The following is a 72089-nucleotide window of genomic DNA, read 5'->3' as shown; positions in this document are numbered from 1 at the left end:
TAAAATGACCCCCGAGGAAGTAATCGGGCATTTTGTAAGTTTTGAGTGCATGATCGAAGGCTCGAGGAAGATCAACGAGCTTGATGATCCATCTACATCCGAGGCTCAACCCGTCGCATTCAAGGCAACGGAAGAAAAGAAGGAAGAGTCTACACCAAGTCGACAACCAATAGACGCCTCCAAGCTCGACAATGAGGAAATGGCGCTCGTCATCAAGAGCTTCCGCCAAATCCTCAAGCAAAGGAGGGGGAAGGATTACAAGTCCCGCTCCAAGAAGGTTTGCTACAAGTGTGGTAAGCCCGGTCACTTTATTGCTAAATGTCCATTATCAAGTGACAGTGACAGGGATAACGACAAGAAGGGCAAGAGGAGAGAAAAGAAGAGATACTACAAGAAGAAGGGCGGCGATGCCCATGTTTGTCGGGAGTGGGACTCCGACGAAAGCTCTAGCGACTCCTCCGACGACGAGGACGCCGCCAACATCGCCGTCACCAAGGGACTCCTCTTCCCCAACGTCGGCCACAAGTGCCTCATGGCAAAGGACGGCAAAAAGAAGAAGGTTAAATCCAACTCCTCCACTAAATATGAGTCTTCTAGTGATGATAATGCTAGTGGTGAGGAAGATAATTTGCGTACTCTTTTTGCCAACCTTAACATGGAACAAAAGGAGAAATTAAATGAACTAATTAGTGCCATCCATGAGAAGGATGAACTCTTGGACTCCCAAGAGGACTTCCTAATCAAGGAAAATAAAAAACATGTTAAGGTTAAAAATGCTTACGCTCTACAAGTTGAAAAATGTGAAAAATTATTTAGTGAGCTAAGCACTTGCCATGAGATTATTGACAACCTTAGGAATGAAAATGCTAGTTTGAATGCTAAGGTTGATTCACATGTTTGTGATGTTTCAATTCCCAATCTTAGAAATGATAATGTTGATTTGCTTGCTAAGATTGATGAATTGAATGTATCTCTTGCTAGCCTTAGATTAGAGAATGAAAATTTGATTGCTAAGGCTAAAGATTTTGATGTTTGCAAAGTTACAATTGCCGATCTTAGAGATAAGAATGATATACTTCGTGCTAAGATTGTAGAACTTAATTCTTGCAAACCATCTACATCTACCATTGAGCATGTCACTATTTGTACTAGATGTAGAAATATTGATATTAATGCTATTCATGATCATATGGCTTTAATTAAACAACAAAATGATCATATAGCAAAACTAGATGCTAAAATTGCCGAGCACAACTTGGAAAATGAAAAATTTAAATTTGCTCGTAGCATGCTTTATAATGGGAGACGCCCGGGCATTAAGGATGGCATTGGCTTCCAAAGGGGAGACAATGTCAAAATTAGTGCCCCTCCTAAGAGATTGTCCAACTTTGTTAAGGGCAAGGCTCCCGTGCCTCAGGATAACGAGGGTTACATTTTATACCCTGCCGGTTATCCCGAGGACAAAATTAGGAAAGTTCATTCTAGGAAGTCTCACTCTGGCTCTAATCATGCTTTTTTGTATAAGGGTGAGACATCTAGTTCTAGGCAACCAACCCGTGCCAAGTTGCCTAAGAAGAAAATTCCTAATGCATCAAATGAACATAGCATTTCGTTTAAGACTTTTGATGCATCATATGTTTTGACTAACAAATCCGGCAAGGTCGTTGCCAAGTTTGTTGGGGGCAAACACAAGGGGTCAAAAACTTGTGTTTGGATACCCAAAGTTCTTGTTTCTAATGCCAAAGGACCCAAAACAGTTTGGGTACCTAAAGTCAAGAACTAAATTTGTTTTGTAGGTTTATGCATCCGGGGGCTCAAGTTGGATACTCGACAGCGGGTGCACAAACCACATGACAGGGGAGAAGAAGATGTTCTCCTCATATGAGAAAAACCAAGATCCCCAACGAGCTATCACATTCGGGGATGGAAATCAAGGTTTGGTCAAAGGATTGGGTAAAATTGCTATATCACCTGACCATACCATTTCCAATGTTTTTCTTGTAGATTCTTTAGATTACAATTTGCTTTCCGTATCCCAATTATGTCAAATGGGCTACAACTGTCTATTCACTGATGTAGGTGTCACTGTCTTTAGAAGAAGTGATGATTCAATAGCATTTAAGGGAGTGTTAGAGGGTCAGCTATACTTGGTTGATTTTGATAGAGCTGAACTCAACACTTGCTTAATTGCTAAGACTAACATGGGTTGGCTCTGGCACCGCCGACTAGCCCATGTTGGGATGAAGAATCTTCACAAGCTTCTAAAGGGAGAACACATTTTAGGATTAACAAATGTTCATTTTGAGAAAGACAGGGTTTGTAGCGCATGCCAGGCGGGAAAGCAAGTTGGAACCCAACATCCACACAAGAACATCATGACGACCGACAGGCCGCTTGAGCTACTCCACATGGATCTATTCGGCCCGATTGCTTACATAAGCATCGGCGGGAGTAAGTATTGTCTTGTTATTGTGGATGATTATTCTCGCTTCACTTGGGTATTCTTTTTACAGGAAAAATCTCAAACCCAAGAGACCTTAAAGGGATTCTTGAGACGGGCTCAAAATGAGTTTGGCTTAAGGATCAAGAAAATAAGAAGCGACAACGGGACGGAGTTCAAGAACTCTCAAATTGAAGGCTTTCTTGAGGAGGAAGGCATCAAGCATGAGTTCTCTTCTCCCTACACGCCTCAACAAAATGGTGTAGTGGAGAGGAAGAATAGAACTCTTTTGGACATGGCGAGAACCATGCTTGATGAATACAAGACTTCGGATCGGTTTTGGGCGGAGGCGGTCAACACCGCTTGCTACGCCATCAACCGGTTATATCTTCACCGAATCCTCAAGAAGACATCATATGAACTCCTAACCGGTAAAAAGCCCAACATTTCATATTTTAGAGTCTTTGGTAGCAAATGCTTTATACTTGTTAAAAGAGGTAGAAAATCTAAATTTGCTCCTAAGACTGTAGAAGGCTTTTTACTTGGTTATGACTCAAACACAAGGGCATATAGGGTCTTTAACAAGTCCACTGGACTAGTTGAAGTCTCATGTGACGTTGTGTTTGATGAGACTAATGGCTCTCAAATAGAGCAAGTTGATCTTGATGAGATAGGTGAAGAAGAGGCTCCATGCATCGCGCTAAGGAACATGTCCATTGGGGATGTGTGTCCTAAGGAATCCGAAGAGCCTCCAATTGCACAAGATCAACCATCCTCCTCCATGCAAGCATCTCCACCAACTCAAAATGAGGATGAAGCTCAAGTTGATGAAGAAGAAGATCAATCAAATGAGCCACCTCAAGATGATGGCAATGATCAAGGGGGAGATGCAAATAAGGAAGATAATGAGGATGAAGAGCAAAGGCCGCCACACCCAAGAGTCCACCAAGCAATCCAACGAGATCACCCCGTCGACACCATCCTCGGCGACATTCATAAGGGGGTAACTACAAGATCTCGGGTTGCACATTTTTGTGAACATTACTCGTTTGTTTCCTCTATTGAGCCACACAGGATAGAGGAAGCACTCCAAGATTCGGATTGGGTGGTGGCGATGCAAGAGGAGCTCAACAACTTCACCAGAAATGAGGTATGGCATTTAGTTCCACGTCCTAATCAAAATGTTGTAGGAACCAAATGGGTCTTCCGCAACAAGCAAGACGAGCATGGTGTGGTGACTAGGAACAAAGCTCGACTTGTGGCCAAGGGATACTCCCAAGTCGAAGGTTTGGATTTCGGTGAAACCTATGCACCCGTAGCTAGGCTTGAATCAATTCGCATATTATTAGCCTATGCTACTTACCATGGCTTTAAGCTTTATCAAATGGACGTGAAAAGTGCCTTCCTCAATGGACCAATCAAGGAAGAGGTCTATGTTGAGCAACCTCCCGGCTTTGAAGACAGTGAGTATCCTAACCATGTCTATAAGCTCTCTAAGGCGCTTTATGGGCTCAAGCAAGCCCCAAGAGCATGGTATGAATGCCTTAGAGATTTTCTTATTGCAAATGGATTCAAAGTCGGTAAAGCCGATCCTACACTCTTTACTAAAACTCTTGAAAATGACTTGTTTGTATGCCAAATTTATGTTGATGATATTATATTTGGGTCTACTAACGAGTCTACATGTGAAGAATTTAGTAGGATCATGACACAGAAGTTTGAGATGTCTATGATGGGGGAGTTGAAGTATTTTCTAGGATTCCAAGTGAAGCAACTCCAAGAGGGCACCTTCATCAGCCAAACAAAGTACACTCAAGACATTCTAACCAAGTTTGGGATGAAGGATGCCAAACCCATCAAGACACCCATGGGAACAAATGGGCATCTCGACCTCGACACGGGAGGTAAGTCCGTGGATCAAAAGGTATACCGGTCGATGATAGGTTCTTTACTCTATTTATGTGCATCTCGACCGGATATTATGCTTTCTGTATGCATGTGTGCAAGATTCCAAGCCGACCCTAAGGAAGCTCACCTTACGGCCGTAAAACGAATCTTGAGATATTTGGCTTATACTCCTAAGTTTGGGCTTTGGTATCCTAGGGGATCCACATTCGATTTAATTGGTTATTCGGATGCCGATTGGGCGGGGTGCAAAATCAATAGGAAGAGCACATCGGGGACTTGCCAGTTCTTGGGAAGATCCTTGGTGTCTTGGGCTTCAAAGAAGCAAAATTCGGTCGCTCTTTCCACCGCCGAAGCCGAGTATATTGCCGCAGGTCATTGTTGCGCGCAATTGCTTTGGATGAGGCAAACCCTGCGGGACTACGGTTACAAATTAACCAAAGTCCCTTTGCTATGTGACAATGCGAGTGCAATCAAAATGGCCGACAATCCCGTCGAGCATAGCCGCACTAAACACATAGCCATTCGGTATCATTTTCTTAGGGATCACCAACAAAAGGGAGATATCGAGATTTCTTACATTAACACTAAAGATCAATTAGCCGATATCTTTACCAAGCCTCTTGATGAACAATCTTTTAACAAACTTAGGCATGAGCTCAATATTCTTGATTCGCGCAATTTCTTTTGTTAGATTGCACACATAACTCATTTATATATCTTTGATCGTATCCCCTTCCTATGCTATGACTAATGTGTTTTCAAGTCTGTTTCAAACCAAGTCATAGGTATATTGAAAGGAAATTGGAGTCTTCGGCGAAGACAAAAAGGCTTCCACTCCGTAACTCAACCTTCGCCGTCGCTACTTACCACTCTCCATCCTTGGGGGAGAAAGCAAAAGGACTTCGTCTTTGGTATAATCTTAACTCATTTGTTTATGACCAAAGGGGAAGACACTACCAGGAGGGCTCTAATGATTCCGTTTTTGGCGATTCATGCCAAAGGGGGAGAGAGTAAGAGCCCAAAGCAAAAGGACCGCACCACCACCAATTTCAAAACTTAGTGTTGAATATTTTTGGTATCCTATTGTGTTCAAAAAGGGGAGAAAGTAGTATTTCAAAAATGATATATCAAAACCCTCTTGAACACTAAGAGGAGGATCTTATTTAGGGGGAGTTTTGTTTAGTCAAAGGAAAAGCATTTGAAACAGGGGGAGAAAATTTCAAATCTTGAAAATGCTTCTCAAAATCTTATTCATTTGCCTTTGACTATTTGCAAAAGAACTTTGAAATGGATTTACAAAAGAATTTGCAAAAACAAAACATGTGGTGCAAGCGTGGTCCAAAATGTTAAATTAGAAAGAAACAATTCATGCATATCTTGTAAGTATTTATATTGGCTCAATTCCAAGCAACCTTTGCACTTACATTATGCAAACTAGTTCAATTATGCACTTCTATATTTGCTTTGGTTTGTGTTGGCATCAATCACCAAAAAGGGGGAGATTGAAAGGGAATTAGGCTTACACCTAGTTCCTAAATTATTTTGGTGGTTGAATTGCCCAACACAAATTGATAAACTAACTAGTTTGCTCTAGATTATACGTTCTACAGGTGCCAAAGGTTCATCTACAACTATACTAATTCGACTGTCCGGAATACCGTAGATTATTCCGGACAGGAGAAGCTTTTTGGAAAACAGGCCAAGCGCGGACCGTCCGGGCCCTTGCGGCGGACCGTCCGCGACACAAGAATGACCCTCGGACAGAACCAATGCAAAAACACAAGTTTCCACTACGGACTGTCCGAAGGAAAAGCAAAGACCGTCCGAGCCCTCGCGCGGACTGTCCGGCCTCAGGCGCGGACCGTCCGGTCGGTAAGAAACCGAAAAACCCGAAGGTGACGGGTTCGGAGAAATGAATTATAGGGGGCCTCGCGGACCGTCCGGGGTGCACGACCGGACCGTCCGCGACTGGCTCTGTCTGACATCTGACGACGCATTAAATGCAATATAGCCGTTGATATAGCCGTTACTGCTGACCGTTGCATTTTCAGCCGTTGATCTACAGGGGCGGACCGTCCGGACCTGGCTCGCGGACCGTCCGCGCTCAGCAGAATGGCCCAACGGCTAGGAAGTGGTTGGTGGCTATAAATACAACCCCAACCACCTCCATTCACTTCATCCAAGCATTCCAACCTTCAACATTCAATACAAGAGCTAGCAATCCATTCCAAGACACATTCAAAGCCTCCATCTCTCCAAGTTTCACAATTGAGAAAAGAGATCATTAGTGATTAGTGGCTTGAGAGAGAAAGTGATCCGTGTGTTATTTGTCGCTCTTGTCGCTTGGCTTTTGCAATCGTGCTTTCTTGATTCTTTCATCGCAATCAAACTCACTTGTAATTGAGGCAAGAGACACCAAACTTGTGGTGGTCCTTGTGGGAACTTTGTGTTCCAAGTAATTGAGAAGAGAAAGCTCACTCGGTCCGAGGGATCGTTTGAGAGAGGGAAGGGTTGAAAGAGACCCGGCCTTTGTGGCCTCCTCAACGGGGAGTAGGTTTGCAAGAACCGAACCTCGGTAAAACAAATCTCCGTGTCTCACTTGCTTATTCGCTTGGGATTTGTTTTCCGTCCTCTCTCGCGGACTCGTTTCTTTATTACTAACGCTAACCCCGGCTTGTAGTTGTGTTTATATTTGTAAATTTCAGTTTCGCCCTATTCACCCCCCCCTCTAGGCGACTATCACAGGTCGCGGCAGGTGGTGCCGGCAAGGAACACGCCGATGACATCCGAGTCGGTGATGTTGGGCAGCTCGGTGCGCTGCTTCGAGAATCGCCGGATGTAGTCCCGAAGAGACTCTCCTGGCTGTTGCCGGCAGCTTCGGAGGTCCCAGGAATTCCCGGGGCGCACGTACGTGCCCTGGAAATTGCCGGCGAAGGCTTGGACCAAGTCATTCCAGCTGGAGATCTGCCCCGGAGGCAGGTGCTCCAACCAGGCACGAGCAGTGTCGGAGAGGAACAGGGGGAGGTTGCGGATGATGAGGTTGTCGTCGTCCGTTCCACCCAGTTGACAGGCCAGGCGGTAGTCCGCGAGCCACAGTTCCGGTCTTGTTTCCCCCGAGTACTTTGTGATAGTAGTCGGGGGTCGGAACCGAGTCGGGAACGGCGCCCGTCGGATGGCCCGACTGAAGGCCTGCGGACCGGGTGGTTCGGGCGAGGGACTCCGATCCTCCCCGCTGTCGTAGCGTCCCCCACGCCTGGGGTGGTAGCCTCGGCGCACCCTTTCGTCGAGGTGGGCCTGACGGTCGCGACGTTGGTGCTCGTTGCCGAGGTGGCCCGGGGCCGCAGGCGCGGTGTTGCGCGTGCGCCCGGTGTAGACCAAGGCTTCCCGCATGAATCGGGAAGTCGCGGCATGAGGTTCCGAGGGGTATCCCTGCCTTCGGGAGGCAGTGCTCTCGGCCCGTCGGGCTGCAGCGCCTTCCAGGAGATTCTTGAGCTCTCCCTGGATTCGCCGACCCTCGGTGGTCGATGGCTCCGGCATCGCGCGGAGGAGCATCGCTGCGGCTGCCAGGTTCTGACCGACCCCACTGGATGCGGGTGGTGGCCTGACCCTGACGTCGTTGGCGACGCGGCGCTGGAAACCCTGGGGCAGGTGACGTATTTCTCCGGTCGGGGGTTGGCCCGCCCATACCTGCCCGACGTCCCGGCGGATCGGCTCAAGCGCTCCTGCTCCCTCGTCGAGCCTGGCCTGCGCCCCGCGGACTTGCTCGAGCTGTGGGTCGTGACCCCCCGCCAAAACGGGGACCACAGCTAGCTCCCGCGGGATGTCAGCGCGAGGCACCGGCCTAGGGAGATCACCGTCCTCTGGCATGCCGAGATGGTTGCCTTCGAAGGGATCCCCTAGCTCGACGTGAAAACATTCGCGGCTTGGGCCGCAGTCCTCGTCGTCAAGGCTGCGGCTACCGTCGGAACAGTCGGAGAGGCAGTAATCGCATGCGGTCATAAAGTCCCGCATGGCACCGGGGTTGCCAAATCCAGAGAAATCCCAACAGATGCTGGGATCGTCATCTTCCTCGGACCCAGAGGGCCCGTAGGTCGAGACATCCGTCAGCCGGTCCCAAGGTGACCGCATACGAAACCCCAGAGGGGTTGCACTCGCCTCAACGAGAGCGTCCGCCAAAGCGAGGTCGCTAGACGGGTTGAGGCCAGGTCGAAATGACGTAAGATGGGAATCAGTCAGTACCTTTTGGTTGACGAGGAGCGACATAGTCACGTCGGGGACTGATTGCACCGTCGTCTCAGGTACGAGGGCGACGTCCTGCAAGCTCTCCGCGAGCGCGCTGGCGTCGTCCACTTGCTCGGGATTGGTGTGTCGCGGGGGGACGGCGCTCGCCTTCGTCTCAAACGCGAGGTCGTCGCCCGACGCGCCCCCCGTTGGGGCGCTGGGGACGTCAATTCGCTCGACAGCCGACGAAGCGCGGCCTCCCGCTTGGCCTCGGTTGCCCCGCCTCCTCCTCCGTTGGCGGGGGAGAGGTCGGGGCGAGCTCGAATGTTGTTCTTCCACCACGCGGGGAAGATGTCGTCGATTCCGCCGCCGGCGGGCGGGTTGTCGGCCGCCATCGTCGTTGTCGCGCGGCGGTGGAAGGAGTATCATGTCGTAGCTGCCGTCGAGGGACATGAACTCAAGACTCCCGAAACGGAGCACCGTCCCGGGCCGGAAAGGTTGCTGGAGACTGCCCATCTGGAGCTTGACGGGAAGCTGTTCGTCAGCACGCAGCAGGCCCCTACCTGGCGCGCCAACTGTCGGCGTTTCGAGACCGGGGGGTCCCAAAGCCGACGAGTGAGTGTGCCGCGTGCCCCAGCCCAGATGGGTCGAGCGCGTGGGCGAGCGCGAAGGGGGGAAGCGAGGTGGCCGGAGACGGGCGTGAGAGAGGTGGAAATCCCGCGGCCTTCGTGTTCGTCCCGCGCCCAGGTCGGGTGCGCTTGCAGTAGGGGGTTACAAGCGTCCACGCGGGTGAGGGAAGCGAGCGGCCCCAAGAGAGCGCCTGTCCCGTCCTCGTCCCCGCGCGGCCAACCTTCTCTAAGAAGGCCCTGGTCCTTCCTTTTATAGGCGTAAGGAGAGGATCCAGGTGTACAATGGGGATGTAGCAGAGTGCTACGTGTCTAGCAGAGGGAGAGCTAGCGCCCTAAGTACATGCCAATGTGGCAGCCGGAGAGATCTTGGCACCCTGCTGGTGTGATGTCGTGGCTGTCGGAGGAGCAACGGAGCCTGGCGGAGGGACAGCTGTCGGAGCGGTTGAGTCCTTGCTGACGTCCCCCTGCTTCCGTAAGGGAGCTGAGAGCCACCGTCGTCACAGGGCTAGCGGGGCGCCATCATTGCCTATCTGGCGGAGCTAGCCAGATGGGACACCGGTCTTGTTCTCTGTGGCCCGAGTCGGCTCGGGGCAGGGTGATGATGACGCTTCCTGTTGACGTGGCTGGCCTGTGCCCTAGGTAGGGCGACGTGGAGGCTCCTCCGAAGCCGAGGTCGAGTCTGTCTTCCATGGCCGAGGCCGAGCCCGAGCCCCTGGGTCGGGCGAGGCGGAGGTTGTTCGGCAGAGGCCAGGGCGGAGTCCGAGCCCTGGGGTCGGGCGAAGCGGAGTTCGTCGTCTTCTGGGGCTGAGCTCGAGTCCGAGCCCTAGGTCGGGCGGAGCGGAGTTCACCGTCTTCCGGGGCTTAGCCCGAGTCCGAGCCCTGGGTCGGGCGGAGCGGAGTTCGCCGTCTTCCGGGGCCTAGCCCGAGTCCGAGCCCTGGGTCGGGCGGAGCGGAGTTCGCCGTCTTCCAGGGCTTAGCCCGAGTCCGAGCCCTGGGTCGGGCGGAGCGGAGTTCGCCGTCTTCCGGGGCTGAGCCCGAGTCCGAGCCCTGGGTCGGGCGGAGCGGAGTTCGCCGTCTTCCGAGGCTGAGCCCGAGTCCGAGCCCTGGGTCGGGCGGAGCGGAGTTTCCTATGGCGCCTTTGGCAAGGCCTGACTGCCTGTTAGTCTCACTCTGTCAAGTGGCACTGCAGTCGGAGTGGCGCAGGCGGCGCTGTCCTTCTGTCAGACCGGTCAGCGGAGCGGCGAAGTGACGGCGGTCACTTCGGCTCTGCCGGGGGGCGCGCGTCAGGATAAAGGTGTCAGGCCACCTTTGCGTTAAATGCTCCTGCGACTCGGTCGGTCGGTGCGGCGATTTAGTCAGGGTTGCTTCTTAGCGAAGGCAAGGCCTCGGGCGAGCAGGAGATGTGTCCGCCGTTAAAGGGGGGCCTCGGGCGAGACGGAAATCCCTCGGGGTCGGCTGCCCTTGCCCGAGGCTAGGCTCGGGCGAGGCGTGATCGAGTCGCTCGTACGGACTGATCCCTGACTTAATCGCACCCATCAGGCCTCTGCAGCTTTATACTGATGGGGGTTACCAGCTGAGAATTAGGCGTCTTGAGGGTACCCCTAATTATGGTCCCCGACATTGCTGGTCCTCTCAAGGTACCTAATCATTAAAAACATTTATGGCCCCAAGCGTAAGCTCTGAAACACAATTGACTAGGGTAGAACGTACCTAGAGATTTAGCTGTCGTGCACGAGATCGTGTTATCGATCAATGAATACGTTATTTGTTTGTACATGTTCTCGATCCGGTAAAGAAGCAGGTGAAATAAAGAGGACCAAGGTATCTATCTGAATAGAAAACGTTATCTGTGGTAGGGCATGCATGCCTGCTGCACCGACTACAGAGAGCTGACAGACAGGAGCCAATCATGCATGATGCCTTAGATCGAGAAGACATCGATCGCTTGTATATAGCTAGAGCACTACACATGAATGCGTACGCATGGCCTTCGCTGAGCAACGCCTGCCGTCCATATTCAGTATATATACGCAGGCCACTCCAATCCTCTGCAGCATGCTCGGCTGCCGATCGATCTGTATACATATATACTACTCCATGTCCGTACGTGGTCGATCTCCTTTAGATCTTAGAGAAACTTTTAACAACAAATCTATTGATTTAAGTTGTATGCTCTAAATTAAATTCCACAGAGTATGACTAACTGTTGGATAAAATTTATAAAGTTTCACTTAATTATTGTTTTTATGATAGAAAGGAGTACATCTTAGAGCTGGTTTGATGACCACAAATTAAGTTGAAGAAAATCCATAGGGAGGAGGAATCCACTTGCTATTTAAAATGATATTCAATTTTGAATAGCAAGGAATTTGTTTCCTATGAATTTCCTCCAATTCTCTGGTCATCAGATCACCCTTAACAAGGAGAAAAGGAGATTTTTTTTTCTTTCATTTTTTTTCCTTCTCATAAGTCATAACATCTGTGTCTTCTATGTTTTGCGTGTGGGCGCATGCCTCACTCCATCCCTCTTAAACTCTCACAACATGCATGTGCGCATAATGTCCATTTATTTTACGTGAATAAACTTTTGGTTGAAAGTTAATTCTGTCATGAGAGATTTAAGGTTAGACCAAGGCCACTTAGATCTGAATTCTGACAAAAATAACTAGTTTTGACAACCAGTACGAACGAACGTATATTTACAAGTATATACTGTGTTACATGCATGGAACATGCACGCATATATGCATAGACACATTTGAGAGCTTCTCTAAGAGACTATTTATTTTTTGCTCTCTATAAATATTAAACTTTATATATAACATCTCATTCTAACAGACTCTCTAACATGCAAGTTAGCTTGGCTAGCGAGAGTTGCTAGCTAAATTTGTCTAGTGAGAGAGTTAATTTAGAGAGATAGATAACTTAGCAAGTTAAATGGCTAGTCTGTTGGAAAACTGAGCATCTCCAAGAGATTAGTCAAATGGCTCAGCAAGCCAAATTTTGGCTACTCAATAGCAAAATAACTCTCCAACAGACTAGTCATCCAACTTACCAAGCTATCCGGCTCTTCAAATTGGCTCCCTCTCTAGCCAAATTTGGCTAGCCGCTGACTAGCCAAACTAAATAGAGAGTCTGTTGTAGTGTGATGCTACATATACAATGTAATCTTTATGAAGAGGTAAATAGAGTGTTATAGAGAGAGTCGAAAATGGAGTGTCTCTTGGAGATATGCTCTTATGCTATTAAATAGCTAAAATTTAGCCTGATTAGCTATTTAGCTAGTCTCTTGGAGATACCCTGAATATACTAGCACGCTAATAAATTGGATCTGTATGCATGGCCGTCAAACACAAACACAGACGGCGATCTGGGTACAGTGTAAAATCGTACGGAGGCGTCGGCCTGCCCGGCTCTCGATCGCAAATATACTCGGATCGTCGATGCACCAACGTCTACGGCGGCCGGCGGCGAGGGATGGAGGATATGATCGGCATTATTGGGGCAGGCGGCAGCATGTGTCGTTGAGCTAGCAGTCGCTGTCACTGGCAGTGGCAGTGCAGTGCCAATGCCGGAGTATGTAGCTAGTGTGCACAACATAACATGCATGCATACAGGAGATAAGCTACTAGCTAGGGAGCAAGCAAGGTCGCTCTATTCATTTTACCCATCCATGCATGCATCACAATCACAATTCACAAACACACGCTTGCTCCAATGCACTGTGTCTAAATTCTGTGGCTAACATAGGCACTACCGGACAGAAGATTTTTGCCGAATGTTTCGGACACTCGGCTAAGGTCATTTTACACTCGATAAAGTCTTTCTTGAGTGTTACACTCGGCAAACATTTTATAGGCAAAGATTTCTTTGTCGAGTACTTTTTTTTGACACTCGACAAATAAAAGTACTCGGTGTCGGAGACCATAATTAGGGGTACCCTCAAGACTTCTAATTCTCAGCTGGTAACCCCATCAGCATAAAGCTGCTAAGGCCTGATGGGTGCGATTAAGTCAGGGATCAGTCCATTCGAGCGACTCGATCACGCCTCGCCCGAGCCTAGCCTCGGACAAGGGCAGCCGGCCCCGGAGGATTTCTGTCTCGCCCGAGGCCCCCCTCCGACGGCGTACATATTTCCGGCTCGCCCGAGGCCCTGCCTTCGCTAAGAAGCAACCCTGACTAAGTCGCCGCACCAACCGACCAAATCGCAGGAGCATTTAACGCAAAGGTGGTCTGACACCTTTATCCTGACGCGCGCCCTCCGGCAGAGCCGAAGTGACCGCCGTCACTTCGCCGCTCCACTGACCGGCCTGACAGAAGGACAGCGCCGCCTGCGCCACTCCGACTGCAGTGTCACCTGACAGAGTGAGACTGACAGGCAGTCAGGCCCCGCTGTTGGGGACTTGTTCTCAAATGCTTCAAGAACAAGGCAACATAGAAAATGTTAATCGGTTAAGTCCTTCGTCCTACGAAGCATTATTTCCCTTGGGATATAATGATTTTCGGACGGAGGTCACAAAGGGCGAACCTTTATAAATGCATTACATATTGACGAAGAATGAATTACAAGAAACATAAAAAATTATGTAGATCATCATATATCATTATTATATATAAATAAAAATAACATTGAATTACAGATGTACCTCCAATTTGAAGGAAATGAAAGTACAAGCGTGACGCAAAAGTGAACACCAAGTCAGCGTGAACAGTACGGGGGTACTGTTCACCTATTTATAGGCACGGGGTACAATCCATACAAAATTACATACATGCCCTTTACATTTGGTGGTAATTCCATAGTAATCTATCGAGGTCTAAATGGTCTTTTCATCTTCAAGTCGGTTCCCTTTTCTGCGAACATGCCGAAGCTTCCCTGCTTCACAGCTTCGGCGCTGTGTCAACCTTCGTATCTTTTGAGCTTTTCCTTCTCTGATACGAGTCTGAAGATACCTGTTCACACATTATACTCTAGAAACACTGTTAAATCATGTTTTTGAGGACCTTCGGAAGCCGAAGGCCCCCAACAGTAGCCCCTCGCAATATTAATTTGTTAAAATAATAAATTTAGATTGCGACATGGACGAAGGCTTTAAGCCGAAGGTCCGAAAAAACACCTTCCCTTTGCTAGAATAGCAACATTCACTGACAGGCGGGGTCTTTCCATTTTTACCGCACCGAGCGTATAAATAAGAGCATACCGCGAGCTCATTTGGTACGCTCTCTTGCCACTTGCTCTCGCTCGCTCGATTTTTAGCTTTTGCGCACTAAGATTCCCTGAGTCTTTAATTTTAAAGCTTCGGCTTTGAAAACAGTTTTTTAGTATTTCCGAAGATGTCTGGAGACAAGAAAGCTGTTGCTGAGACGAAGCTGTCTCTTGATGAAGAGAAGAAGAAAACTGCTGGTGAGACGAAGCTGACTCTTGATGAGGAGAAAAACTTGGGATTTCTTATAGCGATGTCGAAGACAAACACGGAAAAAATTACCAAAGAAATTCTGGAAGGCTTGTCTGAGGATACTGGTGACAGTGACAGTTATGATGTGGACAGCGGTAGCGAAGACTCCGAAGATCGTCCCTGGCGACCAAGCCATTCAGTTTATGGTAAATCAACTATCAAAGAGAATCATCTTGTCAACATGAGAGGAAGGTATTTTCGGGATTTGTCCATTGTGAGGGCCGATGAAGGAGAGAAGACTTGTCCACACCCTGAAGAGAATGAAGTTGTAGTATACCGAAGCTTTCTGAAAGCTGGGCTACGATTTCCCTTGAGTAGCTTCGTCATGGAGGTGTTGAAAATCTTCGAAGTCTATCTTCATCAACTTACTCCCGAGGCAATTATAAGGCTAAATATCTTCGTGTGGGCCGCGAGAAGCCAAGGTCTGAAGCCTGATGCAAGAAGCTTCTGTAATATACACGAATTATTATATGAAACAAAGCCTTGGGGCAAAGAACAGTACCATAATAACTTTGGCTGCTACAGTTTCGTCTCTCGGTCCGGGGCAAGCTGTCCCGTACCAACCTTTCGGAAGAGATGGCCCGGGGATTGGATGACAGAATGGTTTTATGTGAAGAATGACCTATCAGCACGAGAAGATATCAAAGGTATAATTATGCGTCCTATTTGGCAAAGCTTCGGCCTTCGGAGGCCGAAGGTGGAAATGAATGAAGCTGCCGAAGAATGCCAGAGGGCCTTCGGCGTCATCTGCTCTTTTATTGGAACAAGAGATTTAGTACAAGAGCATATTGCCTTCCGGGTTTGGCCTCTTGCGGAGAAATGGGAAATGCCTCAAGAAACCATAAAAGAGGCCGACGAAGGTGGGCTTGTGAGACTGAAGTACACCTTCAAGTTTGGAGATAAATTTACTGAGCCAGATGATGACTGGCTGAAGAGTATTGAAAATTTAAGTGACGAATTGCTTGGTGCTTATTCAAAGGCCGAAGATACAGCGATGTCAGCAGCCTTCGGAGGCCGAAAAAAGAAAAGGCTGAATCGGGTATTTGATGCAATTGGGTTTGTTTACCCTGACTATTGCTACCCCGTCCGAAGGCAGAAAAGAAAGAACACAACCTCTGCAAAAGAAGAAATTGCAACTGCTCCTAGCGAGCCAGAGCCTGAAAGAAAGAAAATAAAAGTCCTCACTCACCGGCCGCGGTATATCGAACCAGCTTCGGTGCCGGAGTTTACCGAAAAATCTTCTTCGGCTACCGAGGCTAAAAAGCCAACCAGACCAGTCACGCCACCTGCAGCTGCAGGGATAACCGAAACGGCGAAAAAGATAGAACTAGAAGAACCGAAGGTTTCGCTGCCAGAAACAAAAGAAATGGCCGAAGCGCCATCCACAGAAAAAATTGGAGAAGTGAAAAAACCAACTGAAGAAAAAGTACCAGAAATTGTGAGTCCTGCAGCAAATGTTGAGACAATAAAAAATCAAAAAGTGCCAGCAGTGACTCCAAAAAGAAGAAGAATGGCCAATGTGCTAGATGTACTAGAAACAATTAAAACTTCAAGCACACCTCCGAAGAAGGCTGCTGCCATTCCTGAAACGACAACTGAAATTTCTGATAACAAAACTCCAGCGCAAGGGACTGAAGCCGAAGCTGGGTCCTCAGAGCCCGCGAAGATAGAATCCTTGGAAACTGAGGAAAAAATAACAAAGCCAGCTTTTGTTGAAGAGATCGGAGTCATTGCCCCCGAAGCATCCATCAGAGCTCGTGATTATATTGTTCGTCATGCTTCGGGGAAAAAACTTTCAGAAAAAGAGGAGCAAGAGGCCCAGCATTACGCCCGAAAGCTGAAATATCCAAAGGGGGCGTTAATATTCAATGGTAGTGGAGAAGAAGACTTTTTGTATTGTCTCCCTGACAACAAGGAAATTTCTGTTTGTCGGGAGATGAGCAAGAGCTTCGGATTCCCAACCTTAGAAGACGGGCTCTCGGTGCTGTCGAAGAACGATTTGGCCGACAGCCTGGCCTACAATAGCTTAAAGGTGCGACAAATGGGATCCTTGTGTTCTTTGTTGATACCAAAAAAGACCTTTTGCTTGTTTTATTGAAACACACATACTTTTCTTTGCAGGGCCTGATACTTAGTAATGCCCTCAGGGCACAAAAAGATGCTGAAGACGAAGGGTGTACTATAGCCCTGAGCAACCTTCGCTCCGAAGTAATTGAACTGAGGAACGAAGGCCTCGAAAAAGATAAAATATTACACTCATTGATAAATAAAATAAAGGAAGACGAAGCTGCGTTCAAGAGTCAGGCTGAAGCTCAGAAACGCGAAATAGAAGATCTTCAGAAACAACTGGCCAGAGCCAGGGAAGAACGTATACTTGAAGAAACAAGGCGAGAGCTCAGCGACCAATGGGCGGATCACTTAGAAGTAACTGTTGAAGAGCTTCGTTCATCCAAAAAGAGGTGCTATAACAAATCTATAGAATGTGTTAAGAAGCTGAAGGCTAGCTTCGCCAGGGTCGGCGCCTTCTCTAGTGAAGAAAACTTTATAAAAGGCAATCCCGAAGGTCCTATTGAATGGATCGACCACGAAGCTGAAGCCTTCGAAGAAATTTTAAATAGCCGTGGGGATATATGCGCTTTCTCTGGGGCCAGAGGAATTGCCACCATTCTGGAGAAGAAGGGCTGTGAACACGTAAAAATCTTAGCACAATCCGAAACTGCTTTGTCCTTTGAAGACGCAAAAGACCCTTCGGCCGAAGCAAGCATAATTGGTGGAAAGTTTTTTACTGATATTTGGGATAATGGTGGCCGAGAAATGGCAGGAGATATTATTCAAAGAAGTGAAAAGGGCATTCACGATGCTAGAGAAGTGGCTAAGGCTGCTGAAAAGAGCACAGAGCCCGAAGGTCAATTAGGTATTAACTAATAGTTTGTATTGTGTTGTAATTTTTGGTTTTAAGCTTCGTTTTCCGTTTGTAATAGCAGCATAGCCGTGTCCTGTCCTTTAGATCCTGCTGAAGCGTCTCCAGGCCCTCAGCCGAAAGGAGACGATGAAATTAAAAAGATGGCCGAAGCAATCATGGACGAAGTCGTCAATCGACTCCTGAATGAGGCTGCAGAAGTTGTTCTAAAAGAAAATTGAACACTATTGTAAAGTAAACTTCTGAATTGTGACATTTTGTAATCCTGAATGTAATATACCCTTTTTACTGCTTAATTCTTTACGATGCATGAAACTTTACACGTACCGCTTTTTGAGTCTTTGACGAAAAAACAACCTTCCCTTCTTTTCATGCTTCGTGAAGAAGTATTTGTGTTTGTCACAACAATATCCAGTGTTCTGATGAATAATATCCAGGATTCTTGACAATGTGAAGCTACTTAGCATGGTTTGCCCTTTTCAAAACATTCTTCCGAAGATCGATGTCACATCCCCTTCTTGTGCTTTATGCAATATGATGTATGATGCTTATGTTATGTGAAATGATGCGATGATGTTATGCTGAGTAAAATGTTGTTTATTCCAAAGATACACGCGTTCCTGTGACAAAACATACAAAATTTTTCATTATAAGCCTCCCTTAGGAGCTTCTTCGCCTTTTACTTCAGCGGAATCAGCGTTGACTTTTCGCTGTAAGCTCTGCATTCCCTTAGGAACGTCTTTGGAGCTTCTTCGCCTTTACTTTTGGCGGCATCAGCGTTGACTTTTCGCTGTAAGCTCTGCATTCCCTTAGGAACGACTTTGGAGCAAAAAACTTACACTGCGTTCCCTTTGGAACGACTTTTTTGTGACTTCGGCAACTTACTCTACGTTCCTTAGAACGACTTTTTGCTGTTTCGAATAATTTTCGGTAGTCCGAAGGTCCTCTTGATTATCACAAGTCTTTAAACTTTAACAATTTAAGCCTGAGAAAAATATATTTTCCTTGTGGGAATCAACGAAAGTATTTATATGAAACCTAAACAATATCCTTTATTACAGAAAACAAAACTGGATAGAAAAGATTGCTATTAGGGTAGGATATTTGTCAATAGATGTGCTTTGACTCTGGCACGGTGCTGTTGACTGTACGAGCTTCGGACTGCTCTCGGAAGTCCCTTTGGTGTGGAGCATACTGGCTCCCTTCTGGCTGCTGTCCTTGCTGTAACGGAGGTGGAGGCGGAGGTTGTTGCCAAGAAGCTTGAGATTGACTCGCCGAAGCAACAGAAACTGCAGGGTGGTTGCCTACATACTCTGGGATGTAGGGCGAGTGATACGAAGCTGTATGCATGACCTGCTTCGGCTGAGCTTGTTGTGCTGCGGCTTCGGCTATTTCCTTTTGCTTCTGGATGGTAACATGACACATCCTGGTAGTATGGCCCTTGTTCTCACCACAGAATAAGCAAAAGATTCTTCTCTGTTGATCGCCAAATCTTCCTCCGAAGCCCCTGGCACCTCTGCCTCTTGGAGCTGGTGGTCGGAAGGGAGCTTGTTGTTGCCCCGAAGCCTGTGAGGAATATTGTGGCCTTTGCTGTTGGCTCCCCTTATCATCACTTTGTGTAGAGTTATGAATTGATCTAACATGCCTCGGGTAAAACCTCCCACCGAAGCCCCTGGTCATTTCAGAAAACCTGAAGGCCTCCTCCCTTCTTTGGCGAAAATCGTTATCGGCCCGAATGTACTCATCCATCTTCTGGAGAAGCTTCTCCAAAGTTTGAGGGGGCTTCCTGGCGAAGTACTGAGCTGACGGTCCTGGCCGAAGCCCCTTGATCATGGCCTCAATGACAATTTCATTGGGTACCGTTGGTGCCTGTGCTCTCAAACGCAAGAACCTTCGGACATACGCCTGAAGGTATTCTTCATGATCCTGGGTGCACTGGAACAGAGCCTGAGCAGTAACCGGCTTCGTCTGAAACCCTTGGAAGCTAGTTAACAAGAGGTCCTTCAGCTTCTGCCATGAAGTGATCGTTCCTGGTCGAAGGGAGGAATACCAGGTTTGAGCAACACTTCTGATAGCCATAACAAAAGATTTGGCCATGACCGCAGCATTGCCACCATAGGAAGATACTGTTGCCTCGTAGCTCATCAAAAACTGCTTCGGGTCTGAGTGGCCATCGAATACGGGAAGCTGAGGAGGCTTGTAGGACGGAGGCCAAGGCGTAGCCTGCAGCTCAGCGGACAGAGGAGAAGCATCGTCAAAAACAAAATTCCCATGATGGAAATTGTCATACCAGTCATCTCCGTTGGGAAAACCCTCCTGATGAAGGTCTTGGTGCTGAGGCCTTTGGTGTTGCTCATCCTGAGCAAGGTGACGAACTTCTTCAGAGGCTTCGTCTATCTGCCTCTGTAGTTCAGCTAGCCTGGCCATCTTTTCTTTCTTCCTCTGCACTTGTTGATGAAGCATCTCCATATCTCTAATTTCTTGATCTAACTCGTCCTCTGGTGGTGACGGGCTAACAGCCTTCCTTTTCTGGCTTCGGGCCTCCCGAAGAGAGATTGTCTCCTGATTGTGGTCCAGCGGTTGTAGAGCTGCAGTCCCAGGTGCTGAAGCTTTCTTCGGCGCCATAACGAAGGTTTATGATCGCCGAAGATAAAAAACTTCAAAGAGTGGAAGTGAGTTCACCGGAGGTGGGCGCCAATGTTGGGGACTTGTTCTCAAATGCTTCAAGAACAAGGCAACATAGAAAATGTTAATCGGTTAAGTCCTTCGTCCTACGAAGCATTATTTCCCTTGGGATATAATGATTTTCGGACGGAGGTCACAAAGGGCGAACCTTTATAAATGCATTACATATTGACGAAGAATGAATTACAAGAAACATAAAAAATTATGTAGATCATCATATATCATTATTATATATAAATAAAAATAACATTGAATTACAGATGTACCTCCAATTTGAAGGAAATGAAAGTACAAGCGTGACGCAAAAGTGAACAACAAGTCAGCGTGAACAGTACGGGGGTACTGTTCACCTATTTATAGGCACGGGGTACAATCCATACAAAATTACATACATGCCCTTTACATTTGGTGGTAATTCCATAGTAATCTATCGAGGTCTAAATGGCCTTTTCATCTTCAAGTCGGTTCCCTTTTCTGCGAACATGCCGAAGCTTCCCTGCTTCACAGCTTCGGCGCTGTGTCAACCTTCGTATCTTTTGAGCTTCTCCTTCTCTGATACGAGTCCGAAGATACCTGTTCACACATTATACTCTAGAAACACTGTTAAATCATGTTTTTGAGGACCTTCGGAAGCCGAAGGCCCCCAACACCCGCCAAAGGCACCATAGGAAACTCCGCTCCGCCCGACCTAGGGCTCGGACTCGGGCTAAGCCTTGGAAGACGGCGAACTCCGCTCCGCCCGACCCAGGGCTCGGACTCGGGCTAAGCCCCGGAAGACGGCGAACTCCGCTCCGCCTGACCCAGGGCTCGGACTCGGGCTAAGCTCCGGAAGACGACGAACTCCGCTCCGTCCGACCCAGGGCTCGGACTCGGGCTTAGCCCCAGAAGACGACGAACTCCGCTTCGCCCGACCCCAGGGCTCGGACTCCGCCCTGGCCTCTGGCGACGACCTCCGCCTCGCCCGACCCAGGAGCACGGGCTCGGCCTCGGCCATGGAAGACAGACTCGACCTCGGCTTCGGAGGAGCCTCCACATCGCCCAACCTAGGGCACAGGCTCGCCACGTCAACAGGAGGCGCCATCATCACCCTACCCCGAGCTGACTCGGGCCGCAGGGAACAAGACCGGTGTCCCATCTGGCTAGCTCCGCCAGATAGGCAATGATGGCGCCCCGCATGCTCTGTGACGACGGCGGCTCTCAGCCCCCTTACGGAAGCAAGAGGACGTCAGCAAGGACCCAACCGCTCCGACAGCTGTCCCTCCGCCAGGCTCCATCGCTCCTCCGACGGCCACGACATCACACCAGCTGGGTGCCAAAATCTCTCCGGCTGCCACATCGGCATGTACTTAGGGCGCTAGCTCTCCCCCGCTAGACACGTAGCACTTTGCTACACCCCCCATTGTACACCTGGATCCTCTCCTTACGCCTATAAAAGGAAGGACCAGGGCCCTCTTAGAGAGGGTTGGCCGCGCGGAGACGAGGACGAGACAGGCGCTCTCTTGGGGCCGCTCGCTTCCCTCTCCCGCGTGGACGCTTGTAACCCCTACTGCAAGCGCACCCGACCTGGGCGCGGGACGAACACGAAGGCCGCGGGATTCCCACCTCTCTCACGCCGGTCTCCGGCCGCCTCGCTCCTTCCCCCCTTCGCGCTCGCCCTCGCGCTCGACCCATCTAGGCTGGGGCACGCGGCGACACTCACTCGTCGGCCCGAGGGACCCCCCGGTCTCGAAACGCCGACACTCGGTAAATTAAGAATCACAATAAACTCAAAAAACAGCAAAACATTTTTTAAAATTATGAGGACAACTCTCCACCCCACTGTCATTGCCCTACTCATAACTCTATCATTTTTCACTATTTTTTAAATCAAATTTTGCATGTTTTCTGAATGGTGAGATTCGAACTTACCACTATACTACTACAACAATTGTGTCTATATTACGTTTTCGTTCCTCATGTATTATAACAAACCGAGAGTAATTTGATTATTTTAGGCACTAAATGAATTCAATAGAAAATGTTGCCAACTATAAAATTTCATAACTTTTTAAGATCTACAAATTCTATTCTGATAGTTTGTACATCCGAGTCTGTTTACAAAATTTGAATTTCAAATTTGAAAACTTCACATGAATTTTTCTATGATAGGATGATTTCAAATAAAAAAATGAAATTACAAAGTTTCATTACATTTCAAGACCTACGACTTTAATTTTGGTGGTTTTTTCATCCGAGGTAGTTTGAAAAAAAATCAAATTTTAAAATTCAAACATAGTTTTGCATGACAAGATTATTTCAAACCAAAACCTTGTCAACTACAAAGTTTCATAACTTTTCAAGACCTACAACTTTCATGTTGATAGTTTTTTCCATTCGATGTCGTTTTCAAAATTAAATTTTTAAATTCAGATGTAGTTTTTGTTGACAAGATGAGTTCAAATAAAAAGATTGCCAACTACAAAATTCTATAACTTGTCAAGATGTACAATGTTTATTTTGTTTGTTTGGTCATTTGTTCATCCCACATGATGGTTCTAACATTATTCACAAATCTTGTACATCTCTCTTGTAGTTTTATAAACTACGAGAGAGAGATGTTTTATGAACAAAATTACTTTTATTTTGTCATATAAAGAAATGATCAAAATATAAATTGTGTATCTTGATGAGTTATATAAATTTGTAGTTGAAAACTTTTTTATTTGAATTAATTTACTGCTTTAAAGTGTTGAAAAAAACACTCGACAAAGAAGCTCTTGCCTAGTGTCAAAAAACACTCGGCAAAGAAGCTCTTTGCCGAGTGTTAAAAACAGTCGGCAAAGAAACTCTTTGTCGAGTGTTTTTTTTACTGGTGATTTTTTTGTTTGGCACTCGGCAAAGAGCTTCTTTGTCGAGTGAACGAAATTCCGATAGGGTATATATATATGCATGATATCATGCACAAAAAAGGAACATTGATGTTTGATCCCATTTTTGTTTTAAAACCTCCGTATTTTTTTACTTGACGTTTTGTACTTTATTTTTGTATTATTTGGCGTTAAATATAAAAAAGAGGGGTAGTATATTTTTATATATGGCGGCCCTTCCACCATGCACATAGAATCTATGGATGATGACAATACTAGTGCAATGGTCTGGCTTTTCCATTTAATTTGCTCTAAAAAATATATATTGTAGTGGTAGCTAGGGGGCAGAGTAGAGTGGTTATTAGAGTGACTAAGGTGTGTTTTTTTGCGGGACAGCTGGAGACAACTAGAACAGGGACGTCCTATGACATACTCTTTTGTCCCTTTAATTTTAAGGGACAACTATGACAACACTAGTATAATTTTATCTTAATCCCGAATCATAAATCAAACAACCTTATTTGAGGGATGGTCTCGTTACGTCTGGTTCTGTTATTATAACGTCAAACACATCCTAGATCTAGATGTATGTATGTGTGTAGCAGTAGCAAAAAGTGCCACCGCACACCATAATCGAAGTAGGCCCCACCCCCCACAACAGCAGTGGGACCCAGTGGAACGAGGATCTTTGTATCTTTGTGGCAGTCGACAGGACAGCTTCATCATGCTCATGCCTACTAGCTACTACGGATGATAAGCATGCATGCATGCATATTGATTGATCGAGCTGGTCGTGATATAAGCAGCAGTAGTGTGTCCCACAGCTAGCAATCGAGCTAGGTTTATTACCAGCAGCAAGCAAGCAAGCATATATACAGACGTGCATCGGCCTGCTCCAACACTACAGGCATGCATGCATGCTGGCACGTACCTTTGGCTGGCTGGCCGGCCGCACCTACGGTACGGTACGGCTTCTTTCCTAGCTTTATGTGTAGTGCAGTGTAGTAGTAGTGTAGTAGGACATGCCATGCTCTTTGTTGGGTTGTAGCTTCGATCGTTTCCGCCGGCCGGCCGGCATCCTTTAAGTGACATAAACTAAACACTAACTAACAAAAGTGTTGTGTGAGGGGCCCGGTTAAATATGGCATATGCACTACCGGAATCGCCGTCTTTGCCGAGTGTCGGACGCTTTGCCGAGTGCCTTTTGTCAGGCACTCGGCAAAGTAGGCTTTGCTGAGAGCCGCACTCGGTGAATTCCTGCTCTCGGTAACGAGCTGGTTTGCCGAGTGCAGGACACTCGGCACATAAGAACTCTCGGCAAAGGCGGCGCTCGGCAAAGGGCCGTCAGCGGCCGTCATAAGGCTGACGGTCGTCAGCCTTTGCCGAGGGTCGGCACTCGACAAAGAGGCTTCTTTGCCAAGTGCCCAATATTTGGCACTCGGCAAAGAACTCTTTACCGAGTGTCTTCTCTAAACACTCGACAAAGCATATTTTTATTTTTTAGATTTTGTTCACCAAATTTTTTGTGGTATGTTCCTACACTATGTAGACCTACATGTATCATTTGTGGACAATTATAACAGAGTTTTCAATCGTTAGTAGATTTAGTTCGTTTATTTGAATTTCTTCGAAAAATTCAGATTTGAACTGCAGGTCACTCGAAACTTGAAAAACCGTGCATGCAAAAATGATATTCATGTTACTTAGCATAAGTTACGACCGATTCCAGGAGTGGACCGGAAACTTCGAGTAACATACTCACTAAACATGGTCATGAACTTGCCATCCACATGTTTAAAAACTGTATAAAACACAAACAAAGTCAGAAAATCATGAAACTTGTCCACGTGTCATGATATCATATGTAGAGGCTGTGATAAAAATTTGAAAAAGTTTCGAGGAAACTGTGACGCACTATGTGTAGAAACCTAAGAGATCCACATTGAAACTCTATGATTTCATGTGTAGTTCTCTTAAGTTTCTACACATATTGTCTCACAACTTTCTCCAAACATTCTAAAATTTTTATCACAGCCTCTACTTATGATATCATGACACGTGGACAAGTTTCATGATTTTCTGACTTTGTTTGTGTTTTATAAAATTTTTAAACAGCTGGATGGCAAGTTCATGACCATATTGAGTGAGCATGGTGCTCGAAGTTTCCGGTCCGCTCCTGAAATTGGTCGTAACTTGTGTTAAATAGCATGGATATGATTTTTGTATGAACGGTTTTCCAAGTTTCGAGTGACTTGCAGTTCAAATGTGATTTTTTCGAAGAAATTCAAATAAACGAACTAAATCTACTAGCTATAGAAAACACTTTTCTAATTGTCTTAAAATGGTACATATAGGTCTATATAGTGTAGAAATACACCACAAAAATTTTGGTTGGGAAAATAAAAAAATAAAAATGTAATTTGCCGAGTGTTCAGAAATGACACTCGGCAAAGTAGTCTTTGCCAAGTGCTAGCTGGTTGACACTCGGCAAAGGCTACTTTGACGAGTGTTTTTAGGCAGCGATTCCGGTAGGGATGTGCCATATCAGATTAATTCCTCACATATGACATTGGATTTAGTCAGTCAAATCATGACGATTCGGTGTGTGGGGATTGGCAGTACAAACAATGTCGTTTAACATATACAGGAGGGCAGAAGAAGGATATGTGATAGTTAATTAGAAAAAAAAATCTTTGACTTTGACACCATGCATGTCACAAGATGACACCATGCATCTTAGAAATGTAGAGCCTTGTGCCACCTTTTACTCCATAAGGTACCCAAGCCATTCATGAAACCCAACCTTTATTTAGCCTTTTTTTTTTGCATTTAAGTTTCGACTAGGTCACTTTGGCTACAAATAAAGCATATATGGCCCCAATGTCTGAAACGAGGAGTAAAAAGGATGAGAGGAAGGAAAAATAAAGTGGGTGATAAAGATGCCCGGCCGCCCACTCAATCTTAGGAAGGTATACGTACAGTGATGGCCTGCAGTGACATCCATCACCCAACGTGACACAACCACACCTTGTTATAGTTAAAAAAAACACTTCAAAGAATTAAAGTTACTTGCATGCATGCAGTACTCTATGCTCATTTAAAGCACCAGAGCTTCGTGCGGAGTGTGTAGTTATGTTTTTCTTTCCGGTTTCTCGCCTAACAATGGGTTCGATAGATTGTTACACCACAATGGGGCACGAGAAACCACCCCAAACTCAACACAACATGAAGCCATATGCAGGAGAGGTCGAGCGACCGAGCGAGCTATAAAAAAGAGGTCGAGCTACTTTTCAACTCATACATTTCTCGGCATTTTGGTTAAGATAAAGTGTAATATTTGTTCTTACCAGTTTAATGTCTAGCTCCTTGTCAACTCCTACATAGAGCTAGCTCGTTTCCCCGACCGTCTCTGCCTTAGTGCAGAACTTCACCGACGAACGTGGCGACGTCGAATCTAAAGGGAAGGTACAATCCGTGTTGTGGTTTGATCTAGTGGCTAGGGTTGTTGAGAAAGATCCAACAGATTTATCAGACACACATGTACAAGGCCAACTTTTTTGCATTTTAGCCCTTTTGGGGTTTCTTTTGCACAATTATGCCCTTTGTAGTTTCATTTCAAAAAATGGACCCTTACCTCGGCGCTGTCATCATTGGCGCCGAGATAACACATAGTGGCGCCAACATAATTGGCGCAAACTTTTCCTACGTGGCAGCCGATGTGGCAAGTCTCAGGGGGTCGGCGCCATAGATCTTGGCGCCGACCCCCCTGGATAGCACCGGACCCCACCGTCAAGGGGGGTCGGCGCCAAGATCTATGGCGCCGACCCCCTGAGACTTGCCACATCGGCTGCCACGTAGGAAAAGTTGGCGCCAATGGTACTGGCGTCGATGTGTGTTATCTCGGCGCCAATGATGATGGCGCCGAGGTTGGGGTCCATTTTTTGAAATGAAACTGTAAAGGACATATAGTTGTGCAAAAAAACCCAAAAAGGGCTAAAATCCAAAAAAATTGGTGTACAAGGCAATTACATCAATTATTAACTGTATGAATCGATCCATTAAAAGTCTAAAAAACTTATAATTTGGGACGGGAGAGAGAGAGAGAGTAATTCATTGTGGAGAGTGCTTTTTATTTTTCTCCCACAATAAATGAGAACTAGATTCCTCACAACATCATGGGCATGGATGGGCCTAGGGAGAATTGAAGGGAGAGAAAATCGCATGCAAGTGTGTACACGGCACGCTCAGCATATAAACGGCGCGTGGTCCCTGGCCTGGCACGCGCCATATATGGAGATGAGGTGTATACATACATACATGCCATGCATATAGTAGTAGTTGTGATGTATTTCCGGGCGCCGCGTGCAGTACAGTACTACGTGTGTGACCCTTTTGCTTCTGTTTTTTATTTATTTATGCACATCATGTATATATTCACGTAGTACATGCATGCATGCACGCATGGTACTATACGGTCTACGGCGGTGTGGTGGTGGACCTGAGCATATCGTCGCAGAGGGATGGAATGGAGGAGGTGTCCACGTCACTGATCGCGTGAGCTCCCTAGGCTTATACGGCCGCCTGCATGCTTGGACACTTGCTCATCATCAATGCACTGCATGCATGCATTCCTTTGTTTTTTTTTTTTTTGTCAAAAGATAAATAATGAGGCACGCATGCATTCTATTGCTACTACTGTAGTACCACTTGCTTAGCATACCATGCATGTACCACCTCACCAGCTGACTATATAAAATAAACTATATCCATTCTCGAATATTTGTCGTCCGCTAGCTAGTTCATTTCTGAACTAAACCACGTCAGAAAAAAAAAATAACTAAGGGTGTAATATTAAATATCCGATGCTGGTGTTGTTTGTGGTGATGATCCTATATAAGAAGCTCAAATTTTCGCTGTTTGACAAGAAGAAGAAAAACAGGCAAAACAGGAGTCCTCGATCGTAATCATCGAATGCATGCGGTGGTCTCTATTCCAAAATCCAAACAAGATCTTGGTTCATTCCTATCATCATATCGTCGTCTACAGCAGCGGCGCGTGAGGAATGAACAGGAGAAACCGTGATACATGCTTGCTTGCGCTGCTCTGCTGGGGTCTAGTAACATATATATGGCGGCGGCACCGATGCATGCAGCAAGGATCATGTCATGTATGTCTACGACGGCGCGCGGCCGGCTTGGCGGTGCCGGTGCGCCATGAATGAATAATGGGTGGCATTGCATGCCTCGTTTCCGTCGTGACGTACGCTCATGCATGTGCAGGTCACTATGCATGGCTAGCTACGAGCATATCAGGGCATTGCATTTCCATGCCATGCATATATATTTAGTATTCATGCATGCATGCATTGTGTACCAATGAAGCTGGTCTAGGTCGTTTGCTGCACCGGAAGGTAGAGCACGTACGCAGCCCATATAATTTGACATGCTGCATGCATGCCAACCTTAGAGAAAGAGAGAGAGATGGTAGCATGTGATGTTGATGGCTCGACGATGCAGCATGTGTGCAGCAGCACGATACCATATGCACATGCATACAGAGACATGGATGGAGAGATGTGCCTTTTGGTGTCATGGGCCCATGGCTCCTGAGGGAGGTCGGTCGACTAGCTGCTGCAGCAGAGGCAGAGAGAGACGACAGAGGACGAGAGGAGAGGAGCCCAGCAGCATGCAGGGCCAGCTCTGGGGAATCACACGAAGCGGTCCTTCAATTCGGAGCCCATTATTCGAATAAAGGCCCAGATTCCTCACAACATCATGGGCATGGATGGGCCTACGGAGAATTGAAGGGAGAGAAAATCGCACGCAAGTGTGTACACGGCACGCTCAGCATATAAACGGCGCGTGGTCCCTGGCACGCGCCATATATGGAGATGAGGTGTATATATACATACATACATACAACAGTACGTGCATGTGTGACCCTTTTGCTTCTGTTTTTATTTATTTACTAGGTGAGTGCCCGTACGTTGCAACGGGGACATATGATATTACGATAACTTATAAACTTAATCAAATAATCAAAAATAGCAGTCTGCTTGGATTTAAAAGCACACCAGTGCAAGAATACATTTGTAAATGATAGATGTTGTAACTGGTTTACCGTCCTTATCTCCTAAATCTAGAGCTAATCCAAACAATCTAGATTAGTCCACAGTTTATGGTATGTGCTCGTACGCTGCGACCGTGTACACATTATGAATATGAGATCCCGAAGAATTTCAATTGTTAACAAAACAATCTCCCTCCCACGAAAATCTAATGAAAATTCTAATCAAATGCCATGGAAGTGGCATGGAGTCTGCATGAAAATCTTGAATAGTTGGAGTAGCTTCTTTTCTCATACCAAGCTTATCGGTAATCCAGCTCCAGATGCCATTGCTTTTATTGAAGACTGGATAAACTGTTTGTAAAGTCCTTCCCAAATCTGCTTTTCTGACAGCATGATTCTGCAAAAAAGAATTAGGAAGTGGTAAATGAGATAATTCTACAGTGTTCTAAATAGTCATCGATCTTCACAATAAAGGATAATCAAACCTTATAACTTCAGACAAAGATTCCTATATTTCCAAACACCTTCCCAGTTTTATTAATCTAATATGAAATGTAAGAAACATCTAACCAGTGAAAAGGTGTATTTATGTTGTGAAGAATTCAAGAAGAATAAGAAAAGGCAATCTACTAAGGACAATACCTCTGAATCTACAATAAATTGACAGTCTTCAGCAGCGTGATAAAATGATGAAGCTGGGCGCAAAAATTTGGCTGACTACAAAGCAAAAGGGAAAAATGCCAATTCATCATTCCGCATGGCTACAAACCTTCTGTTCATATAAATAAAATTGGAACTCAAGAGAACAGCAAGTCATGCTTACATAATCTAAAATCATCCCATTGCTGTTGCTAATGATGATCCTATGATGGTTACTGTCAGAGATAAAAATGTGATCCCCATCTTCATCAACTGATACACATGCTGCAGCACATAAAATTGTAGATTATCACTTCTGGATGGCAAAGCCAAAGATACAGTTGACTGCAATGTGCAATATAACCATTTAGGGTGAAAACTGATGCTTAATTAATAATTATACGAAAGGATAGCTGTAACTAAGTACCTTGGTGGTAAAGTAACAAGTTTCTGAAGGAACCAACAGATGGCTCTTTGACAACCTCTTCTTTCTGCCAAGAAACTCTTGACAGAACATTTTCAGAAGGTTTTTCTTTAAACGCGGTAAGTTCATCTATGGCTGCATTCAAAATGGTTAGATAATGGATGAAGAAAAATAGATAGGAAAATAGCATTTATAGTATTAAGAAATAGAGATTTTACAAAAAGGAAATACATTAGTATTTAATGATCAACCAATGTATTAAGAAATAGAAATACTTACCCTTCATTGATCAGATTCATTGACTTGGCATACAGCCACCATCTGCACCAACTTCAATAAGCTTGACGTCTATGTGATCTCCAACATTAAAATCCTGCAGCAAATGTGGTGGATTGGGTTACTTAAACAAGATGGGAGGGAGGTAAGCAGATGAAACAAATTCATGACGTTTTGCCACATCCTCAGCCTTGCATATTCACCTCGTATTCTCGAATCAATCTGTAACAGTCACCTACCACCTCTGCAATTTTCTGGAACTCTACAATCTCAGCCAAAGCACCACCTAAGGCTAAAATACAGATCGTGTGCTAAAAAATTGTGTGTACCTTGTTATCTATGGATGGAGAATTTGGTGCGAACCATGTGTCCTGCAGCTCACTCTGGCAATGCGCAAAGTAGGAGTCAGTACTCAGTATGGATGGGTGGGCATGCCCAGGGTTGAAGAATAGAAGAACCCGATATATCAAACACAGATATTTAATTCAATGCTCCCAAGTGACAAGTTAGTGATAAATAGCTATGCTACGGATTCCATGTATATGGTTGACTGTTTGTGTATCTAGAACAAGACTCAGACAATGCAACTTAAGCATGCACATATCCAATACTTTGTAGTTTACAGAATTAATATTAGTAACGAATACCTGTGCGAATTTCTTTGCACCACATCAAACACCTGGTGTGATCCCCTAGAGTCAGAGCTAAATCACAGGGCACCTCACTTTAGTTTCGAAGGGATCGACGGGAGGATTCATGTCAAACCGCTTCTTCCCTTGGAGAATTATGTCAATGCTGCAAAATAGAGCATATTCTCATAATTAAAACTAACATAGTAGGTGACTGGAGTAAATGATGTAAAATAGTAATACTGAATTTTATTACATGTGCCCTCTTCCTCGATTCAAATAAATTACACTTCCTTGGATGGAAATGTGCATATGGCGTGGATCAAATATGCTCCTGGCATTAAGATAACAAATTTTATGTAACATACTCAGTAGTAGCTATTCCAAAATAGAAGGAACAAAGGGCGCTATTGAAATTTAGGGCTTCAGACACACCGATACAATTGTTTGGACCCATCTCATTATTAAACAATGTTCGGGCATATGTTCTTACCCGAAAAATTACAAGAAATCCATCAAAAGGTTGACCAGATTCTGCCATATTACAAAAATTATGAAAATGATTACAAGGATAAAAAATTAGATTACAAATAGAGCGGTAAACTCAAATATAGTGTCCATGCTTCGCAACTTACTTGCAGCCTACGCCAAGCATAAGTGCCTCAGAAAGCCCATCATCATCTCTGCGGTCCGACTCGACGACTACAATCACAATGCTACTTCCCTGTGCCATTGCAAGAAGCTTTTTTCAGGTTCGGAAGTAGTAGTACAAAACATCAACACCCACTCTATTGCTTTCCTGCTAACCACACCAACCAAACTTTAGTGCCAAAAGAGACATGGCATCTAAGCACAACATAACTAACATCCTGTGCACGTTCCTGATTGCCAGTTTATCAGCGCCACACAAAAAATGCATGATTCCTCATAACCATGAATGAAAGGGGTATTGTCTGACTGCATAATTCATGTTGATTCCTCAAATATGAAAAGAATGTACCAGGAATCAAGCATTAAGGTGATTTTCTTATCACCTTCAAAGTTAAAATGCCAACTCTACATTAGAATCATTGCTCAAATGATGTACCAGGAATCTCGCACAGCCACAGCAATCATCAACATCAACAATACCCCATTTGTTCTATAGTCTCTCCCGATACTATCTTCCATAACCTTCAGTTTGTCAGTCAACAAAGTTCAACAGTATTAAATGCCCTGGAGTATCACTGAAGATAAAGGGTTTAGCCTAAACAATCAAAGTTAAGAACAAACCAGTGCTTCCTCCATAGTTGACATCGACATACGCCCACCCTCTACTTGTCCAATACTGGACACTGAGGTCCAGAATTGCACGTGTTTCAGCAGTTGGTCCTCCTGAAAATTTAGAGTGTCAAAGCATTCTGTGATTTTCATCTGAAAAGAAAGAATTTCAAACCTACTTAGCAAAAATCATTTATTTTTGTAAAATCTAAGAGAACACTTAAGCTGAATACATGTATAGTTCTTTTGAGGGGGATCAAACCGAATAATTATTTCAAGCAACATAAGGTTTGAATAACTCACTTACCATGTGTTTTGACAAGCAAAGGAGGCTTTTCATAAGGCAAACCTTGAAAATTGGGATTTGATGGTGGGTAGAAATAGGCATAAGCTTTCTGGCCAGGCTTGGATGTAGGGAACTCAACAAGTTCTGGTGTGCTGAAGAAAGGTCTATATTGTACGAGGTCTGGTGAGGACGACCAGGCTATTGAGAAATTGACTACTTTGGTTTTGCTTTCATTTAATGTCACCTGGATGAAACAATTAATGCACCAATTGATAAACAATACACAAAACTGCACATCATCAACATATAAACAAAACTTTGAATCTGATATCTGATAAACCTTAGCAATCGACCGTGGAATACTCGCAGAAGCACCTTCAATATAGAAGTAATCATCTGCAGCAACCTGCTAGATCAAGCAAGCAACAAGACAATATAGGTCACGAAAGAAACATATACACCTCAAGTTTTCAAAGTGGCAATGAAGATTTTGTCACGTACCACATCAGATAAATCAGAGAAAGGGATGTCAAGCAATGAAATAGAACCTGAATCACAATCAAGCACACCAAGATGTGACTTTCCTTGCTGTCTGCAAGGCATAGTTATCATGATGGTCCATGAAGATGTCTCACAAACAAAAGCAACATAGATTTTTTTTTCTTCAATATTATCGATACCTATAACTGAAAACAATGTGGTCGCTGTTTCCAAGAAAATCATACGAGCTGATGCCAAAAACCCACAATGGTCTCGTAAATTCAGCATCCCAGCGCGATGAAAAATAAGAGGTGGAAAGAAGGGAGAGGGGGACAAACTTACAACTCGTTGCTCATTGCGCTTCCCACCTTTCGATTCCAAGAACAACACGAAGGAGAAGAGCGATTCCGAGAACAGTGCGGGAAGAGAGGAGCGAAGAATGGAGATGCTTTCGCGAGGGACAGTGTGAGACAAAGAGAGAAGATGCTAAACCTCCGGGAAGTCGCCTCTCTCTCACGCACGCACCTCGAGAAACCGCACTGTATATTAGGATGAGATAAAATGTATCCCATATTTTCTGGAAGAATCCTACAAATTCAAAGGGAAAACATCAAGTGGGAAATCGTCAGATATCAACCATAACGTCCTGTATATTAGGATCAGCATATACACAGATCCTAAGAAATGACCATTGCATGAGGTAGCCCTACTCAGTTTAGCAAGTAACAACCAATCTGATCTGAAGGGCAGAACAAGCAAATGCTACCAATACGTGCATCGATCCATTCACAGAACGAAGTGAGCTTCAAGCATGCCAAGTACATAATTTCGAATAGATAGCGTTATTGTATCCAAAAAGCAGATGCCACCAAGAAAGACATGGAAGGCACATAACTGGCTATAGGTTCAGTAGTGACATGAGCAACAACTGATGGTCTTGAGATTGTGGGACTTTTGCATCGGGTAGATGTATTTCAGTATTTGATTTAACTTGTGATATAAGTTTATCTAATGACTTACTGCACTTATTTTCCCTTCAGATGAACGAGAGCTTGTTCACATGTGAACTTTCAAAACAAACCTTATCATCCGTCAAGGATACAGTTGAAATGGCTGTCAAAAAATGGGGAGAGAAATCATTAACTGAACTGGAAGCAGAAAAGCGGTTGTCCTACTCATGTGAGAAGGTAAGCCTGTTTTAGGAACCATGAGAGGTCAAATTCTATCTGTTGCTATTCAGTGTAGCGTAGTGTTCACATGATCAATTTTGTTCAGGACATTACAGCAGGTGGTAGGAACAGAGCGCCATGAATCACGCAGAATTGACAATCATAGAAGGCGACATGAAGCGGGCCTTCGATAGAAAGATTGAGTCTGACAGACGTGAGGGTTACAAGCCTCATTAGTTTGAAGCTATAAATGCAACTGACCAGGGCAATGCAGCCAAAAGGGACGTCCAACATGCATCACACAAGCTGCAGCCAAATCTACTTCAGCTGGGGAAACCAGAAATGCATGGACTAATTTTAATGGACCGGTGAGTAACAAGGGCACTTCTAGTTCAGGGTCAAGTCGTGTGGTTACAACCAATTGCATTAGCTGTTTTTACGTGAATTGCATTGTAAAGTTATTAATACAATACTACTGGCATTAAGACACTTTATGAAAATCCACACAATTTTGCAGGCTGACAGTTATTGCAAGGTGCTATAATTTTTCTGCTCTAATATTAATGCAATTTTGTAAAATAATGTAAAATCCAGTTACAAAAAAATCACTGAGCATGCAGTTTTGGTAAATCAAAATTGAATCCAGATGTTACTAAAATAGGGAACCCACTAAGCATGCAGTTTTGGTAAATCAAATTGACTCCCCTGCAATCCTAACCCATCAGTGACTCAATTAGAAAATTTGAGTAACTAAATTCAGAGCATCTCTGAAAATTAATGCAAAAGAAAGGTAGCAGGTCAAGTAAATATAGCCTTCCTAAATCTGCCAGATCAGTGAGAAATAATTAATGCAAAATCATATTAAGGGTTTCAAAGGAATCGCTGGTGCATAGACAGGAAGATGAGTTAGCGCATACTTTTGGTCGTCATCAACAAAACAATTTCTGTGTACACAAGTGGAAAGCGCTGGCATCGTAGTACTCATCATATTCAAGGAACAAATTTTTTTCATAGAACAAGGCATTTGACAGATCTAGCCATTTCATATTCACTGATCAAGGAACAACCATTTCACAGATCATTCCATTGCACAGATCTACGCATTTCATATTCAAAGGTCAAGGGGAAGCAGTGTCGAACCTTTCGTATAGACGAGGCCAAACACACTGCGGACCGAGGAGACCACCGCGCGCTGGCTCTGACCTCGATGAAGGCCTGCTCCAAGATTGTGTTAACCGCTACTGCCGTTGCCTACCGGGCCTCTTTCGAGCGTTGAATCCTCACCGGCCCCGCCTAGACTCCGAGCGCTTCGCCCGTTTCCTTACCTAAAATGTCGGCAACCATCTGTTAGGCAGTTTTACTTAACTAAAATGGAAGGATGCTGCAGAGCATGTATCACAAGAACCGAAGTCAAAACAACTCTAAAAACCAATGCAAGATCCTCAAAATATCTAGATGGCATTTGAAATTTGATGAACATGTGAAATACCTCTTTCTTCATGGGATCTTCCTTCTCTAACAGGAACAACTCACTGTGGCAAGGTGAGGACATGTACGCTGCAAAACAGCAAAGTTAAATATGTTATTCAACATCATTACATGAATGAATGCCCATCCTTCAAATAAATACTATCTATGTGTCTGTGCTGCTTCTGGGCTAGGTTCACCTGGATAAGTGAAACGTAGAGGTTGTCCACAACCAAGTCTTTCACTAAAAAATAACAGAAATGCAAGGCAAACCAAACAGTAGAAAATCTTGTGCACATTTAAAAAGAAAAGAGAAATAAGCTATACATCAGTGTTACTCTCGACATTCTTCAGTAAGTCCAAAATGAACCTAGCTGTTTAACATCATAACGCTAGAACATAGCATCAATACACGAATCCCATACCCTGCATTGAATATGATCGGCGGCAGCAGGTAAATAAAGAAGAGGTCCTCACTGATGAACACCAGCACGCGCGAATGCTTCCCGCTCGACGCGAACAAGATGACTGTTCCAGTTCCCAGCCCCTGCAAAGCCACACACGTTGAAAAGGCCACAATTAACCCTCAATCCCCAACATAGAGCATTGCAACATCAAGGTCCCGAAGCCCCGACACAGAACAGAAGCATGAGCACAGCAGGGCAAAAGCGAAAAAGAAAATTGGACGCCTGCGGTATCTTCTTAAGAGTAGTAGAGATTATTCATGTGACTAAAAGGTAAAATTGGAACCAGAATTATTTACTAATTTTACAAATCAGAAGCATCAGGGATGGGCAAAAAATAAAGATACTTGACACTTACAGATGTTTAATGCTTGTTAAGTTGGCAAAAGAGTTAGGTGTGGGGCCTGATATGTTGTTCTCATTTATTTGTAATATGTTTAAGTTCCTCATGTAACCAATCTCATCAGGCAAAGATCCAGATAACTGGTTGCCATTCAAAGTTCTGCAAGATTGTGGATGTGGCAATTAGCATTGTCTGTAAAGAAACAGTACATAAAATCTCTTGAAAATTAACAATGTATACAAGTTAGTAAAATATGCTAAATGCAATAGTTATTCTTAGAAAAGAGAGAGAAAGAAACAGTTGCAAGATTATAGTACGAGAGGTGATTTGACTTGCTGCAAATTGTTGTGTTGAAACAGAAATAGGTTGTCCCTCAACTACATCCTCTCTTACATGTCTATAAATTGCAACAAGTCTAGCTTCATACGTTCTTCCATTTTCACCTGTACAAAAAGTTGGTTCGGTTTAAAGATGACATTAAATTCAATTGTTCAATGCATAGAAGGGCACAAAAATTGGGTAAACATTCATATTGGTTGCTTGTTCACTGGGGGTGCGAGCTTAATCAGCCACCATGGATGGTAAGGGCAAGCCTTCTCTCTTTGTGTTCCCACTTTGTTACTTATATATAGGGATGAAAATGGGAGGATTCCTAATAGCTGTCTACACCGAAAGGGCTTAAAGACTACATGGTTAATCCATAAATAAATCCAGAGTTCCAGACATTTAATATATGTACCATATTGGAATCCAAATAGTCAAAGTTGGCTTTCTTGTTACAACGTGCAACTACTAATCATGCATTTTACCACCAAGTAATACAGAAATACTCAACAATTAACAGATAAATAGGTTCATACAACTTGCCAGTTAGCGATTACACATTGGATTTGACTATGTAGATCGGGGTAGTGCAGGATAAATTAGGATACTATCAATCCAAGATCAGAGGGGTTTCCATTACACTTCATATTGAACTCGATGTGGACATTTGTTTAGCACATGGAAGCAATAATTGAGAGTTTTACCGGTGAGGTCGAAGATGCTCCTTCCAAATCGACGTGCTAGAGAGTGGAGTACGAGCCCGCTGCGTCGATGCTGCAAATCCAAGCCTCTGAGTTCCAACACGTTTGTGGCGCTAGCAGGTTCATACAACTTGCCACACATTGGATTTGACTATGTAGATCGGAGAACTGCATGATAAATTAGGAATTTAGGATACTATCAATCTAGGATTAGAGGGGTTTCCATTACACTTCATATTGAACTCGCCGTGGACATTTGTTTAGCACATGGAAGCAATAATCGAGAGTTTTACCGGTGAGTTCGAAGGTGCTCTCGCTGGATCGACGTGCTGGAGAGTGGAGAACAAGCTCGCTGCCATCGATGCTGCAATGTTTTGGGCGACATCTGTGGAGGGAGGAGCGAGAGCTAGGATTGCTCAGGGGGGGCAGCTGTATACAATCAGACTCGAGTTAAGACAGGCTAATGAGCTGGGATGCAGCAATAGTTCGATTTTGCGTTGATGCCATATTAAAACAAGCAGGCAAACGATTAATAGTAAGACAGCTATAAACATACTCCACTCGATAACATAAAAACATACTCGACAGCAGGCAACCTTGAGCACAGTTAGGATAGAATAAAGGTCTAGAACACACTTCTCCACATCAAGTAGAAGCACACGACCAAATTTAGAAGAAAAAAACAAGAGAGAGAGAGTCGTACCACGGCTCCCCGTGGATTCGCCAGTCGAGGTCGGATTGAGGATGAAGACAGCGCCAACGAAAAGAATATAGAATATAAAATAACTCATATCGTTCAGAATTTAACACTATTTTAAAAACATTCCAACCAAACATGCATATAATAATAATGAACAAACACAATACATCGATAAGTATCAACCGATCCCTTGCTAACTTTTAGCAGGAAGTTGTTTGCACTCACATGCTAATAGGTAGTTTGATAGTGAGTTGAAGATGCATATGAATTATTAGCACATATTAGCAACTCCAAATCTGCTAATGAAACTAATAACAGCCCTTCAGGTCCTTCAACAAATAATTAGCAGGTCTGTTTAGACCCACTCATATAAATTTTAACTGCTAAATTTTAATGCTAATGGATCTAGACATTCCCTTATTGATAAAGGAAATGAAGAAGCAACACGAATTGAAAAGGAACGCCTTCTTCAGTTTCATGGGTCCATATTTGATACATATATATGAAATGCAGTATGAAATTTGTAGGGAAATTAAACATGACGTGACCAAAGGGGACTGCAATTGGTCTGGGGATGATGGATAACAATATCCAGTGCAAACAACAATGCAGACGCAACAGACTGAGTGTAAAGAAATGTAGCAATTACTGGTTGAATCGATGGTGACCTGACCTAGCAGCCTTGAAACGCGTTGAATTGCTAGGAGAGTGAAGGAAACAGCCACCTCGAATCTCAGCAATCACGTAGGGTCCGACGCCCTCCTGGTTCGGTCCAAGCACGTACCAGCCGGCCTCGGTGGCGGCGGCGGGCGCACTGCTGGTCTCCATGGCCATGGGCACCCAAACTCGAAGAGAAGGAGGCGGACGAACTGGGTACTGGGCGAAGAAACAACCACCTCGGAGGAGAGCGATGGGGGCGGGGGTTGTTGAGAGCGCGGGGGGCAGATCGTCGGTGCTTACTGACTCGCCAGATCCACGCCGTCCCGTCCTGCGCGCCAGGGTCACACCACGCGGATCCGCTTCTTGGGCGGCAGGGCGCGGAACACGGTGGTGAGGTCGCGCGACGGGGAAGAAGGCCCGGCGAGCCGGCGCCGCGGAGGAGGGCGGAGACGGCCTGCTGCGCTTGTTGGCGGGCGTCGACGGCAGCGGAGGCGCCCACACCGGCTTCCGCGGCGCTGGCGGGCACTCGGCCGGCCGCTGCAGCTGGTTCCTCACGGACGTAGGCATGGTGGGCTCCGCCTCCTGCGAACCCTCCAACCCGGTCTCCCCCTGCTGCTACTCCGCCGGCGGTGAGGTATGGCTAGAGTGCGAGACGGGGCGTGGGGAGGGAGTGCATGCGGGAGAGGCAGAAGGAAAGGCAGAGGAGATGGCGGGCGCTGCGGGTTGCGGGAGCGGATTCGCGGCGGGCGGGCGAATTGCAGCGGCGGGAAGTTCGCGGCGGGCGGGTTTTGGCGGACGTCTTGGCGGGGTTCGCCGCGGGCGTATCGCGGACGCGTGCGGGCGCCAGCGCGAACCGCTGCAGCACGGCGTCGTCGGCCGTGGCCTTGGGCGGAGGCGAGCACCAGGACGGTGATGAGGCTAGGGTTTTTTTTTGGATCAGAGGAAAGGATCGCGAGCGGGTGTACGCATCGGGGGAGGGAGGAGGGGGGAGAGTGCGCATCGGACGACAGAGGGTCTGTATGGCGTATCGGACGGTCCAGATCGCTGGAAGGCAGAACATGTCAGAGGCAGCCTACCCCTTAGAGTCTTAATAGGTAGTATAGATTTATGCACATCATGTATATATTCACGTAGTACATGCATGCATGCACGCATGGTACTATACGGTCTACGGCGGTGTGGTGGTGGACCTGAGCATATCGTCGCAGAGGGATGGAATGGAGGAGGTGTCCACGTCACTGATCGCGTGAGCTCCCTAGGCTTATACGGCCGCGCCTGCATGCTTGGACACTTGCTCATCATCAATGCACTGCATGCATGCTTTTGTTTTGTGTTTTTTTTTGTCAAAAAGATAAATAATGAGGCACGCATGCATTCTATTGCTACTACTGTAGTACCACTTGCTTAGCATGCCATGCATGTACCACCTCACCAACTGTTTATATAAAATATATTATCTTGTTCTCGAATATTTGTCGCTTGCTATCTAATTTATTTCTGAACTAAACCACAACAAATAAAAAATAACGAAGGTAGTATTATTAAATACCCAATGCTGGTGTTGTTTGTGGTGACGATATTATAAGTTCCAATTGTCGCTGTTTGGCAAGAAGAAGAAGAAAAAACACGCAAACAGGAGTACGTCCTCGATCGTAATCATCGAATGCATGCGGTGGTCTATTCCAAAAACCCAAACAAGATCTTGGTTCATTCCTATCATCGTCGTCTACAGCAGCGCGTCAGGAATGAACAGGAGAAACCGTGATACATGCTTGCTTGCGCTGCTCTGCTGGGGTCTAGTAACATATATATGGCGGCGGCACCGATGCATGCAGCAAGGATCATGTACGTCTACGACGGCGCGCGGCCGGCTTGGCGGTGCGCCATGAATGAATAATGGGTGGCATGCATGCCTTGTTTCCGTCGTCGTGACGTACGCTCATGCATGTGCAGGTCACTATGCATGGCTAGCTACGAGCATCAGCATTGCATTTCCAACCATGCATATATATTTAGTATTCATGCATATGCATGCATTGTGTACCAATGAAGCTGGTTTAGGTCGTTTGCTGCACCGGAAGGTAGAACACGTACGCAGCCCATATAATTTGCCATGCTGCATGCAGGGCCAGCTTTGGGGAATCACACGAAGCGGTCCTTCAATTCGGAGCCCATTATTCGAATAAAGGCCCAGATTCTAACCGGGCCATGAAATGGTCTGTCCATCTCTTTGGGCCATAAACCATGTACCATGACCCGGGCCATGGAAATGGCTATGTATATGCATGATGATGATATGGACCAAATATCAAATGGGCTATAATCGGCGCGTAATGCATCCGAGATTACGGTGGATAGAAACAAGAGTAGACTAGACGGTGATGGTGATGCATGGAATGCATCCGCCCTGTCCCCTCCCCTCTCGTACCTTACAACGCACTCGAGTTGGCTGGGTGTCATTTGCTTACAAGCCATCCACAGACAGAAATGGCAGCTAGCGCCTCTTTCTTGGCACACCGCGACCACCCGAGAGGTCCAGTGCTTCACTCAAAAGCATCGCACGCACCCTGCAGGGACTGGAGCACAATCTGCACCATGCTGCATTGCGTGTCTTCAGTGTGGCGATCCAAGCACCTCTCTTCATATATTGACGATCATGATCAGGTCCCAAAAGGGCAGATGGAGACCAGCTACATACTAGATGTCAGTGTCTCCATAGATCATGCACTAGACTAGTAGAGACGGAGGCAGCCAAGGGAAGGGACCGCATTGTTTCGAAGCAATGCAAGCCCCCCCAGCCGAAACCGTAGCAGAGGAGCCAAGTCACTTGCAACGCAAACCTTCAAGCGCCCTTCCCTTCCCTTCCCTCCCAAAACAAGCCACACCACAGCACATGCATACATATGCAAATATATAAATACGTGCTACATTGATTATCACCACCACAGCTCACTCGCCTCACCTCACTACAGCACCACACAGCTCTCCTCCGAGATCATCCAGCAGCAGCGATGGCGTTCAACCCTACCCCTCCAGGACTTGGCTTCCCCTACCTCCCTCCGAACCCTTACCTTCCAAGACCACCACAGCAGCCCTTCCCGCCACCGCGACGCGCTCCACCACCGCCCACCCTACCACAACCGCCTCCTCCGCGCCGTGCTCCCCCACCACCGGCTCTGGCACCGCCACCACCCACAATGCCGCCACCGCCACCGCGCCGCGCTCCCCCGCCTCCCACTCAGCCACCGCCGCCACCACGCCGCGCTCCTCCACCTCCCACTCAGCCACCGCCGCCACCACGCCGCGCCCCTCCACCTCCCACTCAGCCACCGCCGCCACCACGCCGCGCTCCTCCACCACCACCGTCACCACCCATCCGCCCACCACCACCACCAACTCCTCGGCCTCAAGCGCCACCACCGCCTCACCTGCCCATGCCGCCTCCGCCGGCGCCCGTGCCGCCTCCACCTAGCCCCCCGCACCACATCGTCATCATCGTGGTGTTCGTCTCCCTGGGCGGCCTGCTGCTGCTGGCATGCCTGGCTGCCGCGCTCCTCTGCTGGCACAAGAAGAAGAAGAGGAGGGGGAGGAAGGCAGAGGAGGAGGAGGCCAAGGCCGAGGTGCTCAACTTCAGCGACCACGTCCACGTCCACAAGCAGACCGTGCCCGGGCCGGCCGGGGGCGCGAGCGCCGTCAGGCTGACGGTGGACGAGGACGTCAGGTTCCAGGAGGCGGTCAGGAAGCAGGACGCCATCGGCGAGTCCTCGAGCACCGCCCCTTGGACCTGGCACAAGAAACACCAGAGCGGAGAGGAGAGGAAGACGGAGGTCATCAACGTCACCAAGCACAAGCACGTCGACGAGATGATCGTGCCTGGGCCACATGGCGAAAGGGTTGAGGTCCTTTCGGAGGATGAGGACATCAGGTTTGAAGAGGCCGGCGAGAGCCAGGAAGAGTATGACAAATCCAAGGCGCGCATAACAAAGTCCTGAGATGCATGATGATGCCTACTGCACCCAAGGCCCTTCAACTTGAGGCCAATACCATACCCATACACACACACATATACATACTACCCTCCCATTCGTTTTCGGTATTTTGATAAGATTCTATGTTCTTTCATGTAAATGAAATAAGGGCGTCATGTCCCCATCTGATTGATTTCAATGTGTAATTTGTATGCCAGCATTTGTATATGAGCAGCTCGTGTGAAACAACTTCCTCACTCCTCAGTAATGAACTCCACTTCTTAAGATGTCGGTTAGTGGCTTGCATGTTGCGCCATAACAAAGTGTGCTCATACATACACACAGCCCTTCTGTTCACATTCTCCCCAATTGTGTCAAGAGCAGGAGGACTAGAGCAGAAGATGAGCACCGCAGCACAAACGACTTTACAGGGTAGCCTAAACATAGTATCCAGTACTTGCCATCACTACATAACACATCAAAACCCTAACTGCTGCGTCTACTACCTAGTCGATTGCGATAGGAGTAATTCGCCTCTTAGCAGGCTTACTAGATGCGCTGTTCTTCGCTGCCGGTACCGCTGGTGGCGGTGTCACTTCAGCTGCCACGGGTATGGTTGCCTCCTTGCCTTTGGTATCATCGGCATCTACTTCCATACTGTCTATTGTTACCGGCTCCTTGTTTTCACAGGTTACATTTCCTTCGGCAAGCTCTCCTGTTCCTGAATTTTCAAGAGTTGATTCTTGTTAGTGCCTTCAAGAAAATACATGGGAGTAAAGGCTGCAAATAATATGGTCCAACATGGCTATGCATATGCAGTAATTCATTATGTTTTTATTATAGACTTACTCTTGATGTTCTCAGTTGGCAGCAGTGGTGCTCTAACTCCTACAGCAACAGGACTGGCTTCCATCTTAAGCTTGTTGGCACTATTATCAACCTTCATGCTATCAGCACATACAGGCTTCTTGGTCTCAGGTGTCAGATTCCCATTAGCAACTTCCTTTGATCCTAGAGATTTATCCAAAATTGGGCCATGTTAGAAGAGTGTCTTCCAGAAAATCACATCAGAAGGGGGGAAAAGGGGACAATAGAGGTAGAAGGTATTGGTTCAATATTTAGATTGTGAGGTTTGATATGCAGAACTACCCAACATATGAACGGCATCTAAAAAATAATAAAATATCATCTTACATACTAATAGATCGCTTGTGAATCATTCTTACTAGCTTCATTACATATTGTACAAGGTTTGGTACAGAGAACTACAAAACATAAGCATTGGATCTAAGGAGGTCTCACATATCAATACATGTATCGTTCTTATTGGCTTCATGGAACATAGAGAATTTTAGACGAAGGAATCTCTATTGATCTCAGACAATTACATAAAGATGATGCATGTAATCTATAGGTATGTCAGGTACACCTGAAAGCAAGAATCGCAGGGTATTCCACCAAATGCAGGGTATGCCTATGTACCACAAGTCAACCACAAAACCAAATGTGCCATTTTCATTTAAGAGCAAAACAGTTTCTAGTGGTAAGATGAATATAGTTTAGATGGCGAATGATATGGAGCCTTTTCGGCCGGAGATGGCTAACAAGGAAAATTCAAAATTAGTATGTAAAATATGTTACAAACAAATCTACCACACTAGTTGCATGTTACTAATTTTTTATATTAGCTATGGTTGGTCATTGTGGTTGTCATATGATTGGGTGGTATTGAATCCTAAACAGCTGAGTAATTTACCATGATGTACACTAATGATGGATGGAATGTTACAAGCAGGAACACAATTTTCCACATGCAAGTATGCAACAACCCACGAAGAAAATAAATTATGTTACTGAAAGATGAATGGATGGAGATATACCGGGGAGTATGTGAGGCTGTCCCAGTTCCTCATTCTCAAACTCTATTATAGTACAGTAGCCATCTCGTGATGACACTGCCAGGTACTTAGCATCAGAAGACCTGACATAAATAGATTGCAAAGATGAATTGCTAGCACCAGTATACACGCAAAGCTCAATTGGGAAGACTACAAAAGCAAAACTGTATAAGTACCCACCATGCAATATCGGTAATGGCAGCATAGTGTAGACCAGCATGGACTAGAATTGGAGGAACACTTTCTGTATCATAGACATACAGAGAGTTCAAAGTAGCCACAGCAAAGACAACTCTATAAGGAAGCTTGAAGAAACCATCTGCACAATTTAAATGTGATTCAGATTCTTAGTAAAAAAAGAAAAGTAGAACCTTTGAGGACCTCAAAGGAAGGCAAATCAAAGTTGCCATAAATCAAGCTACCTGAGTTAGAACCACGTGGTTTGAATAGTACAGGGCAGAAGCGTACTGCCACTATAGCTTTACTTGCCCCAGGGAGTTGTATCGAAGGCCTGCAGTGCCAAATAAAGTCAGTAACCTAAAAGAGCAATGGAAATACATATACACACAAAGATATGTGCTAGAGTATGTGCTTCTGGCACGGAATACATCAATCATAACCTTAATTAAAGTAACAAATTTCTGTTGCACCTCATCAGTAATTTAGCACATACCACTAGTAGAAAAGAGTTCTAAGCTGACGGTACGAAAAAAATTACTGGAGGTTTCAGTTACCGCGCGCCAGTGAAAATAAACAGGTGGAGCCGGCTTAAGGAACCGCCAGTGGAAACATATTTCCACTAGCGGTTCACTTAACACAACCACCGGTGGAAAGATGCTAGTGAAAATAGCATTTCCACTGGCGGTTCCTTAAGCCAACCGCCAGTGGAAATAGCCCGTTTCCACTAGCGGTTGTGTTAAGTGAACCGCAAGTGGAAATAACATTTCCACTAGCGGTCCCAAAACAACCGTCTGGCCCCTAGCACTGGTGGCACTCAAAAACGCAGTGTCAATAGCTCTAGGACCGCCGCTATAGAGCTTCTGTGTACTAGTGTACACAATAAAATTTAAGATTCAGCACCCTAAGGCAACTAAGAAATCAAATGTGGTTACCTTCTAAAATTGAGGAGTTGAAGTAATTACTTATAACTTAATTTTAGCTGCAGTAAATTAACCTTACATGAAAAAAGAAATGTAGCAGAAATGATTCTCTGATGGTCCAAGTACCATATTATCTTTAGGGAACGATAACGAGCCAGTGCGGCTTGTTATAGCTTCTTAGGATAACAAGCTATCTCTGCTCGGCTCGTTAAATAAACGAACTAAAACTTTATCTCGGCTCAGCTTGTTTAGCTTGTAAGCCAGCTCATTTAGCTCGCGAGCTAGCTTAACTATTGCAACCAATGCATAAATCCATAGACACTAGTTTATTCTATGCATACATCATGACAAATAAATAAATAAGTCTAATGCACGGTATACATCATTTCTAGACTTCAATCTCCTGCGTATAACATAAAGCTAAGCCAAATTGTTACTGGTTTAGGCTGTCAAACTACAAAGTACATGGCTCATTTAGCCCGTGAGCTAGTTTGCGAGCCAGCTCGAGCTAACTCATTAACTTAATGATCTAAAATTCTAGCTTGACTCGTTAAGAAAAGTAAACAAGTCGAGCGAGCTAACGAGAGACTATTTTTCGTCTAGCCCTAATTATATTATTTTAAGTATCAGTTGAAATGTTGAGCTTGACCATATTGGTCCCTTTCTTCGCATGTCAAGAACGGAGAACACATTGGTTGCTTCAAGTAGTATATCGGCTACCTTGAGAGGTCACGCCTGGACATTACATAAGCTGTATTAATCACCTCGGAGGAGTGTTTAGAAAGGCCTGATGAAGATAGGGGAAAAAATCTGTTCAGAGGCTTATGGTGATAGAGAATTTGCTGAAAATAAACATGCAACCAGTGAACAAACTTTGAAGCTTAAGAAACAAGAGCTTAACTATCAGTAAACACTAATGCAAAAACAACATATACCTGCTGGCAATACTAGAAAAGATCCATCAGGTGACCATGCCAACCTTCGGAAGAAAGATGGTAGTGTCTCATCATGAAACAAATGAGATTTGGTTGGTGGCTGCAAGACAAAAAGGATTATATATTGCTATGTTAAACTCAGCATGCATTCATTCAGATGCTGTAGCAATGAGTGGAGAGCAAAAACCCACCTTAGATTCATCATGATTCTGGTATTCTACCTTCACTAGTGTATGCTGGCAAACAAAGTTCAACCTCTCCGCGTTCTTGGATTTGCCCTGAGGCTTTTTTGCATATATTTTACAGGTTCTGTCAGAACTCAGTGAAGCAATATACTGGCCCAAAGGATCCCATGCCACACCCTGAACATAATGCAGATGTCCCTCTAGCTTTTGTTGCACTGTGCCTGAGAAAAAATCGGATATCAGGCATAAAAGTTACGATAGAATTCATGCTGCTGCAAATAACGGATCGCATACTGTAGTGGGAGTCACCTTTACTAGCTTCCCAAATTATGCAAGTGTTGTCGACTGATGCAGAAACAAGAAATGTGCTGTCATGCGACCACTGAAGGTCAAGAACATCCTTGTGATGGAATCTGTGAATGAAACAAAAAAGGCAGGTTACCACTTAGCAAGCCTCCAAAGAAGTGGGCCGGTTTGCGCGGGGGGGGGGGGGGGGGGGGGGGGGGGGGGTCTATTTCAGTGAGCAGAACTCACAGTAACGTCTTGTGAATTTTCCATGCCTCGCCGTCGTCAGCGGGATGCAGTTTCCAGAGGGTGATGCCGCCACCTGTCCATCACATTATGAATCATATTGTTTCGGTGCAATGAATATTGGCCAAACTAATTAATTTCACTTTATATGATTATCAAAAGGCAACTCCATTTTACAATGATTAGCAAAAAAACTCGTTCCATTTTAGGATGGTTGGGAAAAACTAATTATGACTTGGCATATAATCCTAGATGCCAAATTGAGCGTACCATCAGCACCGGAGGCGAGATACTCCCCTGCAGCAGGAAAGAGAGTCAGTCAGTTACATATGCGCAGAGACTGAAGGAGACTTTACATGTCTCTGTTGTATGTATAGGGCTGAAAGCCAGGGACAGGACAGAAGATCAGAAATGGGTGTACCTGAAGGGGAGAACCGGAGGACGTTGACCGCGGAGCTGTGGGCGGTGGTGTTGGGGACCAGGCCGGTCTTGAAGGTGGCGGTGGGGAGCTTGCCGTCCGACGCTACCTCCCAGATCTGCGATCCCGGAACCAGTCACGGAACGAAGACGCCGAAATGGGGGAGGGGGGGGGGGGGGGGGCGGGGGGCAAATCTCGAATCAGCGAGAGATAGAGCAATGGCGGTGGAGGAGAGGAGAGGAGAGGGGCGGGTGGCAACCAACCTTGACGTCGTGGTCCGCTCCGGCTGTGGCGAGGCGGCGGGAGACGGGGTGGAAGTCGAGGCTGAGCACCGGCTGCTGGTCGTGCCAGTTGATCTGCAGCGTCCCGCCCCGCATCTTGTGGAGTGGTGGTGGATGGGGCTCCGCCGATCGGGCGTTCCACCTCAGCGGATCTCTCCTCCTCCGCTAGCGCTAGCCCGCTGCCTTCGCCTCCAATCCCCCTCTCTCTCACACACACACACTACACACTCTCTCTCTCTCTCTCTAGGGTTTGGATTGGGGGGAAGGGAAACGGCCAGCGGCGGGAAGTAGAGGGGACTGCGCGCGCGCCTCTCGCTCTGTTGCCGCGCCCTTGTAAGTTTTCTTTTGGATTCTGGCGCTGGAAGCGAGATCTGGGCCGAACCTTGAGTAGGCTAATCGGCGGCCCAGTTACTTTATGTGCGTGGGTTGGGCGGGTTTCTTAAGATTGGACGCGGTTTATGGGCCGAGCTACAGACCAAACAGGCCCAATCAGTAACTCTAGTTGACAGCAACACTAGGTGAGTGCCCGTGCGTTGCAACGAAGACATATAATACCATGATAACTTATATATAAATAGGTATGTGTCCGTGCGTTGCCACGAGGTGGGGAGCATGGAGAGCGACGTCTAGGCTACAAATATTGTATGTACCATATTGTTAGGTTTGTTCTTCAGTCCTCTCTTAGGATTCCAGTAAACGAGACATTAGCAGGCAACAACCGGTCAGAAGTCAAATCCACTAATCTTAAATTCTCAATCACATATAGGGTGGTAACGAGCTATAAATTTTACACTATAAAATTAAGGATCAGATCGGATCAGAATCATGTTTTATTTTTATTCACTTTTGAACTAAAATTAATTAAAGGGTTCAAACAAATTGTGAAAAGACATAATCCATCACCACTCCTAATCATATCTCACGAACCATCACCATTCAAGTGCAGAACGCCAAGATGGCACTTGAGGAGTGATGAGATCACAACACGTGACTCCCCGGGCCCAAAAGCCCAATAAAACCTTCTCATCACAACAAATCCCCAAATTGTCTCTAGGAATTCACCAGCAAGGGAGATTACAAACCAACACTTGGCCACATGAATGAATGCCCTCAAGGCTCTATCTGATGTAGAGTCCAAGCAAAGCAGATAAAAGTATAAGGCCATGCATTCTAGCTACAGCTAGGAAGCAAGGCACTGACCTGTTAGAATTAGAAAAATATTTAACAGCAATAAGCACAACAAATGCAGGCATCATTTTGCTTTTCAGGTACTACACCACACGGACAGAGGAAAAATAAAAAGGTTATTATACACATGATTACACCTGCAAACCTCAAATCAATCTATCACTGTTCCCTTAGCACCACAAATCATGATCAAGGATAAGTTCGATCCAAGCATCATTCTAGCTTTTTACGGATCTACAATGATTTTACACCTCATGATCATGCTCATGCTCATGCCGATACACCCAAAAATATAATTCTAAGATATTTCTAAGAAAAAAAATATGTATGTTTAGGAGAACAAATGGGGGGCTAAGGTTTTCCTGAGCTGTGTGGCTAATGACATGTATAGATGCGGGACCGATCCTTGTTTCAACACGGTTGTCCAAAGGCAAATGATTAGTTGCGAAACTGCTTAGCTACCCTGCAAAAACAGATCAACCAGTACAGAAACACGTTGTTTTAGGCCAACTGAGGAGTTCCTAGAGTTTTGCAACAAATCACCCGCTAACAAAATGGTTGTCTTTATGTCAGTTTTTGCGCATTGCGCTTCTCAACCATCTGCTGTGAATCCAAACACCCCCGGCTGGCTATTTTTGTCTCATCTAGCATGCATGCAGACAATCTATGACCCCAGGTATTGCTTGTTCATCAAGGACCATACAACCTATGTCATTAACACCAGCTGTGTAAAAAAAGCAAATAGTATTATCGAGAACGAACCACGACTGCTACCTAAGTTCAAGTAGAAAACAAGCACCAGTCATATGCCTATGTATGTAAGCGAAATTAGTAGAACTTCATTTCTACGGATATGTCAAAATCTCTTCCACCTTGACTCTAGAGCTTGAATAGCCCATGCTTCATCTTCTGTGGCGGGCACTGAAATTAGCTGGAGGCTGGAGCATGAGCAAATAGTAGGCAACAATAAGCCAGAAGTTCATTCTTTTCATAAGATCTTTGCTAAAAAATCACTGAATATTTAATCTAAAGGATCCATTTTCATGTTCTTGTAATATGTTGCTCCTAATAGAACATCTGTATATATATCTTTTGAACATTCGCTGCATCTAAGGGCATAGGGTTTACAAATTAAAGGTCTAGATTCCAGAATTCAGTCGAGTCATGAAAACGGCGGCATGGCACCGATTGGTCAAAATGAAGAATTCTGAACGGTCAACTATAGACCAGCAAGTGAAAAAATGCCTCACAGGCTCACCTGGCACGTCTCTGACAACACCCATGCCAAGCTCGGAATTATCCCCGAGCATGGAGCACAGGAACTGCTCTGTCTCTTCAACACTGTCCTTGCGGCCACCAGACCCATCGCCATCGCTCTCCCTGTCCCGACCCTTCCAAGCATTTGGCATGCTTACTACAGAATTAGCCGTGGATCGTGTGTACTCCTTGCCAATCACGTCCGCGACCATGCCCGTAGCGGCCACCGCAACCCGCTTGGGCCTCCGACCAGCCTTTCTTCCACCAGATCCACTGTGCGGCGAGAGATCCAGTGGCGGCGGGGGGCTGCGGCGGGTGCATGTCCTGCGTGGAAGACAGGATACTGGCGGCCACAAATGGGTCCCCTCCGGCCTCGCGGTAGGCGGAGTCGATCTGGTCGAAGGTGGCGCTGGCGAATGTGTCGAGCAACCAGGCGAACGCTGATGGCGGACCCTAAGCATGGAGCGCGGATGGCGGGCGAGCGCTGAGAGCGGGATCTGCGCGGGCGAGCGCTGATGGCGGTGGAGGGGATTATTCTGCTCGGTGTGGGTGGCCTGTGAGGTTGGTGGAACCAGGACGGTAGAGATTGGGAGGCGGGGCATGGACGCGCCAGACGCCCACTCTCCATGCTTAATTAGTAGTAGGGATAAGTAGTATAGATAATCAATTTGTGATTCTGACCATACATAAATTTTGTTATTTATAATCTATCTGTTTCACCACTACATTGCAACCATCAGTATCATGCAGACTTCGATATATGTCACGATTTTCATGGTCTCATTATTGGAGAGCACGTTTCACACATACCGGAAGAAATTCCCTCGTACATCGTTAGTCATCGGACACGTACCACCATACGCTTTTGCTTAAACAAAAAGGTAAGTGTGTGTGTTTGCAAGACTAATGGTCAAACATCGTATAATCATAAAGTTAGAATACTATATTAATATATTAAATAAATTAATCCAATAGACATAGATTAACCCAATTAACATAGGATAAATAAATATCTAATTATAAAAGTATGAAACATGGTATAATCAATGTTGTTACTGCGTAGTAAATATTCATACGAGACTAACACAACTGGAACGGTTCAATTTGGAATTAAAATGGGGAAGTTACGAATTTCCAAAGTTTCTATGTATTTGATATAGGATTAATTAGGAAATCAATTTTATTGTTGGTTTCATGACAAAACAGAGGTATTATGTGATAAAAAATAATATTATAGAATTATAGAAATTGGAATGAACCCATTTGGATTTAATATGAAATTTCCATGAATTAAATGGGTTTCTGCAATTATTTTTAAACTAAAAATCAATTTCTAAACTTCTTTTCCATATTTTCTTTATTTCCTGGACTGTGTCCCAAATTCCAGAAAGATCAGGGGCCAAGCTATAAACGTTTTTCTAGACTCAGTGAGCATATAGAGTAGACGGCAGGTTAAACACAAAAGACGTCTTAGTTGAAGTTGTACACAATTCAACATGAGTCACGTTGGCTAGAGGGTGGAAGGCTAGGCATTTTGCTCAATAGATCCAAGGTTCGATCCCTGAGCAGCCATGGTTTGATTTTTTCCTGCGCACGGAACGGGGACGGCAGAACGGCCGACTACTCTTACCTTCTTAATAAGTAGTATAGATTTCGTTGACATAGCAAAGGTGGGTGCTGATTAGCTAGGGGATAGCAGGCCATCGTGGAGTAAGCACTGCTAGCTAGTAATAATTCCACTCAAGCGAGGAAGTCATCGATGACTAAAACACTTTGGTTTTGGCCTGCACTACACCTACGAGTAGAGATGGTAATGGGGACCCGATCTCCGATTCTAGGCAAGAAATTCCTCTATTAGTGGATGTGGAAGTTTCTTTCCCCACGGGGATGTAAACGGAGGAAAATTCTTCCCCGACGGGTAAACGGGGACGGGGATGGAGAAACATTTCTCATCCTCGTTCCCCGCGGGGACCCGTTAAACTTACACGTGACAATGTTTTCATGTAATAGTTAATGATAAAAATAAAGAATAATCTTGTAAAGTGATCACCCGTTGTACAAATACATTGATTTTAATGTGCACATAATCATTTTAAATCTAACAATGTGTATAAGTGACAATGTTTAACATTAATAACAAATGAAGTACGATTTAATTATAATTTAAGTGGGGATATGGATCCCCGACGGGTATTTATCCCCGCGGGGAATGGGGATGGAGAAGAAATGTCCCCGCAAGCGTTCGTGGGAATCTCCGCGAGAAAAAATTTTCATCGCATGAACAAATTTGAGGAGCTAAAACCCGACCAAGAATTTTTGAGGAGCTAAAACCCGACCAAGAATTCTCCGTTGGCATCCCTACGGGATGGCCTCTTTCCACGGAGTCGGTCCAGGCATTTGGCCTCCGTGCGGCCGCGTGTCATCGTCGTCTCCAGTAGCTGACGGCGTCGGCGACGGATAGGGTGCTCAGACAGCTTGACATGCAAGACCAGTTTGGATCTGCGAGGAACCCTGCCGGATTTGGTTTCTCCCTAATCTAATCGAGATCATGCATCCAGTTGCAGCGCGCCGTGTCACACCCGGGTTTCAGGGGTCCAAAGCCCGGGCGCGAACATAATCACCAGGTGTGCTGGGACCAAGTCTCACACATATGATGAATCATGGCACATGATCGAATGTCACAACTTTACTATATAATAGGAGTTCTATACAAAATAAATAAATAAATACATTATAAGGGGACAACGGTCCAGCAACCCAAAGTTGACTGGGAGACGACGACCTAGATCTCTCTCACGAACTTATCGCAGCATCCCCCATGCGCCTCATCATGCGGTACCTGTTCTTGACCTGTGTGGTGGGGTGTGAGACAGCAAGAGTGAGCTCACATACGTTCATCGCTCAACAAGTTGTGGGAAATAATGTGCATGAACTCGCCAAAGGTGGGAGCTCACGTGAAGTGTAAGGCTTACCAAAGAGGATGGTTAGAGCTGAGCATTGCTTTTAAAGTTGGTCAAAATTTTATTAGCAATTACTAAGTATAAGTAAATACCAACCCAATTAAATAGTAGAACAAAAGTAACAACCTCACCTGCGATGCAATGCATATGACAAATTGAGTTTAAGTTCCATAATTTAATCATGTGAGGGTCCGAGCTGCTCATGACCGTGAGCACGGCTAGTATACCAGTTTTACACTCTGCATAGGTTGCGCATCTTTACCCACAAGTCATGTTACCCATCTGCCAAGGGATCGCGACTTCCCATACACCTCTACCGAGGAGGCGAGGCAGGGTAACACTACGAGGCCTTTACAAAGTTCCACTAGCTTCAGAAAACCCGCTACAGTTTATAGGAAGCTCCAATGCAGGGTTCTTGCCTGACCGCCATCGCAGCAAAATCAACCAAGGACCTCCCTACACTGACCACTCCCCTACTGCCCTTGCCCCTTTCGGGTAAGGTAGTCATCCACTAGCTTTCCTAATTAGTCAGCCAAGGGCGTCCATAAACCCTTGTGGTAGCACTGTTTTCCCGGGTGGTTCTCCATGTTCCAATTAACATAATGATCTTATCATGAACAGTAAATAATAACTGATAATAAAAGATAATCATGAATAAAATGTATCTCTATACCCAAAACCACATAAAGCAATAGCAGGTACTACCCGAAAATCCAGTGGTGAACAAGGTATAAAGATAGTCAAACTAGGGTAACCTATTGGGTCCCATCAAAATTAACCTATGCAGATCATTATGGTTAATTAGAACATGACTGGGTAAAAAGAAGTGATCAAGGGCACAACTTGCCTCGGACTTGAGATTCCAGGTACCAGGATGATCTTCACATGACACGTGTCCTCACTGCTAGTCGTAGCAATACAAACAAACATGGTATATATAAAATTAACATCACACCAAACATGAGAACAAATTGAATAATAATGATCTACGCGCTGCTACGAGATCGGGGGATCGAGAGCCATTAAGATTGGAGTTACCACTAAGGAGTTATGATTTATGAAAGATCTATGTGATTTAAATAATCAACTTTATTATAAATTGGTTAGTATAAATCATATGAGAGGTTATTCTATAAATAATTATCTCAATTTTAATCTAAGTTATGAATTGGCCATAAATCATATTCTAGTATACTACAATGATAAGCAGATTAACAAAACTAACCAACATAAGTTAAATAAAGATCCAATTATAAAAGAATGAGACATTGTACAATAAATGTTTTTATTGCATAGTTAATAATTATGCGAGACTAACGCAACTTAAACGGATCAAATCGGAGTTAAAACGGAAGAGTTATGAATTTCCTAAGGTTTTATGTATTTGATATAAGATTAATTAGGATATAAATTTTATTGTGACATTCATGTCAAAACAGTGGTACTAAATGATAAACCATAATATTACAAAATTATCGCAATTGGAATGGATTAATTTGGAGATCGTATGAATTTTATATGAATTAAACAAGTTCTAACAATTATTTTTACAATAAAAATCATTTTATAAATGATTTTATAAGTTTTATTCACTGACTGGACTGCGCACTAAATATCGAAGAGTACAGGGGCATAACTATAAAAAACCCCGAGACACGGAGTTATACTGTGACGGACTGCGGGTTGTTTTTGAATAAGCCAAGGGGCTCTTTAGCAAATGTTACACCGCGAAGGGGTACGCTCTAATTTGGACCGTTAGATCAATTCCAACGGTCAGGATTAGATCTATCTCTTTATAAACCAGCATTTGACCAGAGCCCTTGGATCCCGAGATCAACGGTCCCGATCACACACAGGCAAAGGGGCATGGCTGCGCTAATCTGGGCCGCCCGTTACGCATCGACGGTCACCGGTTGTCTTCCACCTTCCGTCGGTCGGCCCTGGTGGCCCACGCACTACCCCGCAGAGGCCAATGCCAACGCACGCCCATAGCATGCCAGCGTTCAACCTAAGCGCGACTCGATAAAATAGGAGAGGCAAACACGGGAAGGCTATCTTACCGACGCTAGAGCTGCAGTGAGGCCGGACGACGGGCACTGCATACTAGCCATGGCACGAGCTCCCCTCATCACTCATATAGGCAATGGCGCCCTGCATCGTCGTCGAACGACGTCAGTGATCTGAATTCCGTTGTGGTGACCTGAGAGCACCTAGAGGGGGGGGTGAATAGGTGATCCTGTGAAACTTGAAAACTTAAGCCACAAAACTTGGTTAATTGTTAGCACAATAATTGCCAAGTGGATAGAGAGGGGTCAAAACACAATAACCACAAGAAATCAATCACAGAGATGGCACGGTGGTTATCCTGTGGTTTGGCCAAGACCAACGCTTGCCTACTCCACGTTGTGGCGTCCCAACGGACGAGGGTTGCAATCAACCCCTCTCAAGCGGTCCAAAGACCCACTTGAATACCACGGTGTTTTGCTTGCTTTTTCTCAATCCCGTTTGCGAGGAATCTCCACAACTTGGAGCCTCTCGCCCTCACACTTGAAATTCACAAAGAAACACGGAGTAAGGGAGGGAAGAGCAACGCACACAAGACTCAAAAATCAGAGCAACGACACGCACACAAGTCGCAACAAGAGCTCGCAACACAACTCAATGAGTTCACAACTCCACTAGAGCTCTATATGCTATCACAATGAAACGAATGCGCGGAATCGAGGTCTTGGTGCTTAGAATTGTTGTAGGAATGCTTGGTGTACTCCTCCATGCGCCTAGGGGTCCCTTTTATAGCCCCAAGGCAGCTAGGAGCCGTTGAGAGCAATCTGAGAAGGCAATCCTTGCCTTCTGTCGCGTGGCGCACCGGACAGTCCGGTGCACACCGGACACTGTCCGGTGCTCGATTTCTTTCCTTAACTGGCGCAGCCGACCGTTGACAGCCAGAGAGCCGTTGGCGCACCGGACATGTCCGGTGCACACCGGACAGTCCGGTGCACACCGGACAGTCCGGTGCCCTCTTCTAGCCGTTGGCTTGGCCACGTGTCTCGCGCAGATTGCGCGGCCGACCGTTGGTCTGGCCGATCGTTGGCTCACCGGACAGTCCGGTGCACACCGGACAGTCCGGTGAATTATAGCCGTACGTCGCCGGTGAATTCTCGAGAGCGACCACTTCGCTCGAACCAGCCTGGCGCACCGGACACTGTCCGGTGCACCACCGGACAGTCCGGTGCTCCCAGACAGAGCATACTTTGGCTGAGCAAAGTCATCTTATTTCCAAATCGACTTTTCCTGTTTCCAGCACTTAGACACAATACATTAGTCCACAAAACAATGTACTAAGTCTGAGAAACATACCTTTATTCTTGGTTTGTACTTTGTCCACCATTTTACATTTAAGCACTTGTTTAGACACTAAATCACCAAAATACTTAGAAATGGCCCAAGGGCACATTTCCCTTTCAATCTCCCCCTTTTTGGTGATTTATGCCAACACAATATAAAGCAAGTGGAACAAATACAAACTTACTTCAAATAAGAACTCAAATCGTTTTGATTCAAATTTGACATATATGGATCACTCTTTGCCACCACTTGGTTTGTTTTTGTAAATCAAACTCAAATTTCTATCTCTAAGTCAAACACACATGTTAAGACATAAAGAGAGTGATTCCAAGAGAAATTGATTCAAGATTTCAAAAACTCCCCTTTTTCCCATAATCAACACTTCTCCCCACAAGAAGCCAACTTTTGACAAGAGAGACAACAAAAGAGTTTTGACAAACCAAAAGCTCTAATCTACTATTTTCAAAATTTCTCAAGTGGTAGCTGATCCATCTATTGCTCTCTAATCTACTATTTTCAAAATTTCTCAAGTGGTAGCTGATCCATCTATTGCTTTGGCCTTTATTTTCTCCCCCTTTGGCATCAAGCACCAAAACAGAATCAATCTTGGCCCTAGAACCCCATTGCCTCACCAAAATCTTCAATAAGAATACATAGGCAATAAGAGTACATGAGATGAACTTGGAATAAGTTACCCTCTCATCGGAGTGCAGTGGAAGTCTTTCATGGTCCAAGTCCACCTTTTCCCTTTCAAACCTTCTTTGAGACTAAATCAGCAAACTCAAGCACATGGTTAGTCTCAAAGGGTCAAGTTGTAACACATCTCCCCCTAAACATGTGCATCACTTTGCAACGGACTTGTGAGGTCCAGGGAGTGTTTGTACAACTTGAGCACCATTATTAAGCAACAAAATGCATAAGGAACATGATCAAGGGCATAAACACATGTATGCTATAAATCAATCCAAGTTCCGCGAATCTAAGACATTTAGCTCACTACGCAACCTGCAAAAGGTCTTCTCATCTAGAGGCTTGGTAAAGATATCGGCTAGCTGGTTCTCGGTGCTAACATGAAACACTTCGATATCTCCCTTTTGCTGGTGGTCTCTCAAAAAGTGATGCCGGATGTCTATGTGCTTTGTGCGGCTGTGTTCAACAGGATTTTCCGCCATGCGGATAGCACTCTCATTATCACATAGGAGTGGGACTTTGCTCAGATTGTAGCCAAAGTCCCTGAGAGTTTGCCTCATCCAAAGTAGTTGCGCGCAACACTGTCCTGCGGCAACATACTCGGCCTCAGCGGTGGATAGGGCAACGGAAGTTTGTTTCTTAGAGTTCCATGACACCAAGGACCTTCCTAAGAATTGGCACGTCCCCGATGTACTCTTCCTATCGACCTTACATCCAGCATAGTCGGACTCTGAATATCCGATTAAGTCAAAGGTAGACCCCTTTGGATACCAGATCCCGAAGCAAGGCGTAGCAACTAAATATCTAAGAATTCGCTTCACCGCCACTAAGTGACACTCCTTAGGATCGGATTGAAATCTAGCACACATGCATACGCTAAGCATAATATCCGGTCTACTAGCACATAAGTAAAGTAATGACCCTATCATTGACCGGTATGCCTTTTGATCAACGGACTTACCTCCTTTGTTGAGGTCTGTGTGTCCGTCGGTCCCCATAGGAGTCTTTGCGGGCTTGGCATCCTTCATCCCAAACCGCTTCAGCAAGTCTTGCGTGTACTTGGTTTGAGAGATGAAGGTGCCGTCCTTGAGTTGCTTCACTTGAAACCCAAGGAAGTAGTTCAACTCGCCCATCATCGACATCTCGAATTTCTGCGTCATCACCCTGCTAAACTCTTCACAAGACTTTTTATTAGTAGAACCAAATATTATGTCATCGACATAAATTTGGCACACAAAAAGATCACCGTCACAGGTCTTAGTGAAAAGAGTTGGATCGGCTTTCCCAACCTTGAAAGCATTAGCAATTAGAAAGTCTCTAAGGCATTCATACCATGCTCTTGGGGCTTGCTTAAGTCCATAGAGCGCCTTAGAGAGCTTACACACGTGGTCGGGGTACCGTTCATCCTCGAAGCCAGGGGGTTGCTCCACGTACACCTCCTCCTTGATTGGCCCGTTGAGGAAAGCGCTCTTCACATCCATTTGGAACAACCTGAAAGAATGGTGAGCGGCATATGCTAGCAGGATACGAATGGACTCTAGCCTAGCCACAGGAGCAAAAGTCTCCTCAAAGTCCAAACCTGCGACTTGGGCATAACCTTTTGCCACAAGTCGAGCCTTGTTCCTTGTCACCACCCCGTGCTCGTCTTGTTTGTTGCGGAACACCCACTTGGTTCCTACAACATTTTGCTTAGGACGAGGCACCAGCATCCAAACTTCATTCCTCTTGAAGTTATTGAGCTCCTCTTGCATGGCCAACACCCAGTCCGGATCTAGCAAGGCCTCTTCTACCCTAAAAGGCTCAGTAGAAGAGATAAAGGAGTAATGCTCACAAAAATTAACCAATCGAGATCGAGTAGTTACTCCCTTGCTAATATCACCCAGAATTTGGTCGACGGGATGATCCCTTTGGATCATCGCTCAAACTTGGGTTGGAGGTGCCGGTTGCGCTTCTTCCTCTATCACATGATCATCTTGTGCTCCCCCTTGATCATACGCCTCCTGTTGATGAACCTGTTCATCGTCTTGAGTTGGGGGATGCACCATAGTTGAGGAAGAAGGTTGATCTTGCTCCTTTTGTTCCTGTGGTCGTACATCACCAATCGTCATGGTTCGTATAGCGGCCGTCGGAACATCTTCTTTATCTACATCATCAAGATCAACAAATTGCTCTCTTGGAGAGCCATTAGTCTCATCAAATACAACGTCGCTAGAGACTTCAACCAAACCCAATGATTTGTTGAAGACTCTATACGCCTTTGTATTTGAGTCATATCCTAACAAAAACCCTTCTACAGCTTTGGGAGCAAATTTGGAATTCCTACCCTTCTTCACTAGAATGTAGCATTTACTCCCAAATACACGAAAGTACGATACATTGGGTTTGTTACCGGTTAGCAGCTCATACGACGTCTTCTTGAGGAGGCGATGAAGGTAGACCCTGTTGATGGCGTGGCAAGCCGTGTTCACGGCTTCCGACCAAAAGCACTCGGGGGTCTTGAACTCTCCAAGCATCGTCCTCGCCATATCAATGAGCGACCTGTTCTTCCTCTCTACCACACCATTTTGCTGTGGTGTGTAGGGAGTAGAGAACTCGTGCTTGATCCCCTCCTCCTCAAGAAACTCCTCCACTTGAAGATTCTTGAATTCGGACCCGTTGTCGCTCCTTATCTTTTTCACCTTGAGCTCAAACTCATTTTGAGCTCTCCTGAGGAAGCGCTTGAGGGTCCCTTGGGTTTCAGACTTATCCTGCAAAAAGAACACCCAAGTGAAGCGGGAAAAGTCATCAACAATAACTAGACCATACTTACTTCCTCCTATGCTCAGATAGGCGACGGGTCCGAAGAGGTCCATATGCAGCAGCTCCAGAGGTCTTGAAGTGGTCATCACATTCTTGCTGTGATGTGCTCCTCCCACTTGTTTACCTGCTTGACAAGCTGCACAAGGTCTATCTTTTTCGAATTGCACGTTAGTCAAACCTACCACGTGTTCTCCCTTAGAAGCTTGTGAAGGTTCTTCATCCCCACATGTGCTAAGCGGCGATGCCACAGCCAGCCCATGCTAGTCTTAGCGATTAAGCATGCATCTAGACCGACCTCCTCTTTTGCAAAATCAACTAAATAGAGTTTGCCGTCTAGTACACCCTTAAATGCTAGTGAACCATCACTTCTTCTAAAGACAGACACATCTACATTTGTAAATAGTCAATTATATCCCATATTACATAATTGTCTGACAGATAGTAGATTATATCCAAGAGACTCAACTAAAAACACATTAGAGATAGTGTGCTCATTGGATATTGCAATCTTGCCTAAACCTTTCACCTTGCCTTGGTTCCCATCACCGAATATGATTGAATCTTGGGAATCCTTATTCTTGACGTAGGAGGTGAACATCTTCTTCTCCCCCGTCATATGGTTTGTGCATCCGCTGTCGATAATCCAGCTTGAGCCCCCAGATGCATAAACCTGCAAGGCAAATTTAGGCTTGGGTCTTAGGTACCCAACTCTTGTTGGGTCCTACAAGGTTAGTCACAATTTCCTTAGGGATCCAAATGCAAGTTTTATCACCCTTGCATTTTGCCCCTAATTTCCTAGCAACTATCTTCCTATCCTTTCTACAAATAGCAAAGGAAGCATTTAAAGCATGATAAATTGTAGAGGGACCATTCATAACTTTTCTAGGAACATGAACAATATTCTTCCTAGGCACATGACTACCATGCATATAGGAAGAACTGGAAGCACACATAGCATAAGAATCATAGGCATGTGAATCAAAAGTATTACAACTCCTATGAGACTGTCTTCTATCATTGTACATAAAAGCATGGTTCCTTTTAGTACTATTTGCCATAGGGGCTTTCCCTTTCTCCTTGGCGGAGATGGAAGCCTTATGGCTTGTTAAGTTCTTGGCTTCCCTCTTGAAGCCAAGCCCATCCTTAATTGAGGGATGTCTACCAACCGTGTAGGCATCCCTAGCAAATTTTAGTTTATCAAACTCACTTTTGCTAGCCTTAAGTTGGGCATTAAGACTAGCCATTTCATCATTTAACTTTGCAATAGAAGCTATGTGTTCACTACAAGCATCAATATCAAAATCTTTACATCTATTGCACATAACAACATTTTCTACACAAGTTGTTGATTTTCTAGCTATTTCTAACTTAGCACTCAAATCATCATTAATGCTCCTTAAGCTAGAAATTGTCTCATGGCAAGAAGATAATTCACAAGAAATCATTTCATTTCTCTTAACTTCTAAGGCATGAGATTTTTGTGCTTCTACAAACTTGTCATGTTCTTCATACAACAAGTCCTCTTGTTTTTCTAAAAGCCTATTCTTATCATTCAAGGCATCAATTAATTCATTAATTTTATCTACCTTGGTTCTATCTAGGCCCTTAAATAAACATGAATAATCTATTTCATCCTCATCACTAGATTCGTCCTCACTTGAAGAAGCATAAGTAGAGTTTCGACTACATACCTTCTTCTCCCTTGCCATAAGGCATGTGTGACGCTTGTTGGGGAAGAGGGATGACTTGTTGAAGGCGGTGGCGGCGAGTCCTTCATTGTCGGAGTCGGAGGAGGAGCAATCCGAGTCCCACTCCTTTCCTAGATGTGCCTCGCCCTTGGCCTTCTTGTAATTTTTCTTCTTTTCCCTCTTGCTCCCGTGTTCCTGGTCACTTTCATTATCGGGACAGTTAGCAATAAAATGACCAATCTTACCGCATTTGAAGCATGAGCGCTTCCCCTTGGCTTTGGTCTTGCTTGGCTGTCCCTTGCGACCCTTAAGCGCCGTCTTGAATCTCTTGATGATGAGGGCCATCTCTTCATCATTAAGTCCGGCGGCCTCAATTTGTGCTACCTTGCTGGGTAACGCCTCCTTGCTCCTTGTTGCCTTGAGAGCAACGGGTTGAGGCTCATTGATTGGACCGTTTAGAGCGTCGTCCACGTACCTCGCTTCCTTGATCATCATTCGCCCGCTTACGAATTTTCCAAGGATTTCTTCGGGCGACATTTTGGTGTACCTGGGATTCTCACGAATGTTATTCACCAAATGAGGATCAAGAACGGTAAAGGACCTTAGCATCAATCGGACGACATCGTGGTCCGTCCATCGCGTGTTTCCGTAGCTCCTTATTTTGTTGATAAGGGTCTTGAGCCGGTTGTATGTTTGTGTCGGCTCCTCGCCCCTTATCATCGCGAATCGTCCAAGCTCGCCCTCCACCAACTCCATCTTGGTGAGCAAGGTGACGTCGTTCCCCTCATGTGAAATCTTGAGGGTGTCCCAGATCTGCTTGGCGTTATCCAAGCCACTCACTTTGTGATATTCATCCCTGCACAATGAAGCTAGAAGAACAGTAGTAGCTTGTGCATTCTTATGAATTTGCTCATTAATGAACATGGGACTATCCGAACTATCAAAGTGCATTCCACTCTCTACAATCTCCCATATACTAGGATGGAGAGAGAACAAGTGACTACGCATTTTGTGACTCCAAAATCCGTAGTCCTCTCCATCAAAATGAGGAGGTTTGCCAAGTGGAATAGATAATAAATGAGCATTTGCACTTTGAGGAATACGAGAGTAGTCAAAAGAAAAGTTCGAATTGACCGGTTTCCTTCTCTCGTAGTCGTTGTGGTCGTCGTCCTTTTGGGAGGAAGTAGACTCATCGCTGTCGTCGTAGTAGACGATCTCCTTGATGCGCCTCGTCTTCTTCTTCTTCCCTTCTTTCCGTCTATGGCCCGAGCCGGAGTCGGTAGGCTTGTCATCCTTCGGCTCGTTGAAGATAGACTCCTTCTCGTTGTTGACCACCATCCCCTTTCCCTTAGGATCCATCTCTTCGGGCGATTAGTCCCTTCTTGAAGAGAGCGGCTCTGATACCAATTGAGAGCACCTAGAGGGGGGGTGAATAGGTGATCCTGTGAAACTTGAAAACTTAAGCCACAAAACTTGGTTAATTGTTAGCACAATAATTGCCAAGTGGCTAGAGAGGGGTCAAAACACAATAACCACAAGAAATCAATCACAGAGATGGCACGGTGGTTATCCCGTGGTTCGGCCAAGACCGACGCTTGCCTACTCCACGTTGTGGCGTCCCAACGACGAGGGTTGCAATCAACCCCTCTCAAGCGGTCCAAAGACCCACTTGAATACCACGGTGTTTTGCTTGCTTTTTCTCAATCCCGTTTGCGAGGAATCTCCACAACTTGGAGCCTCTCGCCCTCACACTTGAAATTCACAAAGAAACACGGAGTAAGGGAGGGAAGAGCAACGCACACAAGACTCAAAAATCAGAGCAACGACACGCACACAAGTCGCAACAAGAGCTCGCAACACAGCTCAATGAGTTCACAACTCCACTAGAGCTCTATATGCTATCACAATGAAACGAATGCACGGAATCGAGGTCTTGGTGTTTAGAATTGTTGTAGGAATGCTTGGTGTACTCCTCCATGCGCCTAGGGGTCCTTTTTATAGCCCCAAGGCAGCTAGGAGCCGTTGAGAGCAATCTGAGAAGGCAATCCTTGCCTTCTGTCGCGTGGCGCACCGGACAGTCCGGTGCACACCGGACACTGTCCGGTGCCCGATTTCTTTACTTAACTGGCGCAGCCGACCGTTGACAGCCAGAGAGCCGTTGGCGCACCGGACATGTCCGGTGCACACCGGACAGTTCGGTGCCCTCTTCTAGCCGTTGGCTTGGCCACGTGTCTCGCGCAGATTGCGCGGCCGACCGTTGGTCCGGCCGACCGTTGGCTCACCGGACAGTCCGGTGCACACCGGACAGTCCGGTGAATTATAGCCGTACGTCGCCGGTGAATTCCCGAGAGCGGCCACTTCGCTCGAACCAGCCTGGCGCACCAGACACTGTCCGGTGCACCACCGGACAGTCCGGTGCTCCCAGACAGAGCATACTTTGGCTGAGCAAAGCCATCTTATTTCCAATTCGATTTTTCCTGTTTCCAGCACTTAGACACAATACATTAGTCCACAAAACAATGTACTAAGTCTGAGAAACATACCTTTATTTTTGGTTTGTACTTTGTCCACCATTTTACATTTAAGCACTTGTTTAGACACTAAATCACCAAAATACTTAGAAATGGCCCAAGGGCACATTTCCCTTTCATGACCCCGGCCACCCCGGCGATCTGAGTCGCGGCCCCCGTCACCGCTCGTAGCTCGTCAGAGCCACCACGCACGGACGGGCCTTCCCTTCTCCCAGAACCGAGAGATCGCCACCAATTCGGTGATGGCGAAGGCAACACCGCCCAGGCGAAGGAAGAGGAGCAGCGAGGGGAGTAGTATGTGGGGCGTGCGGCGGTGGTACTGCGGAAGTATTGTTATACCCCTAAGAGCCCGAAGCTGTCCAGGAATCCCTACGGGAACGCACCGACCAAGGGAGGAGCTCGGAGTTCTCGGCGCGTTGAGCGGAGGTTGTTGTGAGGAGGGAGATAAGTCTGACGAGCGAGCCCCATGCGACAGCGCAAAGAACGCAAGTGCACGCGGACATCAACTAAAATCGCTGACATGCGGGCCCCGCAGGCAGAGTCAGGAAGGGAAGCACGTGTGTGAGCAGCGTGGCCCAGTGAGTGGTGAGACGGATGGGCCAAGAGGGGGAAAAATTCAGCCCATGCGGCACTCTTTGGTGTTCTTTTCTATTCTTAATTCCAAAATTATTCAAACTCAAATTTACGCTCCTATTTTAATTTTTAGATTTTCCAAACATAACTCATATTTGAAATCCAAATGTGAATATAAATCATATTATTTTAAATATTTTATTCTCCTTCTCATATTTGACTCTAATAATAGTTGACTTTATTACAAATTTCTTTATTCATTACCTAATTCCCAAAACACTATAATAACTGTATTGGTTAAAAAAAATTCTTCTAATTTTGGGTCTTACAAATTCTACCCCCCCTTAACAGAAATCTCGTCCTCGAGATTTGTAAGGAAATGGTGTATACTCATATTATCTCAACACATTTACGCAAACAAAATCTCAACATGATGCATACTTCATTAGCAAGACATGGGGCCGATTAGACCTTATTATTCCTTCTAAAATAGTATCATATCATCCACTAACTAAAGTAACATCTAGATCTTACAAATGGTAGTAATTTATATATATGTTTATGTAGCTTGGTGGAGTTGGTGGTGGTGGTGGGGTTGTTGTTGTCGTTGTCTCTCCAACCGCGCTTGGCTTATTTCTTGGCGGACCTGACGTATTTCCTCGCGTCTTTGTCTTATCTGATTTTGCATCTCGGTCACTAGGTCTGTCAATTGTTGTATTACCAGTCCTTGGGCAGCAACCACTTGATCGATTTCAACAGGTGGAGGATTTGGAGGATTCATTTCTGTTTGCTGTTGCGTGATAATCTTTCCTTTCCTGGTATTGACCATAAAAGTTAGAAGCATATGGGAATATAGTTATTATTATTTTATTTATTTTTTTGCAAGGAAAATTATTTGGCAAGCAAACGAACAGGCCAATAACTAGTTGATCTGAGGATTCTTTGGCACGGCTTAATCTTTATTTTATACCAAGCTTGGGATAACTAGTCGTATAAGGTGAATATCCAAGGTAGGATAGAATTTTGTTAAGATGAGATAGTCTACATGGTGTAGGTTAAAAGTTTGTTAAGTGGGGACAGATAGATTATACCTTTCATCATGACTCTATGGGTTGGATTAGATCATGGTTGAGTTGATCCAATGTGCTAAGTTAAGTTAATACATGGCTAGTAGGGTCTAACAGGGTAGAATATTGTATTATTAAGATATGTTATAATCTTTTGAGATTAGTTAGATATGTTATGATAAGATAGAATCTCTTCAAGATAAGATGAATTTATTAAGGTAAGAAGAATCTTTTAAGATGAGGTGGATCAGTAAGATAAGAGAGAATCTCATAAGATACGATGAATCTATTAAGATATGGGAGAGTCTTTTAAGATTAGAGGGATCTCTATGAGATAGATACATTTTAATGGAGGATAATCTAAGTTGCTTAGTTTTCTTATGAATTCTATTTATGCCTATACGTATATGCAGATGTAATTGTGGACATTACTCCACAACCCATCACACTCAATCAAAAATCCAAATCAAACAAGTATCATAAGAACAAACATTCAAGCATACAAAATATTAAAAAAAGAATAGTTTTTTATTTTGTTCCTAAGAGTAGGTCTCATATTCCTAAAGTCACTTTAGGCACAAGATTTCAAAGTGTGAAATCCACATTTGTCTTTTAGAGTGAAAAGGTAAGAATAATCAGAGTAAAGCGGAAATAGATGAGAAGAGATTAAGATAAGTTTAGAAAAGAAACAAAGTAGCAAAGGTAAGTAGATAATGGTTGCCCAGTTCTATCTAGGTCTCGTCCTACAGTCAACATTCCTCTGATACCACTTCTGTCACACCCGGGTTTCAGGGGTCCAAAGCCCGGGCGCGAACATAATCACCAGGTGTGCTGGGACCAAGTCTCACACATATGATGAATCATGTGTAATACTCAAAAGTGCAATAATGAGAATAGAGATAATATCAATAATTTGTGACCTCTACTTATCATTACATGTGATCAACCCTAGTTCAAAAGTGGATAATTAAAACAAAGAACACATAAATAACCTGTGCATCATGCTGGAGTTTATTTGATTGTGCATTTGTGGATAATAAAAATAAAAGTATCAATAGCAATGTATTAATGTGCCCACAACATCCAAACCCTAATTTGAAAACAAAACCATGAAAATAGAAAAGGAAAAGAAAGAGACAAATCTCGCTTGGGCCAAATCTCTCCCTCGGCCTAAACTGGGTCCTCCTCCTGCGGCCCACTCACTCCTACCGCGTGGCCTCTCCGCTTGCTTCCCTCGTCAGCGCGTCGGGCCACTGACTGGTGGGCCTCCGCGGGCAGGACTGTCAACGGAGAGCGACGCAATGCCTTGTGCCATTTACAGATGGGGCCCGCAGGGCAGGCCTTCCGCCCAGCTCTGCCGACAGCTTGGGCCGTGGCTCATTCCCTCATCCCCTCTCATGTGCGCTCGGACTCAACACCACTGCCATGTGGGCCACGACCGTCAGGTCTATCCTCCCCACGGAGATCTCGCTCGCCCGCTTCAAGCTCACTTCGGTTGACCGTCCAACGGCCGCCGTGCATGGCGCACTCGCCCCTGTTGACCATACCCCTGGCCCTACATACTGGGCGCCCCTATCTCTACTCCAAATGGCCTGCTCCGCAAGAAGCCGAGTCCTCTCATCCACACCGCGCGCCGCCGCCAGACTATTAGAACTGATCCGCCGTCGACGATTCCCGATTTCCTTCGCTGTGGTGACCTCGGTGCCGACCTGGGAAGCTTCGGAGACTCAGAGCGGAACCAATCGTGACCACGATAAGGGCTGGGAGCGTTCTCGGGTCCCCGGAATTTCTCGCCGAGGCTCTAGCTCCGCCGCATCACCGCCGCGCGCCGTGGGCGGATCACCTGGGAGCGTAATTGGAGGTATAGCTACCACTGGCACGTTCGTCTCCTCTCCCTTTCTGTTTTGCACAATTCGCGTTAGGATTAGGGCACCGCAGGGGCGCTCGGGTTTCATGGCTAGCGGCGCCGCCACTACAACGGTGTCGCGCGCCATCGGCCGCGCTCGGTTGGAGAAGACGGGTCCATGACCGTCGGATCCTTGGGAACCGGATGAGATTAGATCGTAAGGATACCCCTTCACTTGATTAAATCATAACCGTTGATGTCCGATCGGGCGGTCGCGAGGTGATTCGCTCGCATAGAATCTGATCCGTGGGATTCGAATCCGATGGCATAGATCGCGTGCTGGTTAGAGTTAGGCGTATTAGATCCCGACGCTTGATTTCTAATCTAACGGCCAGAAACAGAGAATACCCCTTTGGCCGCGTGCTTTGTAAAAGAGCCCCTCTGTTTATACGAATTAGAACCCGCCGTCCTATTAAATTGTGCTCTGTGCCTTAGGAAACTTACACCGAGAGCCCTGATCTATCTGGTAATTGAGGCCCAGTCCAAAGCACTCGAAAACCAGAGAAAATAAATGGGAAATAGATTTTTAATATGAAAATAATTACTAGAGTTTGATAAATTCATAGAAAATGCATATGAACTCCAAATCACTCCATTCTAGTTTCTAAAATTTTATAATTTCATCCTCTATCACTTAGAGCCTCTGTTTTGTCATGAAAACAGTAAGAAATTTAATTCCTCACTTAATCTATTTTAAACACATGAAACCTTTGAAAATCCATAACTTAAAATCTATAACTCCAAAAATTATGATTCCTGTTCCTAGGATTTTATTTTAATGTGTATATTATTACTGTGTATTTTGTTTATATGTTTGGTGTAATGTTAATTTCTCTATACGCACTGTGCTTGTTTGTATTATGGCGAGTAGAAGAGCCCGTTGCTGAGGATCCTGGTGAGCAGCAGGTTGAAGTAGCTGAGCAGGAGCTCATTGAAGGCAAGTTGTGCCCTTGATTCACTTTTGTTACCCAATAATGTTCTTTATAATCATCTACCATGCATAGGTTAATTTTGATGGGACCCGATAGGTCACCCTAGATTGTTTATCTCATTACCTTGTTTACCCCTGAATCACTTGGGTAGTTTTGCTATTGCTTTACATGGTTTTGGGATAATCATTTATTATATCTATGTTCCAATTCTTTTGTTATTCTATTTATGTTCATGTCAAGATCATTAATGTTAATTGGAACATAGAGCTTAACTTGAGAAACACGTGCCACCACAAGGGTTTATGGACGCCCTTGGCTGATTAATTAGGAAAGCTAGTGGAAGACTACCTTACCCGAAAGGGGCAAGGGCGGTAGGGGAGTTGCATGCAAGGAGGTTCTCGGGTTGATTTAGCTGCGATGGCGGTCGGACGGGGGATTCTTGCAAGTGCTCTTCCCATAAACTGTAGCAGGTTTTCGGAAGCTAGTGGAACTTTGTAAAGACCTCGTAGTGGATCCCTAGCCATTCACCTCGGTAGTGTCTAAGGGCCTAGCTAACCTGGCGACATGGGATACACGACTTGTGGGTAAAGGGTACAACCTCTGCAGAGTGTAAAACTGGTATACTAGCCGAGCTCACGGTCATGAGCGGCTCAGAACTCTCTGATGATTAAATTATGAAACCTAAATTCAATTTTGTCATTGGCATATGCATGGGTTTATTATTAATTTTGTTCTATTATTTTATTTAAGGTTTGGTGTTTACTTACACTTAGTAACTGCTAATAAAAGTTTGACCAACATTAAAAGCAATGCTCAGCTTTAACCATTCTCTTTGATAAGCCTTACACTCCATGAGCTCCCACCTTTGGTGAGTTCATGTCACATTATTCCCCACAACTTGTTGAGCGATGATCATGTGTGAGCTCACCCTTGCTGTCTCACACCCCCCACAGGAGAAGAACAGGTGGTTCAGGAGGAGCCACAAGGCGAGGAGTTTGATCTGATCTAGGTGGCGTTTCTCAGTTGACATTGGCGCCAACGATCCTTAGTTCGTTTTATGTTTATTCTTTTATTTTGTAATAAGTCTTCCGCTATGTAATAAATACTCTGATGTTTTATGACATTTATCTCTATACACTCTGTTATTATATATGTTGTCTTCTTGGCGCATGTATGAGATGCACCTGGCTTTGTTCCTTAAAGCCGGGTGTGACAGAAGTGGTATCAGAGGAAATGTTGACTGTAGGACGAAGCCTAGATAGAAATGGACAAAACCCTTCCCTACTTACCTTCTTCTGATTCATTCTATACTTACCTTAATCTGATTCTCTCTACACTTATCTTGATCCTGTCTCACCTTCTACTGTTCTACTCTGATGATTCTTACCTTTTCTACTCTGAGACAAGACAGATTTCACACCTTGGAATCCGTACCCCTATGACTTTTTTAAGAGATAGGAAGCCTAAGACAAAATCAAAACTATTTTCTATATTTAAAAATGTTGTTTGATTGTTCTGATGATCAATGCTTGATTTGCTTCTTTGATTGATTGAAATAGTATAGATGGGCATCTTAGCATGTACCACCATAAGGTAATGTATTAGATTTAGTAGGTGACACACTTAGCTAATAAATCCCCCAAAGTAACATGTTTCATAATTACATGCCTTGTCTACAATCCTTTCTTTCGTACCCTGTATTTCTAACCCAGATGGGCTACCCCTATAGTGTTAGAAGAGAGCACTATAGACGTAATCCTTGGTATGTCATGGTTAAGAAAGGCAAAGGCAGTATATACACTGTACTAAGCGAACCGTAGAACTCACCAGTTCTAAATGAGAGAGATTTGAAGTTGAAATTGCAGTAACTACCACCACCAGACTAGCGGCATTCTTAGTCGATGGGAAGTTTGTTGGTGACAACATCCGTGTGGTTAAGGATTTTCTGGATGTCTTTCCAGAAGAGTTACCATGGATGCCACCAGATACGGAAGTTGAGTTTGTCATAGAACCCTTACCTGGGCTACCCCTACTTTCAAATGGCCATACAGGATGTCTGTAGAAGAGTTAAAGGGACTGAAGAAGCAGTTAACAAAATTACAAGAGGCTGGGTACATTCGTTCGAGTTCCTCACCTTGGGGAGCACCGGTTCTGTTTGTACATAAGAAGGATGGATCACAACGGATGTGTGTGGATTATAGATCACTTAATGATGTTACTGTGAAGAACAAGTATCCGTTACCCCGTATTGAGGATTTATTCGATCAGATGAGAGGTGCAAAGGTATTCTCGAAGATTGATCTCCGATCGGGTTACCATCAAATGAGGATTAGACCATCGGATATTCCCAAGACGGATTTCTCGACCCGATATGGTTTATATGAGTTCACTGTTATGTCATTTGGACTAACCAATGCACCAGCCTATTTTATGGATCTGAAGAATAAGGTGTTCATAATCTGGACAGATTCGTCGTGGTTTTCATCGACGATATTATTATTTATTCCAAGAGTGAAAGTGATCATGAGGAACACCTGAGATTGGTGCTACAGAAGCTAAGAGATAATCAACTCTACGCCAAGTTTAGCAAATGCGAGTTCTGGATTGACGAGATGCCAGTCCTTGAACATATCATGGAAGGATATCAGTGGATCGTGCTAAAGTTAAGGAGATAATGGAGTGGAGAGTACCCACTACAGTGACTGAGATTCGGAGTTTCTTGGGATTAGCAGGATATTATCGGAGATTTATTGAAGGATTTTCTAAGATTGCTAAGCCTATGACTTCGCTTCTGGAGAAAGGAAGAGAATTTAAGTGGAACGAGAAATGCCAAGATAGCTT

General features: G+C 45.3%; 2 protein-coding genes and 1 long non-coding RNA gene across 3 annotated transcripts; 1 reads left to right on the top strand and 2 right to left on the bottom strand.

Annotated features, from left to right (window-relative positions):
* Positions 1 to 32424: 32424 nt before the first annotated feature.
* LOC103628950 (uncharacterized) lies at positions 32425 to 33457 on the bottom strand. The gene is made up of 5 exons (XR_002748606.1): positions 33369 to 33457; positions 33190 to 33280; positions 33029 to 33094; positions 32710 to 32932; positions 32425 to 32516 (listed from the first exon to the last, which is right to left on the bottom strand). It is a non-coding gene; the product is annotated as an uncharacterized lncRNA (long non-coding RNA).
* An 8498-nt stretch (positions 33458 to 41955) lies between these two features.
* On the top strand, positions 41956 to 43220 carry LOC100381867 (uncharacterized). The gene has a single exon (NM_001174652.1). It carries the CDS (start codon positions 42008 to 42010, stop codon positions 42986 to 42988), a length of 981 nt encoding a protein of 326 aa, NP_001168123.1. The 5' UTR covers positions 41956 to 42007; the 3' UTR covers positions 42989 to 43220.
* Positions 43221 to 43247: 27 nt separating this feature from the next.
* LOC100194325 (chromatin assembly factor 1 subunit B) lies at positions 43248 to 48657 on the bottom strand. Its single transcript, NM_001139363.1, has 13 exons — positions 48295 to 48657; positions 48035 to 48149; positions 47884 to 47910; positions 47617 to 47689; positions 47392 to 47495; positions 47089 to 47303; positions 46898 to 46997; positions 46683 to 46749; positions 45285 to 45373; positions 45043 to 45181; positions 44845 to 44945; positions 43814 to 43975; positions 43248 to 43685 (listed from the first exon to the last, which is right to left on the bottom strand). Exons 1-13 carry the CDS (start codon positions 48406 to 48408, stop codon positions 43471 to 43473), a joined length of 1521 nt encoding a protein of 506 aa, NP_001132835.1. The 5' UTR covers positions 48409 to 48657; the 3' UTR covers positions 43248 to 43470.
* Between the last annotated feature and the right edge of the window lie 23432 nt (positions 48658 to 72089).

Source organism: Zea mays, chromosome 6, assembly GCF_902167145.1.
Source record: "Zea mays cultivar B73 chromosome 6, Zm-B73-REFERENCE-NAM-5.0, whole genome shotgun sequence".
In the NCBI taxonomy this organism is placed as follows: Eukaryota; Viridiplantae; Streptophyta; class Magnoliopsida; order Poales; family Poaceae; genus Zea; species Zea mays.
Note: the sequence above shows the minus strand (reverse complement) of the source record. Positions and strands in the feature narration are given on the sequence as shown.

What these genes read in the sequence shown, in the direction of transcription:
- LOC100381867 (NM_001174652.1), top strand. Translation starts at nt 42,008, where the DNA reads ATGGCGTTCAACCCTACCCCTCCAGGACTTGGCTTCCCCTACCTCCCT.
- LOC100194325 (NM_001139363.1), bottom strand. Translation starts at nt 48,408, where the DNA reads ATGCGGGGCGGGACGCTGCAGATCAACTGGCACGACCAGCAGCCGGTG. An exon ending in AGAATCATGATGAATCTAAG is followed by an intron (nt 46,998 to 47,088) that starts GTGGGTTTTTGC and finishes TTTGTCTTGCAG; the next exon opens with CCACCAACCAAATCTCATTT. An exon ending in ACCACGTGGTTCTAACTCAG is followed by an intron (nt 45,182 to 45,284) that starts GTAGCTTGATTT and finishes TAAATTGTGCAG; the next exon opens with ATGGTTTCTTCAAGCTTCCT.